Source organism: Nicotiana tomentosiformis, chromosome 4, assembly GCF_000390325.3.
Source record: "Nicotiana tomentosiformis chromosome 4, ASM39032v3, whole genome shotgun sequence".
NCBI classification, from domain to species: domain Eukaryota; kingdom Viridiplantae; phylum Streptophyta; class Magnoliopsida; order Solanales; family Solanaceae; genus Nicotiana; species Nicotiana tomentosiformis.
Window position 1 is genome coordinate 89,399,120 of NC_090815.1, and position 72,089 is coordinate 89,471,208.

The 72,089-nt window shown below is 35.4% G+C and overlaps 3 protein-coding genes, 1 long non-coding RNA gene and 1 other non-coding gene across 13 annotated transcripts in view; all 5 read left to right on the forward strand.

Moving 5' to 3' along the window:
• Window positions 1-6,244: 6,244 nt before the first annotated feature.
• LOC104119475 (uncharacterized protein At2g24330-like) lies at window positions 6,245-14,665 on the forward strand. 2 transcript variants are annotated; one of them, XM_009630992.4, is made up of 7 exons: window positions 6,409-6,617; window positions 7,429-7,543; window positions 7,894-8,169; window positions 10,527-10,671; window positions 13,151-13,260; window positions 13,505-13,922; window positions 14,020-14,665. In XM_009630992.4, the coding sequence occupies exons 2-7, from the start codon at window positions 7,481-7,483 to the stop codon at window positions 14,286-14,288; spliced, it is 1,281 nt and encodes a 426-aa protein (XP_009629287.1). In that variant the 5' UTR covers window positions 6,409-6,617; window positions 7,429-7,480; the 3' UTR covers window positions 14,289-14,665. The 2 variants fall into 2 exon arrangements, with proteins under 2 accessions (XP_009629288.1, XP_009629287.1); XM_009630993.4 differs by lacking the exon at window positions 7,429-7,543 and having other exon boundaries at window positions 6,245-6,617.
• A 3,301-nt stretch (window positions 14,666-17,966) lies between these two features.
• On the forward strand, window positions 17,967-30,844 carry LOC104119477 (vacuolar protein sorting-associated protein 45 homolog). 3 transcript variants are annotated; one of them, XR_011415504.1, is made up of 14 exons: window positions 17,967-18,214; window positions 21,562-21,763; window positions 21,919-21,998; window positions 22,223-22,450; window positions 22,625-22,750; window positions 22,915-22,995; window positions 23,084-23,225; window positions 23,348-23,526; window positions 25,451-25,606; window positions 26,212-26,319; window positions 27,679-27,800; window positions 29,845-29,976; window positions 30,238-30,348; window positions 30,437-30,844. XR_011415504.1 is itself a non-coding variant. In XM_070199982.1 (13 exons), the coding sequence occupies exons 1-13, from the start codon at window positions 18,125-18,127 to the stop codon at window positions 30,296-30,298; spliced, it is 1,707 nt and encodes a 568-aa protein (XP_070056083.1). In that variant the 5' UTR covers window positions 17,967-18,124; the 3' UTR covers window positions 30,299-30,844. The 3 variants fall into 3 exon arrangements, 1 of the variants encoding a protein (XP_070056083.1); XR_011415505.1 differs by having other exon boundaries at window positions 30,444-30,844; XM_070199982.1 differs by having other exon boundaries at window positions 30,238-30,844.
• Window positions 30,845-38,280: 7,436 nt separating this feature from the next.
• On the forward strand, window positions 38,281-57,179 carry LOC104119479 (protein LAZ1 homolog 1). 6 transcript variants are annotated; one of them, XM_009630998.4, is made up of 10 exons: window positions 38,304-38,636; window positions 39,390-39,481; window positions 40,823-41,344; window positions 41,561-41,617; window positions 42,042-42,150; window positions 42,520-42,704; window positions 42,788-42,876; window positions 43,061-43,316; window positions 56,177-56,422; window positions 56,522-57,179. In XM_009630998.4, the coding sequence occupies exons 3-10, from the start codon at window positions 41,129-41,131 to the stop codon at window positions 56,804-56,806; spliced, it is 1,443 nt and encodes a 480-aa protein (XP_009629293.1). In that variant the 5' UTR covers window positions 38,304-38,636; window positions 39,390-39,481; window positions 40,823-41,128; the 3' UTR covers window positions 56,807-57,179. The 6 variants fall into 6 exon arrangements, with proteins under 6 accessions (XP_009629295.1, XP_009629296.1, XP_009629293.1 ...); XM_009631000.4 differs by lacking the exons at window positions 39,390-39,481; window positions 56,522-57,179 and adding an exon at window positions 55,507-55,577 and having other exon boundaries at window positions 38,281-38,636; window positions 56,177-56,302; XM_009630997.4 differs by lacking the exon at window positions 39,390-39,481 and having other exon boundaries at window positions 38,304-38,641.
• Window positions 57,180-71,630: 14,451 nt separating this feature from the next.
• The window catches only part of LOC104116939 (uncharacterized), a 1,482-nt gene continuing 1,023 nt past the window's right edge, over window positions 71,631-72,089 (forward strand). The window contains exon 1 of the long non-coding RNA XR_690970.4: window positions 71,631-72,089. This exon is cut by the window's right edge and continues 631 nt beyond it. This is a non-coding gene — a long non-coding RNA (uncharacterized lncRNA).
• LOC117281652 (small nucleolar RNA Z221/R21b) lies at window positions 71,816-71,902 on the forward strand. The gene has a single exon (XR_004512275.1). It is a non-coding gene; the product is annotated as a small nucleolar RNA Z221/R21b (small nucleolar RNA).

Consider the following 72,089-nt stretch of genomic DNA (forward strand, 5'->3'; position numbering starts at 1 on the left):
TTTTTCTTTTGTATTTTTATTTAGAATGTATTTAAATTAAGCGTTAAAAATTTGAACTAAAATCGAACTTATTTGCTTTGTGAATGAAAGGCATATTCAAATTAACCAAAAATTAATCGTCCGGCCCATTATTCCTAATATGTCTTTGTAGCTACTAACATGTATATTGTATGCATAATATTGTGACACCTGCAACCTTCGAATCCGATTCCGCCTCTGGTTCACTTTATTAAAAAATATCTTTTGAACATAATACTACTATGTGTAAAACATTTAGAGCTTCTTTTCAAATATTTTGTGCATAATTTTCCCACATATTATAAAGAGACATTTTCCTCGCCATTATTTTTTATCCTTTCCCAGTGAAAAAACTAAATTAACACATTTAATATGAAAAGTAAGACGTGTAAAATACACTGTAACTAATTGAAAACATTAATTAAAATAAAACGGGCTCTTGGTTTCGAGGTCTAATTTTGGATTAGTCAATCAATTATCCTAGATTTCAATTGTGGGACCAACTAAGGTCAAATATGGAGTGCACGTTGTTCCAATTGATGCACTTGCATGTCCCTGTCCCTTTATAACAATTAAAAAGAACCCAAACGAAAGTTAGGTTAGACCAACCACCTAATACATGGACTGTTATAGGTTTCGGCCGTACGGGCCCTTGTTGGTACTTTTTAACTTGTATCCGTTTTATTTTTTCGTTTGTATTTGTACCTGTTTTTTTGTTAAAAGTATTTTTAAAAGACTATTTTGTCATTCTTTAATAAAAGACTATTTTCTCTCCAAGTATATGATATATTGTCTCTGTCTCTCTCCTTCTTCGCGATTTTTGATTATTCTATGAAATAAAACGGTTTTCGCCATTGCATTCTGTTTGGTTAGCAACGGTTTCTTCTCCAACAAAATTAAGTATAATCACATGTACTATTTTAATGGTTGCTTTTGTACATTGCATTAACTGTGTATGGGTTTTAATTTAGGATTAGTTTTATGATTTAGCAAATGTATACTGGTTCTGAGTTCTTCAACTGAAGTTACAAGCATCCATTTGCGTATATTTAGTTTGATATCAAACCATATTTTTAGTGTGAAGTGTTAGAAAATGAACAAAAAAAACTTTAGCATGTATAAGTATGAAGTTTAGCAAAAACTCATTAGAAAATTACATACTGCAAGACAAAAATTTATGCATGTTTAGTCTTAAGTTTTAGCAAATGAACTAAAAAACTTCAGCATGTTTAGAACTGAAGTTTCGGATAAAACTCAAGACAAAACTGTAGACCGCAGGATAAAATTTCAGCATATTTCGGTATGAAGTTTTAGTAGATGAACTAAATAACTTTAACATGTATTAGCAATAACTCATTAGATAACTACATACTGCAGGACAAAAACTTAAGCATGTTTAGTCTGAAGTTTTAGCAAATGAACTAAAAAACTTCAGCATGTTTAGACTGAAATTTCGGATAAAACTCATGACACAATTGTAGACCGCACGACAAAATTTTAGCATATTTTGGTATGAAATTTTAGCAAACAACCTAAATAATTTCAGCATGCATTAGCAAAAACTCATTAGAAAATTACATATTGCGAGACAAAAACTTAAGAATATTTAGTCTGAAATTTTAGCAAATAAACTAAAATACTTAAGCATTTTAGACTGAAGTTTCGGATAAAACTCATGATAAAATTGTAGACCGCATGACAAAACTTCAATATGTTTTGGTACGAAATTTTAACAAATGAACTAAATAACTTCATCATGCATTAGCACGAAATTTTAGCTTCAATGCGAAACTACTTCATGCTATATTAGCATGAAGTTTTAGCTTCAACGTAAACAATTCCATGCTACATTAGCATGAAGTTTTAGCTTTAACGTGAAACAACTTTATGCTACATTAGCATGAAGTTTTAGCTTATATTTGATTAAAACATCAGACTTCAACGTGAAACAACTTTTTTCTATATCCTTCACGTTTTAAATTTGAAGTTTTGAAAAGTTTTTGAAGATATGTAAGTAAAAACTTCATGTTATATCCGTCAAACAACTTCATGCGTGATGCAAGTTTTATATCTTTTGTCAGGGGTATAATTATCATATTATTACGAATTTTTTTGTCAGTTGGCTACCAAATCAATAATTTTTAAAAATAGGGTACTAGTTAAAAAGTGGCGCAAATATAGGGTACGACTGCAAATCTCCTGAAATTATTGGAAAAAATAAAAAATAGCTAGATTTACAATTGGTAATTGAAAAATAGTCACAATTTCAAAAGTAATCGAAATTTAGCCACTTTTTCATGTAAAGATGAAATTTGAACAACAATACCCTTTAAAATCGAGAAATATTCCTGCATAATATGTTGACGTTCGAATTTTTTATATATGAGCTTCCAGCATAATGTGCTGGAGTTCTAACATAATATGCACGAAGTTTATATGCAGAAGCTTCATAATTCAGCATATTATGCTGGATCTTTCCGTGTAATGAAGTTCTAACATAATATGCTAGAAGTTTATACGCACGAACTTTTCGTATTTCAGCAATACAGTAGCTTTTCAATGACTTTGAAAACGCTCGTTATTTTTTGATTATCAATCCGAAAACTGACTAGCCCGTATTATTTTCACAATTATTTGGGTAACGAACTAAAGAAATATACTTTTTAAAGAAGTTTGAAATAATAAACAACAACAACAAATCCAGTATAATCCCATTAGTGGGGTCTAAGAAAGGTATTGTGTACGCAAACCTTACCCTTACCTTGTAAACATAGAGAGGTTGTTTCAAAGACTCCCGGCTCAAGGTGAACGAAAAAGGGGACAAAAACCAACAAGTAATAACAACAACAAGGTAATAAGCTAACTGTAGTGAAAGAAATAACAGATAATAATATAACTATATGAATACGAGAGTACAAGACTTACATTATTACCTTCTGGTACGACCCAAAAATAAGCTCGACTACCTACTAACCTCTTACCCTAATTCTCGACCTCCACGCTCTCCTATCAAGGATCATGTCCTCAGTAAGCTAAATTGCACCATATCCTGCTTAATTATATTTCCCCAATACTTCTTAGGCTTACCTTTACCTATATTTGGACCCATCAAGGCCAACCTCTCACACCTCCTCGCGGGGCATCTGCACATCTCTTCTTCATATGTCCGAACCATCTCAACCTCACTTCACTCAACTTATCCTCCACCGGAGTCACTCACACCATGTCCTGGATAACTTCATTCTTGATCTTTTCTCTCTTGGGATACTCACACATACATCTTAATATCCTTATCTCTCACACGTTTATTTTATAGGCATCAAAGTTCTTGATTAGCCAACACTCTACCCTATACAATACAGTTGGCATATCCATCACTTTGTAAAATTTGCCTTTAAGTTTAAGTGACACCCTCTTATCATATAAAACACCGAATACAGGCCTCTATTTTATCCACCATGCTCAAATACGATGTGTGATATCCTCGTCAATCTCCCCATTACCCTAGATTATTGATCCAAGTTACTTAAAAAAAATTCTCTCGGGGATGACATATATATCAAGCCTTACATCCCCATCCGCTTCATGAGTCATATCACTGAACTTGCACTCAAAGTATTCTATTTTGGTCTTGATTAACTTCAAACCTTTAGACTCTTGAGTATGTCTCTAAACCTCCACCCTCGTGTTGACATCAATTTTTCGTCTCGTCAAAAAGCACAATGTCATCTGAAATAACATGCATCAAGGCACCCTACTGACTTTGGCGCGTCAGTATGTCTCCTCCTACCATACTAACTCGGGTCTTAGCTCCATCATACATATCCTTAATCACTCTAGTGTATGTTACAGTAACATTGCTGCCTCCAAACTTCTCCATTGAACCTCCTTTGGTACTTTATAGTAAGCTTTATCTGGTTCTCGAAAATCGACACACTTCTCCTCACCCTCGCTTCCACTATCATCTCCCAAACTTTCATAGTGTGGGTTACCAGCTCGATATCCCTATAGTTGTTGCAATTCTGAATATCACCCTTATTCTTGTACAGTGGAATCATCGTACTCCACCCCCAATCCTCGGACATCTTCGTCGTTCTAAAAATAATATTAAACAACCCAGAAAGCCATTCCAAACTTGCACTACCTACTTTCTTCTAAAATTCTACTGGGTTTTGTCTAGCATGACTACTCTTCCCCAACTCATCTTATGCATAGCCCCCTCAACCTCCTTAATCTTTATACACCTACAATACCCAAAGTCTCGGCCCTCGGAGTTCTCCAAATCACCTAGCACAATATTCATGTCCTCCTCTTCATTCAGAAGTTTGTGGAAGTAGCTCTACTATCTTCGTCTAATATGTGCCTCATCCACCAGTACTTTACCTTCCTTATCTTTGATGCGCTTTATTTGGTCCAGATCATGTGCCTTCCTCTCTCTCACCTTTCTTAGCCTATATAACTTCTTGTCCCCACATTTTTTCTCAAGTTCTTTATATAAACTTCCAAACGTTGTAGTCTTAGCTGCCATAACCACTAATTTTCCCTTTTTCTTAGCCTACTTATACTACTCCTTATTCGTCATCTTCTCTTCCTCGTCTATGCTCTCCACTAGCCTCAGATATGCCGCCTTTTTGGCTTCAATTTTTTTCTTGAACATCTCCATTCCACCACTTGTTCTCTTTGCAATCACCAGAGTACCCCTTCGAAACCCTTAAAACCTCTATAGTCGCTTTCCTAATGCGGTTTGCTGTTGTGGTCCATATGCTACTCGCGTGCCCACTACTCTTCCAGGATCCTATAACTATCAACTTTTTCTCCAACTCATGAGCTTTGTCTTTAGTCAAGCAAAACCCTCTTATTTTTCTTCATCTTAATCTCCAAGTACATATTCAAGAGTTTATGTTGGGTCGTAAGGTTCTCCCTTGGGAAAACCTTGCAATCTGTGCATACTCTCCTATCACATTTCTTGAGAAAAATATAATCATCTAACTTTTGTCCATCGTACTCTATAAGGTGTCCAAATACTCCACATTCTTCTGAAAACTAGAGTTAGCTATCACCAAATCGAAGGCACTAGCGAAATCTAGCAAAGAGGTTCCACCTTCGTTTCTATCTCTAAAATCGAAGCCGTGTCATCTTGATATGACCATTGAAATCTCTTCCTATGAATAACTTCTCGGTATGCGGAATACCTCGCACAATCCCGTCCAAATCCTTCCAAAAGTGCCTCTTGACCTCTTCGTCCAAGCCCGGTTGAGGCACATAAGTGCTAATAATGTTGAAAGTAAGCCTACCCACAACTAGCTTAATGGCCATCAGCCTATCGTTTACCTTCCTAATCTCTACCACCTGCTCTCTGAGTTCCCTATCGACCAAAATACCTACCCCATTCTTACTCTTACGCCTCTTGAGTGCCACAACTTAAACACGTCTACATCTCGTGCCTTAGTTCTCATCCATCTAGTTTCCTGGACATAAGATATGTCGATCTTCCTCTTATGGAGTATCTTGATTAACTTAATAGATTTCTCAGTTAAAGTCACTATATTCTAGGACCCAATCCTCAGTCCCAACCGGAAAACATGACCTCACTCCACCATCTATAGCTATAGCCGCTATCCTTAAGGGAAACTTTACACTATCACTAAAGTGAGTATTATTACTAAAGGCTAAACTAAGCTAAGACTAGTGCTATGAATAAACATAAGGCCTAAAATGATAGAATCAAAACTTAAACTACATGCACTAATCAAGCTGAGTACAAATAAATGATCGATAATTTGCACTCTAGTTGGTACTAGCTCCTATACCTATACTCTTGTCTCTTTAATATTTAATATTGGCAAAATTAGTAGCGCATACACAACTGGTATTACAAGTAATGTTAATCTATTATCATAATTCAAGTTCTATGCGATTTTAGTTTGAGGTCGTAGAAGTTCAAAAACTTTATTTCTCGTTCAAATTGATGTTTAGTTGACATTATTTTCAATTAGTGTAAGTATATTTTATGCATAAGCAAACAAAATGTTGTTTACATATATGTATTTACGGAATGTTTTTTTATAGAACCCTTAAAAATTACTTATTGCATTGAGTAAATAATACGAACCTAGGAGAGTAGTACTAATTTTTGTAAAAGACAAATGATATGAACGTGAGAGAGTATTAATTTGGTCTAGAAATCACAATAAAACGTAAATTTCCATGAAAATGAACCCTAAGCCCCTAACATCAATACCGCGTTGGGAACGTACATTGTCTCAAAAATCATAGAAAGGGGCCAGCGAAGCCATAATGGCCATCATTTCAATCGCAAACCACCACCCTTAAATTCAATTTGTCTTCTTTCCTTCTTTTTATTTATGCTTTCCTTCTTCTCGGGGAAAAAAACCTCCCCGATCAGCCGTTTCGTAAGTTGCAAAAAACGCCTCTTTTCATCATTCGCAACTTTTTGAATTCGGACATTTCTAGAAACCTCTCTCTCTCTCTCTCTCTCTCTCTCTCCCTCTCTCTCTCTCTCTCTTTCCGTACGGGAAGCAATTAAAGCAATCGATCTGCTTTCGGTGCATCCAGCAATCGATCGGCTCTTATTCAAGGTACGAACTACAAACGTTGCGCGTAATCGCGTGCGCTGCCGTGTCTTTTTGTTGTTATTTTAATTTGGCAATCGGTCGTTGAAGTGATAATTTGTGTTGATTTAGTCTTGGAAATGATGTTTCGATCGAACTAGAATTGTCTAATGTGTTTGATCTTTGAGTTTAATTATTATAATATATTTATTTTCCTATCCCTTGATTTTTGTTTAATTAATTAATTTTGATCCATTTGAAATATGGAAGTGCTAGTTGATCTCTGGAAGTTGTTACATAGTATTATTTAGAATTAGAGTGGACTAAAGTGCTAGTGTGCTTATTGCTTCTGAAGTTGTTCAGCATTTTATTTTTTAATTAAGCAAGATATTTGGTTTATGCATATTTCGGAGTCTGAACTGTACTCAGATGCATAAATTTGAGGTGTATTACTCCTCGTCCAATATTGTACAAAATAATAGAACTCATCCTGTCGCCGCAGAAAAAATTTCAATTGAAATAAAATATAAACAAGCATTTTTGCTATACAATTTTTCTAGTTTCTTATAATAAAAATAGAAAACTATGGAAGTAGAAAATCCGAACTGGTGATACCAGCTAGAAGATTAGTGCTTGCTAGATGACTCGTAGTATATCAGAAACATAACCACTAGAGTTTATTAGAGAACCCCCAGCGTTAGATATTCCATAAAGATAGAGTATTGAAATATTATGGACTCAAACAGAGCATTTACGATACTAGCTAGGGGATTGAGATGTAGTTGTAGTAGTAGTAGTTGTTGTTGTTCTTGTATTATTAAAAAGTTTGCATCGTCAGCTGCTAGAATGGATGGAAAGGAGGTATAAAGGAAGCGAAAAACAACAGTCTTATGGGACGATGCTTAAAAGCAGGGGCGGAGCTAGCCTTGAAGATACGGGTTCGGCCGAACCCAGTAAGGCAGTAACTTCAGTTCAAACTCTCTATTTATCTTAAGAAATTCATTTAAGATGTACAAAATACAAATTATCAATTTAGAACCCGGTAACTTAAAAGGATAGAATCCCGAACTTATAAGCCTCAAATCTTGGCTCCGACTCTGCTTAAAAGGCATTTTTTAATCTATAAAGAAAACCAGAAAGTGCATATTTATTGAAGATAAGGGACAATATAGATTTTACTGAACAGTATGGCTACTAAGTAGACATTGTATCATTAGCCTAAATGCTTCTACGAGGCTATTACTTTCTCTCTCACTGCTTTTCTTCTTCAATCATTTGAATATATCTTCTTTTTAACTTGTAGAAAATGGATGCGGAGCCTACAAAAGATCATGATGACGTTGCTGACACTGAACCGGTCACTTCTACGGATAATGAAGCAAAGACCAAAAAGAAGAAAAAGAAGGGATTTTTCTCAAGAATGTGGAATAGTTTATTTAGATCCGGCAAAGATGATTTTGAGAAGAGATTGCAGCACATTTCCAAGGAGGAGGCTGCTGTTATTGCCAGAATAAATAAGCGATCTCAAAATTGGAGAAGGATGAATAGGCATCTCATTATACTTTCTGTACTTTTTGAGGTAATGTTCAAACTTCTAGTGCATGTCCTGATGTAGAAAATTAGAGTGCAGATCTTTTATTCTTATATAGATTTACCTTTTTCTAGGCTTTTGAATTGGTTGGTTTTTTTTCTGTACGTTCATGGTCGTTCGGATTTTGACATACATTCAGTTTGTCCAAACACACTTCACAAATGGTGAGGTCATCGAGTGGAGAGCAGTGGCAATTTCTATTATATGGTTCCCTAACTGGCAAGTTATCTGTGTTTAAGAGGAAATTACTGCATCTTTCTTCTAGTTTTATTGCCACAACACGGTCATACTTCTATATTATATGCATGAAAGTTCTATTGAATGAGCTAGCCTCCTATCCGTGTATAGGAGGAAACTACTGCATCTTTCTTCTAGTTTTATTGCCACAACACGGTCATACTTCTACACTAAATGCATGAAATTTCTATTGAGTGGGCTAGCCCTTATCCTCAGGGGCGGATGCAGCTTGTTGGTACCGGGTTCACATGAACTCAGTTCTTTCGATGCGGAGGATAGTTTTTTAGGTAAAAGTTATTAAAATTACAATAAATACTAGATATGGACCCATAACTTTAAAAGTATAACAGGTTCAATGCTAAGAACCCCTAGAGCTTAAATCCTAGATCTGCCTCTGCTTCTCCTTACAAGGCTACATTATATCTACTCCTTCAGTCCTATTGAAGGAGTAAAAAAATGTTTCCTCCTAATGTCCTAGTATGTTATCAGTCTCATTTCTTTATTCTGATGGTCAATTTGAGCTGTATTTTGGAGTGAAATGGAACATTATTGTTTTGTCTTTTGATAGTTAGAAATTTAGTAGTTTACTTTTTGATCAGTGTTATCAAAAGGCAAAAAGCGCAAAAAAGCTCTAAGGTGTGTTGGGGCTTTAAGCGCAAAGCGCAAATAAAGTGTGGGCTTTGAGGAAGAAAGACGCAAATAGAGTAAAACTACAATTATGTATGTGTAGTCCAAGACTAATATCTTTAACCATGAATACCAAATATATGGACAAAAAAATTGAAGAGAATTTACAATAAAGTAAAATATCAATTGTTTAGTGTCGCCTCTTCAGGATCACGCTTATTACGCTTATTGGCAAAGAAAAGCATACCTTAGCGCCTTGATGACAACATTGAAGCGCCCGTTAAGCGAGACGAAGCGCTCTACGTGTTTTGAGCCTCGCTTTAGGGCTTAAGTGCGCCTTTGCTAACACTGTTTTTGATAGGTAGCTAGAAATTTAGGAATTACACCAGAATTTCTAGAAGTTATAGATGGCTTTTAACAAAATTTTAACAGAATGTTTTTCCTTTGACAAATAAATATTAAGAGAATGTAATGCATAACTTTGCTGTTTTATGCTGCAGTCTAATTTTATTACTGTGAGCTGGGTACTTAATGGCAGTTGTGATGGAATAAAAAACGATCTAAGTACAGAAATCTAGTTGATGGTTTTTCTTTAATCTAGTTAATTTTTCATTATTATGTTGAGCTTAGGTGAAGAACTATTTAGTTCTCTGACGGGTTATTTGATAATCCTATATGACACTATTATACAGTAAACACATCTGATAAAACATGAGGAAGATGCTGTTACAAATCTGGTTGAATGTCATTCAACTAATTAAAATGATTTGACGTGTAACTGAAAGTTGCAAATATGAGTGGATAAGGGTTTCTTCGAGCTAGAATTTTTATTTTTAGTAGTCAAAGCACACTGATTAGAGAGGGTTGCTCTAGTTGAAAGCGCCCTGCACCTCCAGCCTTGAGGATAATTCGAGTCACCAAAGGAGAAAAAAGCGGGGGAGGGTCATTGTTGACTTCTGGGGAAGGGTTCTGGGGGTAGTGTGGAACTGTATCTGGTTTACCAAATAAATAAAATGATTTTAAGCATACATCTTTTTAGTTGAATGGGATACTTTCCTTTTGAGTTCCATTGGATGAATTTGACATGATGTAAAGAAGTTACAACATAAATCTTTTTAGTTTATTAGGATACTTCTCATCTGAATTTCAGTTGATGAATATAGCATGATGGTAAACAAGTTAAAGCATCCATCTTTTTAGTTTGTTAGGATGCTTCCCTTTTGAATAATGACAAGTGTATTAGGAACTGGTAAATTTTAATTTACTAAATTAAAATACTCGCGAAATTTTTATTTTTAAAATGAGAAGTTTTACCAGTACTATTCTACAGATCATAAAATTCACACTTGTAATTACTTATGTAGGTGATTATGTAGCTAACCAATAATCAGTGTTCATCCTTTTATGTTATATGTGTTCCAGACTGCTTGAGTTGCTTATTTATCTTATGGGCGTGGTATTGTGGCAATTTCAATTTTCAGGTTATTGCAGTGGGCTATGCTATCATGACTACAAGATCCCTTGAGCTAAACTGGAAAATGAGGGCATTGCGAGTTTTACCAATGTTTCTGTTGCCTGGGTTATCCTTCATTACATATTCAGCACTTGGAAGCTTCACAAGGATGTGTAAGTAATTCATGGTTGTTAGCTTACCAAAATTGTCATACTACTCATTTCGTAGTCAAATTGTTATACCTCATGGCTAGGAGATATTGTTTTTCCCATCTTCTTACTTGCTTTGCTTGCTGGTGCTGATTGTGAAATTGGATTTTGATGTTTATGGGCAAAGCTGGGAAAAAACAGAGAGATGACCTGGTTATTTTGTGTATTTTGTGCTCTAAGTTGAAGCTACAGTTCAATGTTCATAACTTATTCTAGCTGCCTTGGGATCCTGCTTTTAGCATTTGTGGGTGCTTTAACTTGGGTAAGAGAATATTTATGTGGTATACATGCTAGAACCAGTATTGTTCAAGTAATATGTTAAGCTCGAAAAATTAATTCCCTGTTTCTTACATATCAGTGTCTAGTATCTTGCCCAAGTAACAAAATTCTGTAAAACGAAGTTTCACAAGAAGGCTATGTTATAAATAACTGTCTAGGTAGGCAAATCTATGCTCATTATAGGGTCAGTTGAAGTTCTGGCTTCTTTAGGTACATTATATTGATTTTCTAGATGGCTAGAAAGAGCTGTTTTTCTTCTTTTTCCCTTTGTCCAATAGATAATGTTGTTTATTGCTTAACTTTCTTGCTTTTATCAGAATTGTTTTTCTGAAATTTGTGTTCTAGACCATGCTTGGCCTGTATAGAGGTAGAGGTGATTGGTTGGTATTTAGGGAAGGGATACTTCAACTGAAGTATTTGAGTTGGGTTGAACTCCTGGCTTCATCAGGTATATTTTCATTGATTCGTAATTCGTTGGCTAGGTGGCTGGACAAGTATTGACAAATACACATGCACGCACATGAGAGCGCATTAATATAATATATCTATATTGTATGCTGTGATACATGGATCTTCCACTTACTGTCATCGGCTGGTTGCGATATGACCCCGGAGTGTGTGTAGGATCCGTGCCGGACCGGTCAGTCAAAGGAGGGGTTGTTAACTGAACACAAGGAAGAAGGAAGAAAAAGGAATGAGAGAAAGAAAAAGGGATAGAAGGAAGAGAAGGAAGAAAACAATAGAAAAGAAGGAAAAGGAAAGAACAAGTGAAGAAAACATATTGTTAAATCGCGAAGTGAGGAGCAGTTCTACTGCTGCTGCTGTTGTTGCCGTCAGTTTACAATTCGAAAGCAGTCTTTCGAACATAAAAACAAGGCGCAAGCTAGGGTTTCATTTTCAAAGCTGCTGTTAGGTTTGACTTAATGGGGCAGATTCTTTTTAGTTGTGTTAAATGGTCCAGGGTTAGCCCAAAACCAGAAAACACACTGACTGAATAACTTGTTTTAGAACAACTATATTTTCTTATGTGGGACACTTATACAATTTATTTTCTGCCACAAACAAGATTCATATTCTAGTTATAAACAAGCCCAAGAAGAATAAAGTAAGTTGGAGTAACCTTGGACCACATAGCTCAACTTAAAAAAGAAATAAGTTATATTGAACACCACTGGCCACTTAATAGATAGATTCTAACCACATTGTTAAACAGCAAAAAGATATTTTCAACAATTTTAAGTAAAATGACAATATTTAACATTAATTTGCAGTATCTCCGCTACCACGCCTGTATCCATATCCATATCTCTAAATCGTAAAATTTAAGAGAAAGACGAACCCGACCTGTAGATCCATACCTGTATTGAATACTCACACCTTTGTCCTTGTAACACCGGCTTATATGTATTATTAATACGTTGTGAACTATGTGAAATGCATTGAATTGATATTTCTTATATTTTCTGCGTATGCTTTTGTGTTATCGGATATTGCATTTTTGTGTGGTAAGTGCTAACCCTGTTTTCTGGCCTACAGAAAATATGTCTGATTGGACATTAATTCGGGGGGTATGGACTACTATTTTTGAAGTAGGCATAGTGGTGGAGGAAAGCATGAAAATGAAAACAAACCATGAAGACGCAGAATTGATTGGTAACTTGACCGTAATAGAAAGCTAGTGGCTGTAGAAGCAGATAAAACTATGATTTAAGTTACTTCTAACCAAACTTACTAGTGAAAAGCTTATGTATAATGTCATATGAAGCCCTGATTATTTGGACGAAGCTATAATAGCACATAAGAGCTCATACTTTAGCTTTCTCTGGTTTTTTGTTTTAGTCTCAAGGACATTTACCCAAATGGTTGAGAGTAAATCTGATCTGGCTTTGTGATTATTATGTCAGGATTTCAAACAGCATGGGAATGTCTATGACCCATATTTTTATATCACCTCAAATGATGTTATTGAAAACATCATCTAAAATTTAATATTTTACAGTTTGACGTTGATATTTCCTTTTGGTTTTGGATTCTTCCTATTTGTCTATTCAACCTTGTGGTTTTCACTGAATTTGACATGTCCTCCTTGGTCATGACTCCCTTAAAAGAATAGTGTTTCTTGTCTCTCATTTTTATAGCTTATCCTTTATGTGTGTCCTTGCAGGTGAACGCAAGGACCAGAAAACTTTGGAAAAGCTTCGAGCTGAAAGGCAAGCCAAGATTGATGAACTCAAAGAGAAGACAAATTACTATATAACGCAACAGCTCATTCAGGTGATAGCCATATGCAAGTTTTTGGGCTTATCCAAGTTCTTCACATATTTAATCATGAAGTTGCTGTGATCAAAGAGTTCTTTTGTATTTAAACAAAAAACCATGAAGTTGCACTGTGGAAGACAATTAAAATTTACTCCCTCTTTTGTCCTTGCCTCTATGATCGTTTTCCAAGAACCTTTTCTTGACAAATCCCAAGTGTGAATGACATGCACGATATCTCATTGTTGAATCTTTTGTGTAGAGATATGACCCCGACCCAGCAGCTAAGGCAGCTGCAGCCACTGTGCTTGCATCCAAGCTTGGTGCAGATACTGGCTTGAAATTTCATGTGGGGGATGATACTAACCTTAGTGCCCCTACTGGAAAGAGCAATGATGTAGAGGTTGTGCAATCTACTGGACTGAGAAATAGGAAGCAGGGCAGATCTAGTAGTCCAGAGAGTGCAGTACTAGATCATCATGAAGCAGAAATGCTTCAACATGCACAGCTTGAAGGTTCTGGTACGATGCAGCATCAGCAAACAGTTGTTGAGCATTACAACCCGACAGGTTCCAGCACACAAGATGGAGGATGGCTTGCAAAAATTGCAGCGTTGCTTGTGGGGGAGGATCCAACCCAGTCTTATGCACTCATATGCGGCAATTGCCATATGCACAATGGTAAGAATTGAAGAATTTAGTGATCATTAAGCCCAACTCCTGGAGAGGATTCATGTAAAGAATGGTAGATAAGTAATGGCATTACTATCATTTGCAGGGCTGGCCAGGAAAGAGGACTTCCCTTACATAACGTACTATTGCCCTCATTGCCATGCCCTGAATAAGTCTAAGCAAGTTGATGATCGTGGCTCTGGTACCAGTACCCCTAACCTCGGTTCCACAACTGCTGTGGCTGATATTGATTTGGTCAAACAAGGTATTGGATCCATTCCGGATAACATATCTGCATCAGCAAGTGGCAGTCCAGTAGCAGCTCCAGTGGCAACTGAAGATGAGAACATAGTTTCCAGCGCTTCTAACAGCTAAGAGATGGTGAGTTTTGAATTGAGTCTTGCAGGCGAGTGCTTTTTCTCCCTATGTGTGTAGCGGGTTTTTCTTTTCTTGGTAATGTGTTAACTGTTGTAAACATAGTAGAAAAACATATTTTGTGATTCATACGGCAGCTTCTCGTGGAAACCTTTCTACAGGCGCAATATACCTCAATTTCCTCCATTTTGTATTCTTTTTTTTTGTTTGGGAAATATTTAGGCCATCAGCAGAGCTTTATGAAATTTTGTGACTGCAGCGTTTGCAGTTCCTCTCACGTGTTTTCTCTTCTTGAATCATTTGTCTTGTACCTTTTCCTACATAAGTTGGGATGATACGTTATCCAAGTGATCTTTCTAATTCAAAAGCCTTTCCCACTTCCTTTTTCGCTTGCTTGATTATTTGTTTTTGCCTTTACATATTCTCTTTTCTTAATAATCATTGCCCTTCCATCGGTCTTATTGTTTCTCCTGAGTATGTTGTGCTGTCTAGAATATGTATGATAAATACACAAAACCAAGTAAAGTGTAACAATGCCAAGATAATCTGTTCTTTAAACATACGAGCGAAAACACAATATGTTTCATAACATCGAGAGAATTGTAGTAGACTAGAGTAGTGAATAAGCGACTGTTGTGATTAGATAATCCTTTGTTGCGACTTTCTTCACAATATCCAATGAGATGTCAAATGAAAAACCTTTGGAAGCATTAAAGCACCTCTTGGCTTACTTTAGTTAGATGAATTCCAATAAAGAATGCCGACTCAAATAGGCTTAATACACGTGTTAAATTTTTGTGTTTCATCGTCGCACCAACTTTTTGGTCAAAACGCCCAATGATATATAAAGACGTCAAATTAAAAATCTTTGGAAGCATGTAGGCATTCTCTTAGCTTACTTTAGCTGGAGCTAACATACTGCACGTCCTTAAGATCAGTGAATGCTTAGGCAATTGGATTTGGTTCTGGAAATGTGTGAAAAAATAAATTTAGAGAAAAATTGTGTCTTTGGGTTACCTTTTAAACCATTTTATTCTGATAGGTTCAGCGGGTGGAGATCCCCTCCAGTGAAATTTGGTCAAGTATTGTTCAATGCAATTGCCGATATATGCCATGTGTACACTCAAATAATTCAAGGTTGGGATTCATTTGGTTATTAAACAAATAAAAATGGTAAGAAAATATTTAACAAAAAAAATATAAGAAAATTTAACACTAACGGCAACCGTTTATATGGCCTGCCATGCCATCTTTCTCACTCTTAAAGCTACACGTAGACATCACCATGATTTCATAGTGAAACCAAAATATATATGTGTTGTTCTCAATTTATTTTTGAAGAATTAACCCAAAAAGCTGTTTATCTAATTTTTTTTAAAACAAAAAATAACCGACGAATGCATAATATATGTATAATTCATTTATAATATATGTATAACTGTGTATAATCAATGTATACTCTATATATACCAGCTAGAAAACGTAAACATTGAATCTCGGTCGGCTATAATTAATCCAAATAGCCGTCCACTTAATCTTTTTAACAAAAAATAGTCGGTGAATGTATAATTCATTTATAATATATGTATAACTGTGTATAATCAATGTATAATCTATATATACCGGCTAGAAAAACGTAAACATTGAATCTGTCGGCTATAATTAACTATAATATATGTCCACTTAATCTTTTAAACAAAAAAATAGTCGGCGAATGTATAATATATATATATATATATATATATATATATATATATATATATATATATATATATATATATATATGATAATTAATGTATAATGTATATATACCGACTAGAAAAATAAAAATTGAATATGATCGGCTTTTTGTATAACAAGCCCTTTATTTTTACTACTATTATAATTTCTTATTTTTTAAATAGGTCTTTTCATCTTTTCGAAAAGAAATTTGACAACACATTGAAAGACAAGTATCATTTGTTTCATGGTGACACAAAAGCTTTTGATTAATGAGATTCATTTGAGTTGTTTAAATTTCATAACTATTACATAATATTTTATATGTTAATAAATGTGTGCATTAAAAAAAAAAAGCAAACTTCATTTAATATCTACATGATGAAGAAGAGAATAAGAAATTCGTGCATGTGCAAAAGTCTTAAAACAAAAAGGTTCATATGCAAATAATAGAAATTAAGTAAATAAAAAATATTTGATAAAAGCAATTACATTAAGAAAATATAATTAATATTACCGTCAGCAGTTACTCGAATATAGTTCTTATAATTATCCTAGACACTATTTATTAGTCAAACATATGGAAAAATACACATGGTGGGCCCATGTGTAGCTTTAAGAGTGAGAAAAATGGCATGGCAGGCCATATAAACTGTTGCCGTTAGTGTTGAATTTTCTTATTATTTTTTGTTAAATATTGTCTTACCATTTTTAGTTGTTTAATAACCAAATGAATCTCAACCTTGAATTATGTGGGTGTACACATGGCATATATGGGCAGTATAGAAAAAAAATAATTTAAGCATTAACTTCATTATAATAAGATGTTTGATCTTTAGTATGAAAACCTGCAATACTAGTATAACCGTTTCTTGTATAAAACTCTACATAATTAATAAACACAATACACGCAATAATCCATGTATTACTAGTACATTGTTTAATTTCTTATATTAAATTCCACATAATTAACATACAAAACTTACACAAGAATCTATGTATTATTTTATATGAAATAATTATATAAAAATTAAACTAGTTCTTGTCTTTAGTATTAAAATATCTATACCATTCCTGTATCATTATTCTTCAGATAACACTCTATATCATAATTTCTACCTAACAAGTCTATAAAGCAAAGTCAAACGATCTCTTACTCCCTCTTTCAATACTATCTTTGAATATGACCTTTTCAAATATTTTTAATTGATCATGATTTATATAATTTGTAAACTTTCTAAATATATATATTATCCTTTATAACAAAGTTAAAAATCAACATCCAAATTCACACAAAAATGTGTTGTTGTACTCCATAATACTATTCAAACTCTTAATTAGTTGGACTTCTCAAGATTTCATAATACTTTACTAGTCAGTCACGAACATAAAGTTCTAATTCTAACTCCCCAACGTTGAGAAAATGACAAAATGGTTCTTTATGTTTGGGTGGGTTTAAAGTGATACTTTAAATATAATTGTGAGCAATTTATGTCCTTTAAGTTTGTTAATGTGTGCACATTTAATCATATTTATCAAACTATCGCCGTTAGATTTAGCGGGAATTGTGAAAGAAAATAAGATTTAACACGAACTAACATTAGGTGCAGCTTTTGCTATTTATGTTTTTTTTAAAATATTTTTAGAGTTTAGTATAACTTTTTAAACTTCACTTTTGGAATTTTAGTGAGTTGTTGTTATTGTTGTTATAGTACAATTGTTGTCATTTTAATTTATTTCTAGTGTTTTGTATAGTTTTTACTGTTGCACCTTTTGGCATTTGGCGGATCTTGGTTAATTGTTTTTTCATGGCTCTTGTTAAATCTAATAATTGAAGTTTGCCTAAAATTTGTAGTTAAAAAATAATTACTTTTGGCAAATTTACAGAATCAAAACAGCTCAAAAATATACTGAAGGGGTCACTTTAAACCTACCCCAAACATAAGGGATCATGTTTGCCATTTTGTCCCCAACGTTCTTTCTTCTTTTTTTCCCCAAACTCCAAGGCGTTCTTCAACTCCCTCCAAAGATTAGTTGAGATCTTTTTTTTCTCTTCCTGATTTTCGTCGCAAAAACAAGATCAAATCATCAGCAGAATTTTGGATTTCTAAGAAAAGATGGTATTAGTAGCAGCGGTGAGGGAGTATATCAATCGCATGTTGCAAGACATTTCTGGGATGAAAGTCCTCATTCTTGATTCTCACACGGTTTGTTATTTTCTTTCCATTTTAAAGATAAAATTTTGTTTTTTTCTTTGTTTGTGTGTTGTGTGTTATGTGTGTGTCTTTAATTTAATCTTTTTGGTGTTTATTTCGTTTTATTTAATTGAGATGGGTATGAAGGTTGTTATCTGATCCGATAAATGGGTAAGAATCCAATTTGAAATTTCTGGACTGAGAAAATAAGTTGACTGAGATAACTACTTTAAAAAGTTGCCTTTTTGAGTAATAAGTCTAGTGATCTGATGCCTTTCTTGGTTTGAATTAATGTGTAGTTACAGATTGATATTAAATGGGTAGCTTAATGAAATAATCTTGAGCTCAAAGAATGAAAAAAAGAATTACTGGGAGCTTCAATCAGTCTATCAACAGAGGCAGATACAAGATTTTAACTTTATGGGTTTAGGATCCCACTAAACCTACTGATCATTTGAATACTGGGTTCAAAATTTAACACTTGTACATATTTAGTAGGTTTCTTAACACATATAAATGGTCAGAGCTAAAGCTATTGGGTTCGGCTGAACCTACTTCTTAGATTATACAACTGCCCATGTCTATCAGCCAATCGACTAGTTCTAAGTACCAACTTAGTTGGGCTAGCTATATGAATTCTTTGGATCAAATCTGTATTTATTCAGGTTCATTTCATTTAATACTAAATATTTTGTCTTTTAAGCCAAATTAGGAGTTCTTTAACTAGAGATTCGCTGAATATCATACTTATCCTACAAAGTTATACAAGTCTAGCCAAAATGAAAGGACTCCTTTTTCTTAGTAAGTCCAGCTGATTTCAAGAGATTGTAGGTCTTTTGAGACAATTATCCTCAATATGATTTTAGGTCTATGGGATATCCTTTTAACACCTTCAATCATCTCAACAGTCTTTAACTGGAAATGTTGGACAGGGAAGCCAAGCTCTATGAGCTAACAAGATTGTTATCAATGTGGTCAATGAGCACCCAAGGGTGTGGTCTAGTGGTCAATGAAGTGGGTGAGAACCATGAGGTCTCAGGTTCAAATCCCAGCGGAGGCAAATACTAGGTGATTTCATCTCATCTATCCAAGACTTGGTGGATAGAGTTACCTGGTACCTGTTGCTGGTGGGAAGTATCCTGTGGAATTAGTCGAGGTGCGCGCAAGCTGGCCCGGACACCACGGTTATCAAAAAAAAAAAAATGTGGTCAATGAAACACAAAAGAAAAAAGGAAATGCTCATTGCTCAGGCCACGTTGCGAATTTTATCATTGAGGGTATGGGTAGATTTGGAGATGCAAACGTAATATTAGTAATTCATAACTCTTTAGTTTTTTTGCTTAGTACGTCCGAAAAGGAGATGATAAAATGAATAGTGTTATCATCGTTTGTTGTAGTGGTGGGGTCTGGAGATATCATTGAAGTGATTGTAGTAAAGCAAAGACGAGAAACCCTTTCTTGTAGGTGGGCTGATGTAGTTGGACAGGGTAATTAGACTTTCGACAATGTTTGCACACCTTATCGTGTTAGTTTGTGCCAGAGTAAGCTTCTGTTTTTGAATTTCATATTGGAGCAGCCGTTTTACTTTCAAAGAGATCTAAGCTGCTGTTTATGAAATCTGAAGATAGAGGATCATGTTCTCTTGATCTTGTTTCTTACTGGAGTAGATTTGAGCATGATTTGGAAGTTCAGAATGATGCATGCCTAAGGCATCAAAAGATACTCTATATAGCTAGAAAGACATATCAGGAACTTATTTAATTCAGTCACAGCTTGCATTTTTGAAAGGATGGAAGGAGAGGAATTATAGATGTTTTGATGGAAGAAGTTAGACCAAGGAGAGCTTCAAGTTCAAATGCTTATAGTTTTTGGTTTTTGGTGTAACTCGAAGCTCTCATTGATATACATATCTTAATGGATTTTGTTATTTCTCTACATAAGTTGGGGTGTGAGTAGACGTCTGTACTTTAGTATAGATCCAGCAACCATTTGGGGCTAACTTTGTATCTAAAATATGATTACTTATCAAAAAGAAAAATGAATGTGGATCAGATGGCCCATTTGTCTAGTTGTCGAAGTCTTGCCCGATTCATGTGTTTTGAGTGTGTTTTTTATGAACATTGTTTTGAGTGACATGGGACGGAATTCCATAACTGAAATCTTACTGGAGAACTAGTACAGTTTCAAAGTTTTATGATACAGTAGCAGTGAGTGCTCTCTTCAGAACAGTTAAATTAAGAGGCAGCAGGGAACTGACAGTTGCCTAATAGATGAAAACTCGATCAATTCTTTTCTTCTCAGTTCTGTTAGCTTTGTCTTATATGTATTCCCTCTTATGCCTAGCACTAGAGCTGTCAAACGGCCCGGCCCGGTAGTAAGACCGGGCCGGGCTGGGTTGGGATGGGGACCGGACTGTGCCGGGTAGTTTTTAGTACGGGTTAACCGGACTGGTACAACCCGTTATGGTCAAGTCACATGGGAACCAGTTAACCGGACCGGCCCGGGCCGGTTCAATGGCTATTTTTTAAATTTAATTTAATTTTATAAAGTTGACGATTGTTATACAAAATACAAAAAAAATAAATTAAATAAGCCCGGCCCGGTCCATTAGACCCGGAACCTTTCCGGTTAAATTTTGCTCTGGGGAAGCTCGGAACCGGTCCGGTAACGAAACCGGCCGGTTCCCTTTTCCTCAAGCCCTGACCGGCCCGGCCCGGCCCTTTGACACCTATACCTAGTACTGATGACTTCTTTTCTGGGGAAAGCTGCCTGTTCCAGGAGATATTATGCAACCAACTTTTAATTGCCCTTGGTCCATAGGAAGAAGAAGAATAGAATATGCTTTGCATGTGCAGCAGGGTGGAAGTTAGTTCTCTAGATAAGGGTGTATTAGGTGTGGAATCAGGGTTCTGGAAGACGGTCTGCTTTGGATTTTAAGTTGTTTCCATTTCTCTTTTTTGGTATCAAGTAATGACTTAAGTTGTTTCTGCTTCTAGTTAGATTTTAGCAGTTGGATACATCAGTTTGTGTGGGGTGATATTTTGGAATATAGTCGTCTACGGCATCTATGCACTTTCCGCTTCTACCTATTTGTGCCTTTTCTTTTTGTAGTTAAGTTGGTAAATTATGATCACAAATGATGTAATTCTGTCTTACTATCAAGTAAAAGGTGGCCCAGAATAATAATTAATCTTGTTGGATTCTTGAGATGTTAGGCGTAAGTTTTAAATGATTATATCTGCAAAATTTCTTTTTGTGTTAATGCTATTCTGTGTGGGATTGCACTGGGTTTGTTGTTGGTGTTGTTGTTGCTATTCTGTCATAAATTGTGGTGTTTACTTTTTGTTCTTAATGAGCAGGTTAGTTTTGTTAGTGTTGTGTACTCTCAATCAGAGCTCCTGAAGAAGGAGGTGTTCCTGGTGGAACTGGTAGATTCTATTTCAATGTCCAAGGAATCCATGTCACATCTTAAAGCAGTTTATTTTCTAAGACCAATATCAGAGAATATTCAGCACATGCGGCGTCAACTGGCTAAGCCAAGATTTGGAGAGTATCACCTTTGTAAGTGTATCCTCTATAATTGGACGGCACGGGGAAATCTGCTAATAAATTCAGGCTGTATATTAATATATTTCAGAAGAACATATCAGTGTAAAATGCTGTTGTCCAAAGTTTCTCAAGGATAAAACATTTAATATATCCTTCTTGCTGCACAGTTTTCTCCAATATTTTGAAAGATACTCAACTTCATATGTTAGCCGATTCAGATGAACATGAAGTTGTCCAGCAGTTGCAGGTATGTTTAGAATTAGCATTTTCTACTGTTTTAAGAAATTCTACTGTTAGAATCATGTGCATTTGAAAAAGGATATTGCATAATGTGGAAAAACATTAAGAAATTGTTGCTGATAACATCTTTCTATTGGAGCTCTAAAAATTTGTTGTGGCCTGTAACTTGTTTAAATTGTTTATTGAAACTAGACATTTGCTATGTTACATGATTATTGACGTAATTTGCAGGAATTTTATGCAGATTTTGTTGCGTTGGACCCTTACCATTTCACGTTAAATATGGCCTCAAACCACATGTATATGCTCCCGGCAGTTGTAGATCCATCAGCATTGCAGCAATTTTGTGAACGAGTTGTTGATGGAATTTCTGCAGTTTTCCTGGCGTTAAAGCGAAGGCCTATTATTCGATATTCACGGACATCCGATATTGCGAAAAGAATAGCACATGAAGCTTCTGTAAGCACACCAACTGTTTCTTTCTTTTTCCTCATGTTGTTCTTTGTAGCCTATCAAGTTCCATTATTAGGATTATTACCTCTCTTGCTTGAGGTTGAATGTGTAGTTGATTTCGGATATTTCAGATTGGAAAAGTAAAAAATTGAACACAATTTTCTTCTGTTGATATTGCAGAAGCTGATGTACCAGCAAGAGAGTGGTCTTTTTGATTTCAGGAGAACAGAAGTTTCTCCATTGTTGCTAATAATTGATAGGAGAGATGACCCCGTGACTCCACTGCTTAATCAGTGGACCTATCAGGTATGGCTAGTCTGTAAGTTCTCTGCCCTTGTTATTTCTAACAGTTTGTGCCTCTTCTGTACTTCTGTCATTTCCATAAAATTGTGCGTCCCCCTCTTCTTCAAGTAACGTTAGTGTGTCACTTTAAAAGTAATGCTGCTCATTTGTGCTATGTGCTTTTACAGGCAATGGTTCATGAGTTGATAGGTATTCAAGATAACAAGGTCAACCTGAAAAACGTTGGCAAATTGCCAAAAGATCAACAGGTTAAAAGTTATTTCCTCTTGTATCTAAATACTGCCTTGTTATCTTTTCCAAAATAATTCATTACCTGTTGATTCTTTATGGTTTCAGGAGGTTGTACTGTCATCTGAGCAAGATGCATTTTTCAAAGCTAATATGTATGACAACTTCGGAGATATTGGAATGAATATTAAGAAAATGGTGGACGACTTCCAACAAGTGGCAAAGAGTAACCAAAATATCCAGACGATAGGTTTGTATTTGCGAGCTTGTAGCTTAACTTTGGGTTGTACAGCAAGTGTTTCTGTTGCAACTCCGACATGGTATTTTTCTTCTAAAAAGAAGCTTCTGTTCATAAGGCTTGCATTTTTGCAGAGGACATGGCTAAATTTGTCGACAACTACCCGGAATACAGAAAAATGCAAGGCAATGTTTCTAAGCATGTGACACTGGTTACGGAAATGAGCAAGATAGTTGAAGAGCGAAAACTCATGTTGGTTTCACAGACAGAACAAGAATTGGCTTGCAATGGTGGACAAGGGGCAGCATTCGAGGTAGCCTAGTCCTTCAGTATTGAAGCATAACTTTCTTATCAGTTATGGAAAGTAAATGTGGAAAACTAAGTAGAATATAAGGAAATTTTTCTTCTAGTCTTCTTCTCTGTTTTCTACTTTTGGTGGTTATTTGGACTAAGTTTTACATGCTAAATTCCTTTTTTTTGATAAACTAGTTTACATTCTGAAATTCCTTTGATTGCGTTGAAGATGTAACTAAAACCAAGGTCACTCCGTGTTCAAGCAACAACGATTTTCTTTGAGTTCTCCTTTGGAACTTCGTTTGAAATTATTGTTTTAATGAACAGATACTGCTATTGTAAACTAAATCTAAATGAGTTGTTCGTGAGAGGGGAGGAGGGAGGAGGGAAAGAGATACTTATTGTTGCATGTTATCACTTTTGAAACCATTATTACACATGATACGCGCAATCGTGTATAGACAAGTCCTGGATAACAAGAGCTTAGGGTGTATCAAGTAAACTTGCCGCCTAGAAAGATAACCAGCGGTTTGATTCAGTCGTGAGCATATGTGCTCTGAACCGAGGCATGTACACTTCTGAGTTGGTGTGTTTGTTGTGGTAAAGGGTATATTACTGTCATCAATCCTCCTGATCCACTTGGGTCCCAATTTTTACTTGTACAAAAAAAAAAAAAAAAAAAAGCGGAGAAAAAATGGAGTATCCCTGTCACGTCCCACCCTCTTGGTGAATGGATACGCTAAACTATGAAGCATGGACATGAAATTTAAGGCCACGTATGTGTGTTGGTCATGTCTCAGCTAGCAATGTGCATGAAAATTATATGTTTCTATGTCTCTTATTATTTTTTGTTCACCTATTTGAAAACTTTTAATGATCTAAGAGCTTTTTAAAAGTTCCTCTTGGGTTTATTTACCGTGTTTTTGTTGTTTTATAGGCTATGTGTATTACTTATAAAAAGTGATAATTAATATTACATAAATTATAGCATACTGTCTAATATGTGTTGTGTCATCTTTTTGAGTTTAAAATTTTTGGGGTTAATCCCTCCCCCAATCCCCTTTGCTTCATGGGACAACTCTGTTTTTTTAAACTTTCCCCCCTTGGTGACTTGAAATCCAATTTCAACAATTTTGTGTCTCGGATTCGACTCTTGCGTCCCTATCCATGCTGTTAGGTGTTACACATTGATAGTGTCATAAATATAGAGTTGTATTTGCATCTATTTTGTGATTTCCATATATAAAGTGTCTATTCAAGATACAACACATGTGGGATGTATTTGAAATCTACTTTTGAAATTACTAATATGTCAATGAGTTCTTTGGCCATGAACAAAAATGTCGCACAACCTTGTATATTGTTGATTCTGGAAATGATACAAGTTTCTGTACTTCCTGAAAGAAAAGAAGAGGTAACAAATTTGGTTCAATCGCATACTAGATTGTTTAATAAATATTTTCTACCTTTCTTTACTAAAATAAGTCATGTACATCACTGGTATGTTTGGTGGTAATGTTTTCTGATAAGTTTGCTGCATTGATAACTTTACTCTTTTTCCAGTGAGTTCGTGGCTTAAATCTTGACTGAGATTTAGTGCAAAGTAGTCTGTTGACATTATTAAATATATGCTATTGGTTCCCTGGTTGGAGAGACTTTGTAGAAGCAGGTTCCAAATCATTGAAACATGCTAATTCCATTCAGATATCTGGGAAGCAAACAATACAGTGGGATGACGGCTCTGAAACTGAGCTGATTCTCATGTCAGATGCTCATAATTTAAATTGTATTGACATGTCTGATATTGAGCCACAAATGTTAATTATATCTATATACTGTTTTGACTTGTCTTGTACTTAGCACTAGTGACTATAAGATTTGAAAATCAGTGACGACGATCATTTTGGGTATAATTTCTTTTCTAAATTCTGCTACGTCTACAGGCTGTGACAAATCTATTGAATAATGATAATATCTCTGATATTGACCGCCTGCGCCTCGTAATGCTGTATGCCTTGCGCTATGAGAAGGAGAGTCCTGTTCAACTCATGCAGCTATTCAACAAATTGGCATCTCGGTCGCCCAAGTATAAGCCTGGAGTAAGGAGGATTACTATGATTGTTGCCTTTTTCAGCTTCTTTTTTGTGTTAGTCTTGCTATCTTGCTCTGTTTGCTTTTATTACCTGTATCTTACAAATTGTACTGCCTTTGCCCATTGTTTCTCTCCCTGTGAAAGAGTGAAAACAAGATCATTAGGACCTCACTCGGTGCCTTCTGTAAAGGCCAATTTTTCTTTTAGCTAGCAGTTAATGTGCTTTATTCTCTTTGTTGATTGATCTGATCTGTCTGTGGATGCTCAAAATTATTGCTCCTGATGGTCTTCAAAAATTTTACTTTTGTATTTATTATGTGAAGATTATACAACATTCTTTAAAAGAGAAAAGTAGGTTATTATGTTTAAAAGAGGAAAAACAACAGCATTCTTTACAAACATGGTTATTATGTTTGATATAAGTAGGTAAAAAGTCAGTAGTCTTGTTCAGTTCATGCTTGTTGTTGATTATAGTTTATATGTAGGTATTGGCATCAAATTGTGTTTTCTTCTATTGTTGGATTGATTGTTCATGTGCGCTTGATATTACATTGACAATTTCATTTGACAAATGAAATCATTTTTATTTTGGACTTTGGTTATGGTTTGAAGCTAGTGCAATTCCTTCTAAAGCAAGCAGGAGTTGATAAGAGAACTGGGGACCTGTATGGGAACAGAGATCTCCTGAACATTGCACGTAACATGGCTCGTGGTCTTAAGGTGCGTCTAGGAAGTATAATTCTTTACTTTTTCTCTGTACTATTAACGGAATCCAGAACTTTATATAATCTAGAATCGTAGAAACATCTCAAGCATTCGTATTTGGAAAATGAAAACGTCACTTGAGAGACAATTTTTTTATTCCTTAAGCAATGGATGTATTTTTTTGTTTAATACTTGTATGATGCTTGCAGAGAACTTAAAAGGTCAGTGATAGACCTATTTTTCAATCTTGTAAGTTCATTTTTTTAATTTCACACCAAGTAGGTTTTGTATGTACATCCATTTGTATTACAAGCACACATTAAGCATTCAAGCAATATGCAGAACCTTCTATACAATTAGGAATTTCCTGGTTATACAAAGATGTAATATAGACAAAAGGCTGCTGTTCTCCGTAATATGCTTCTGTTTGTTTCTAATACTTCTTTGTCCGCCAACTTATTAACATTTCTGCCACTGGTTTTGGGACAACTCTTTATATTTTGAAAACAGTATAACTCCAAGGCAAAACGACAATGTACAGCAGGTGATCAGTGTCCTCGCCATGTTGTTTGCTGAAACAACAACTACTAACGATAATACATCTTCTATTTCTTAAATTGTTTGCTGATGAAACAGCATCACACATTGCACTAAAAGAATCCACCGTGCTTGGAATGCTAGAACTCTCACAATGGTTTGAGCTGAAGCATCTCACAGATGATTTTTCCCAAGTTAAAATATCCTCCTTCCTGCTATGCAGCCTCTGGAAGAACACCACCTCCTCTTTAACTTCCCAATCCTGTAGTCTTTTAAGAGAAGAGATACATATTACATCCCAACTAGCCTGTGACTTTCTCTTTTTAGTAACTCTGCCATTGGTGATTTCCCTTTCTCTTGAACAGAGAATTAAGTTTTGGAAATCATCTTAAATGTGGTATTGCCATACCATACATCAAGGCAGAAACATAGTTACAGATTCGATTACCATTGCCCACCAAAATGCCAATCAACTTTGGAAAACCATGTATATGTTGGTCACGTCCATATTCCTCATAAACGATCTTTGTCCACCTCTTCAATTGACTTGCGCAATTGGTTTCCTCTGATTATAGCGATAGTATCAGCCTAGTCACTCTTGATTAATTAAAACTATGTAACCAAATTAGAATCTAAAACTTCATATTGCTCTAAATAAATACTAAAAAGTTCAGCTACTTCTTAACTAGAAAATTTTAAGAAGTTGAACACAAAATGCTTTTCTGATACTTTCCTTTCCCAGAGTTATTATGCCCCCCTCCCAAAATGATTATTACTATCTTTATCCAACACCTTGTAGATGAGATTTTAATGGCTTACAGTTGATTTTTGTCACAGGGGGTTGAGAATGTGTATACCCAGCATCAACCTCTTCTATTCCAAACCATGGAGAATATCACCAGGGGGAGGTTGAGAGATGTGGACTATCCTTATGTAGGAAATCACTTTCAACAAGCCAGGTCAGTCACTGAGCTGCAATGATATTTCAAATTTTGTTTCAGCCTTTTCTCTAGTTTTAGTGCCCCAAGAGAAAGAGTAAGAGTACTCTAGCCAAAGACTTGTTTTATTTGCAAGACCTTGACAGTTTGACATAAGAAGTGCAACTACTTTCTATAAATAATTCTGGCATGCTCAAACTCTTTCTCGTAGTAAGTGTTTAGTTCCGATACTAAAGTCACAGTCTATGTTGTGATTGAAATTTGTAACCTAGCTATTGTAGCAATCGACAGCTTGATGCAGCAACTGAGGTGCTACTATCTTGATTTTATACGTTTTAAATAGGAATCAATAGATTTTCATTGGTGGTTATGCTAATGCTTTGAAGAATGTTATTTTGGTAAACCAACAATCAGTACCACTTTCCTTTTGACCACTAATTCAGACTTTAAACTAGACTCATGGGATAACTTCAAATTCAGGCAGTTCTCTCTCTTCTGCCCATTCATCCAATTTAATCAAGTTATCTAGGATTTCGGTCTTCCTTTTTCCAATGAGCCAAAGCAATATATATTCCATTCCTTTGGGTTCCTTTTAACTACTGTTGGTGTTTTGGCTAACAAATAATCTAGTTGGCCATCTACTTTATATGATCTGTACTACTTCTGCACCAACTCCAAAAGTCCTTATCTTTCAGCCACCTATTTTGGAACTTGAAGTATGAGCTCTTTTTTCCCACTGTTCACATTGTATACAAGTGCATTATGATTTCAGAAGACCCTAGGGTAAGGCCCATAGTTTTAGAAGCTAGACTTGTCGTCCCATTAAATGGAGGAGGAACTTGTCTATTGTTGACTTCACCCCGAATCTTGCCCCTCTTGTCCGCATAAATTTTCCATCACACAGAGAGTCAATTAACTCCATGTCTTCTACATATTCTGAGAATTGCCGCATGGCTACATTAAGTTTGAATTCAAGGCGTCTCTCCACCTCATGGCTGATTAAATTGAAATCTCACCAATGGTCCTTCATAACAACTTTTGAAGGTAGTGAATTCACGCGACAGCTCAAACCTTCCTTCACTTCTAACGGGCCCATATACTCAGCGAGAATGTGATACAACTGCACTGTTATGGAGTGTACTCCATACACTGCGTCTTTGCATGATCATAGCCTTCTGTACCACCACCACCAACAACAAACCCAGTAGCTTCCCACAAGTGGGGTCTGGGGAGGGTAAGATGTACGCAGCCTTACCCCTACCCCTGGAAGGGCAGAGAGGCTGTTTCCGATAGACCCTCGGCTAGAGAACGACGGAAAAAGAAAAGATAATTGCAACAAGTAGGAATAACTGCAAGATGAAATAAAACATAGTTCACGCATTTATTTGCACTTATTTGTCGTACCAATCCCTGTTCATTGCTCGATTTTGATTTCCTGTAAACAGAAAACATTTGTTTCCCCTTTGTGGACCAGCATTCTCAGAATTCTTTGTTTACTCCTATTCAACCCCCTGAAATGCCAGCTAATTAATTTTACCTTGATTTATCCTTGGTGTTCTTTATGCCATTGCCTCTTCCTCTATTTTCCCTGTCACGGATGACATGAAACTCTCTTTTTCAATTTCCTTATCCCTTTTTCCTGGGCTTTCTGCCACTTCTTTCCTTGCTTAACATTCTTCTTCATTTAATCTGACATCTGCACCCCTCCCTTCAAGATTCTATTTGATGCAGATGCATGCTGTGTTCCTCCTCCCCTAGGCAAGAGAGTTTCTGGGATGTGTCCCACAGGATCAACTCTGCCAGCGCAGGTCATTCAACTTTGGGACGGTTTCAACCTTTAAAATGTTTACCAAAACCAACTCCAGCTCCTGCTTCGTCCTTTAATATTTATTTTTTGGGGTGTTTTTCTCTTCGTAGTTTTTCAAAACTTTGGTTTCGAAATCAGTTCAACTACACTTGCTAGCCACATTTTAGGGTTGAAGATGAGTTGGAACCTTGACAAAAATATTATGGTGCTTAAACAATTCATGCAGCTAAAACAACCTTTATTGTTTGTCATATACAGGCCACAGGAGGTGGTGATTTTCATTGTTGGTGGGACAACATATGAAGAATCACGTTCAGTTGCTCTGCAGAATTCTACAAATTCCGGGATTCGTTTTATACTCGGTGGTTCTGCCCTTCTAAATTCTAAGAGGTATACTGTCCCCGGCAAATAAAAGACAATGTGCTTCTTGTACAGCCTCTTTTTGTACGAGAAAAACTATATATTATTCGTTTGGCTCAACTCTAACACATTTGGGTCCTGAAGCTTCTTGTTTCTATCAACTTCAGGACATGTTTTTTTTTTTTGGTTATTCCTGTTCTTCTCCCAGCTACATTAAGTTCTGCACAAAGGTTTCTTTAGTCTTATTTATTCAGTTAGCTGATTTCTGTATAATGTGTGGTGGAAATGTAGATTCTTGAAGGACCTTGAAGAAGCCCAGAGAATCGCTCGTACAAGCACCAATATGGTTTGAATTTTGGACTCTACAGTACCTTGTGAAAATCTGAAAATCTACAATGACAGGTAAAGTCCAAGTTACGCTTACGGTCACTATAATAAGCATACAACTTTTCAGCAGTGTGTTGATGATGACACTAGCTTTCGTGTTTAGTCTAAAGGGGGTGTTTGGTTCCGGCAGAAGTACATAAAAGAGCTGCGCGTGCTGATGAAAGTACCATAAATACATTTTGTAATCATCTTCTTTCACAGCCTCCATTTCCTGAGACGGTTTTGAGACCTGCTCATCTGTCTTGCCACTTTTTATCTTCTCTAGATTTGTTGTGTACATGTAATATTCTCATATTCCTGAGATCCTTTTTAGTGTTGTATTCTTGTAGGATTTCTGGGATTCTATGAGAATAATATTCTAGACTTAGAATTATTTGAGCAGCTTTCCTAACTTTTATTTGAAATCACACAAAGCTTTCCTGACGGTAGCTTAGTTGTTGTTGTTGTTGAATGTTTCTTTGTCCTTTGACAGCCTTCTTTATCTTTTGATATATTCTTAAAATTTGCCATACCATTCTCATTGCATGCCATCTTTTCTTAATTAGTCTACCTTGATTTTCTTTTAAAAAAATTCTTAATTAGTAAACTGAACTGGGAACACTGTCAGGTTAGATAACATATTCTTGCATCAATCCAAAATAGTGGTAGATACATAAAATTAGTCTGGTAAATTTTGAATTTTTTAAAATTATAAATTTAATTGTTTGCTAATTTTACGAGTGAATTATTGAATTAGAATTCCCTTTTTTGTAGGAACTATAAGAGCTTCATTTTTTCAGAAAATTAGAATTTGTGGACATAAACCTTTGCCTTTCTTTTGGAAATCCAATGATATCACTATGCTTGGAGATATTGTTCAAAATGTCAAAAGTTATGTGACAAATACATTTTCTGAAACTACTAATTTAGGACTATAAGTTACTCTATAGTTAATTTGTCTCGGCTCTTTATATGTAAATTTGCGAGTAAATAATTCTATATAATGATTTAGCTGCGAATACAATTCTTACATTATAAAACCAAACACTTCGTGTCTTATGTGTAATGTAAATGTACATTTAAATATAATACATATCTCAACATTACATTGCCAAGCACAAAAATTAGAAATATGTAAATATCATAGAAACTCGAAAGCAGAAGCATCCAAAAGCTAACTACTTAGGAAGCCAAAGATGAAAAAAGAAAATATCGGAACTTAGTGTTCCCTAACAGGCTAATAAAACTTATAAGATTGTTTACCCGAAAAATGGATATAGTTGAATTTATACGCAGTTCCGAAGATATGTAGTACAACTTAATACAGAATGCTAGGATAAATAAAAGGATGAATATAGGTTGGAGAAAAACGTAATCCAGACGAATCAATTATGAACAGTGAATTTAGGATTTAACAAAATAGAATCAATCTAAGAAACTAGAAAGATCACTCTTGCTTCTAGAGGAAATAATACAGTTTTAGATAGTCTAAATCTCCAAAAAGATGCCCTACAAGAATGATAAACAAGCCCTTTTATAGTGAAGGGGTTTGGCTCCAAGTATAATAAAATAAACATTCAGTGGAAGACCCATGATACATCAGTTTTTCCATAATTTCTGCCAAGATTCCCCTAGTGGTATTACAACGGCTTTTGTTTGCGAGCTCGATCTTGCTTAGAATCCTCGATTTTGGTTCGAGCTTAATTTCGACTCGAACTCGTGATCTTGGTTCGAGCCCTCGGATGGATTCCAGGTCGATGTAAGGTTGTTTTTGGATTATCAGCACGATAGATCTACCCGCGCCATGGTTCGATTCTTGTTCGAGTTTGATTATGATATCGATCTCAACACGGACCGGCCTCCTCGGGCTCTAGGTTAGTTCGTGCCCCTCTTCGGGATCTTACTTCGATACACCACCCTTCGAACCGTACCGGACATACCAAGGCTGAAATTCATTTCGACCGTATACAAAGATATATGTCCCACGTGACATTATATTGGATTTAATAAATAAAAAAGTAGAAATACATTGACTAAAATTTGTAGGAGTTCCCATTTTGATGGAATATGGGTGATAATGTTTTAAAACAATTTTTATGCGGATAAATGTTGAAGCAGTCTCTTTACTGCATAGCAAATGGCATAGCTTTTGCATGCAATGAAGTGACCTTCAATACCTATAGTGAATCGGAGAAGCATTTCAATAACTATAATATACTCAAACGGAACACGAGAATGCAACAGTAGAAACAATTGGCAATTGAAATTGTTGCATCACATAAGTAGTGTTCCCCTAACCAGAAGGATGGCTTGATGGTACTGCTTCCTTTTATTTTTTCGTAATCATATCCAAGAAAAAGAGCCCACTTTCTCTGCTAGTGCTACATCAGGATTTGTGATGAAAAACTGGAAAAGATACTCGATTAACCAAAGTTCAAGATTAAATGTAACAACAAATATATAAAATTTCAATGAGTAGGACTGACGATATATACAACATATATGTAACTGATGCGCTTATATAGTGAACGTAGATACATGTGATCTAGAAAAAACTACCAATTATTATGTCACTCAACAAACAACGAAAATCATAGTCCTGTATTCAAGTTCTAAAAGTACATGACATACTATTCTAAAACTTTCTGAAGCGCATAAATGCAGGTAAAAAATGAAATGCCATTGATATAGTTAATTTGAGACAAAGCATAAGGCTACACGGCTTATTTTTACATTATTTTACTGGTTTGTAACCAATGCCAGAATGCACCACAAATATATCCTTGCGGTTAAGGTAACAACATGGGGGTTCAAGCTCAACTCACCTCTCTACACATTTATCCTCCTATATTATTTTAGGTACCAAATTTAGTCATTCTTTATAACGATCATGCTGCATAGACTTGCAAGAAATAGAACTCCTCAACTGAAAGTTGTTTTTAGAGACCAAAATAATAAATATCACTACATAACTATGATTTTGAGGTCTATTACATAATCCTATTCTTACTATTTGATATAGCAATTACATTTAGAAGAGCATAATTAAGTTAGCTAAAAGTTTGAATCGCTTGAACTTTTAAAGATTAAGAAGATGAATGGACAACCATTAGTACTCCACACAACTTGTGAGCGAGAAGTCGGGACGCGTAGGTATAAGGCAATGATAAGTTATAATAAAAAATAAATAAATCACCTATGGGAAAATATTTGCGCAAAAAATTACCACCTGCTGTGACATCTCGATTCTACATAGAATCTGCAAAAAGAAGCAAATGTAACTTTCTTCTTTTAAAGTATCATTCAACATTTAAATTCTCAAAGGATAAGCATAATGCTTTGTCTCCTATATGAAAAATCACCCACTTCCAACCTCTAAAGTCCCACCCAAGCAAAAAGAAAAAGAGAAGTCATAGAAAAATATTTACCCCACTTTTCTACATATATAAGTGTCTGTATGTGTGTGTGTGAGAGAGATAGAGAAATAGATAGAGAGAGAAGCTTCACTATTTGACCATGAAAACAAAAACTACTCTATCACTACTTGCTAACTTAAGGATCTTTTACAAATGCACATTTATTCCAAGAAGTTCATATAGTAAATGCACACATGTACAATTATGCACAAACTTCATTTAACGAATGCACTGCATTATAAAGCAACTCACTTTAATGCTTACCTTCCGCTGCCAAGAAGAAATGCACCATAGACCTGACGTGAGCCTATATCTAGAAATTTCAAATTGCATCAAGAAAATAAAAGTTTTGAATGAACTCTACTTAACAAGTTGTATTAATCCTTCAACATATCGTTCGATTACGAGTTAAAGAGCATACAATTGTATACAGAATTATACAGAAGACTTCAGAAAATCATGACAACTATGTATCAAGCATTGCAGCCATTTTCTACTGTATTTGTGCAGAGGTAATTTTCATGGGCAATCACAGTACTCTCTTAATTAATAAATTCTTAGGGAGATAAGGTTTATGACACTTCATATCAATAAATTCTTCTTTTTATATTAAAAAAAGATTGACATTACGACACCCAAGTTGCTTAATCTTTGAATGGATAGAGATGCTTCGTACAAACACCAAGGTATAGAATCACTCTATATTATAAATTAAAAATAAATGAATTATATAATCCAAAAGAACTTATAACTAAAGTTTTGCTTCAAAAAATTTGTAATTGTCGCCATACTACAACTTACTACCTCAGTGTTAATAGACAGAGGATATCCAAGTCATGAATTATAAAACAAAATATTCATGAAAAGTTAAATATATGCGTAATGAAGTACTACACTTTCAATTACTCTTCTGTGCTTTTAATTTTTGCTTTTTGCCCGTGCAGTTTCCCTATTGTTTTAACCTCATTTTCTTGTCATACACTTATATTATTTCAACTTGATCATTTAAGGCCAAGTGAGACTTTATTTCTTTCCTTTCTACGTGAAAACAAAATATGGAAACAAAAACAGATGTGGAAACAAAAACTTTAATAAAATAAAACCAAAGGAAAAAGAAGGGAGCAGTGTCCCAAGAGTTTGGACTGAAGCTAAAACAACTTTCGATCTTTCCTGCACATCCAATTTGTAGAGGCCTTTTAGATCTCTTCATTTTAATCTTTCTAGTGGCATATTCATGAAACACCAGGAATAGTTAAATAATCTAAAAAATCTTTTTTTTTTCTTTGAGCGAAAATACACAAAATTTGCTTCGATAGAATTTTTATATGACATGCATCCTTTCTATAAGGAGATATCAGACTTGAAATGCAAATTAATCCAACATATGCAAAGAGCTTTGAAACTTCCCCAAAAACATTTGATCCTACACACACCAAAGTGCACACCATCGAGAAAGGGTCATATCTAACGAATGCGAAAATACCAAAAAAAAAAAAAAAAAAAAAAAGATAATCACTCCCAGGAAAATTTGAGGATAACAGATAGCCTCACACTCAACTCCAAAGAAAAACATGAATTTCCACAAGGCTGAAAGCTATTCCCACCCAAAATATTGCATGCCTCGACTTTTAACATAAAGGAAAGACCAAGTATATATGGACACAATGAAATAGTGGATATAACCCTCACGTTTTCCTCATCCATGTTTTCAGCCACCTCCATCGTATGAATTTAACCATTCATGCTCCAAGAGGTTCTTGAAAGAAATCTTTGAGTACTATGGTTCATGTACAATTTTAGTTCAATTGCCAATTGCAATCTTTCAAAGTTTCTTTCTGGGAAATTGTAATTCATCTTTTACAGCTTTTGAAATTTATTCACTAATCACAATAAGATTTAGACAACTTGACCAGCTCACTTTTAATCACAATAAGATTTATTCACTAACTATGCTGAAAACTCTACTAAAAATATTGCAAACCAAATTCATCAAAATCTAAAGGTCAATGGTCATCACCTCAATGTAAATGCCTGAAAGCTTAGAAAATTAATCTTTCCAATTTAACATGCCACTGCAAATCGACATGTCACTAGGTACGAGAACATTTCATCAAGAATAGAACGAGGGAAGGAAAGGAATCGTGATACCATGGCAGATTGCTCAAGTAAATTCGAGGAGAAACAGCTCATGTGCACTTGTACCCTAGAAATTGAAGCCAGTGTCATGTCTGTTTTGTAGATTATGATGCTGTTTTTTTGACATAATGAATAAGTTTTTGATTGTCAGAGAAATATATTTTTCCCTTCTTATTCAGTCAATGTAATTCTTTAAAATACAAAATATAAGTAACTATAAAGATCTCAATTTTGTCATACACATTCATCCATATTCGTTTCTCCCATATTCCGATATGTCTAATATTGTTAGTATTAAAGAAGTCAAGATACCACCAGTACAATAGAGATCTACTAAATACTACTCATCTATGAAAAAGCTACTACTACCACTTATCTATGAGGACTGAATGACCTGCATACTACAAAAGTTAAGAGGCCAATGTACCCAGGTAAAAAATGTTCAATAGCTGATGCAATAAGGAAATAAAGAATGTTCACTAGCTAATGCAATAAGGATCAATACCTACTATGAATGACAAAATGCAGCTAAACTATAGACATGCATGTAGAAATCCAACAACTAAAATGTCTAAAAAGATAAAATAAAAAATATATGCCACCAAAAGAATAGGAAACTAACGTATACCCGGCTTATACATGACTGTGTTTTTCTCCTTTTTCAGCAGCCATCGGCTGTCATCTCCGTCACAAATTATACAATTGTTGAGAATGTCTGAAAGAACAGACGAAAAATGAAACGAAGGTGTTAATTAAAGATTATTCGGAACAAACAGAAAAGATGATTGAAGCTCTAAAAATTAAAACATCACCAGAAAAACAGAGAATTCCCAAAAGGAAAACGAAAAGCCGATAACAAGCAAACAAATAAAAATTACAAGGAAAAACATAGAAATACTAAGCAGAGAAAACTACAATTGAAAACAAAAGCTGAGAGGAAAGGCAGATTGGCAATAGCGAAAAGTACAATATCTCACTAGAAAGAAGCCGGAAGCGGAAGAGGAGAACGGAGAGAATGAGAAGAGGGTATTTGAGAAGGGTATTTGAGATTTACCTTGGAGTTGTTCTGATTTAGTAAATATGCAATATTATAACTCCTTATATTCTCGGTCTTCGTATTCCTATATATATATATATATATATATATATATATATATATATATATATATATATATATATAACTTTAATCATTTATTTGTTAAAAAATTTTGAGGGTTAATATTTCTAATTAAGAAATTTAACACATGATTTGAGCAATAATTATTGGGCGAGCCTAGACCCCGAGCATTGGGCATTAGACGTGTTTAGGACACACAGTCAAGCACTTGATATGTAAGCCTCACAGAACCAAGCCCACACGAATCTCAGTACATTTTGATAGTGCCCAGCCCTGAGCGAATCCCAAAAAACCCTTTTAAAATAGTAACTGAAGTCAATACATAAATCGCTTCATGAAATATTTATTTCGAATCAATATAATTTCATTACAAAAGAACAAGGCATCACATATCCAATATTCTTAAATTCCAATTCAATCTTTTCACTAAACTAAAAAAGTAAAGAGAATTTGGCATGTAGATACAATTCCATACAACTAATGGCAAGAAATAGCCCCAAGTTATCTAATATTTTAATTTTAAAAAGGCCAATTTAGAGCCCCATCCCCTAAACCCTGTTCTCCCATCTATTCTCTCTCTCTCTCTCTCCTTGTATCGTCCTCTTCATTTCCCACCCCCTCTCTATCTCTTCTTCTATCTCTCTCAAAAAAAAATCTGGTCTCCAAAATAAAATTTTGTGCTTTATGATGCTTCTCTAGCTTTTACTAAATTCCTTTTTGGAAGGCATTATTGATGCTAGTAAATAAAATAAAATAAAATTATTGACTAAATTTCTTCTTTAATCCCAATATAATTTTAAAAAAAATATACATAATATATATTTATTAAAGTAATATTTAAGAATGTTATGCACGTATAGATAAAAAAATGTGAGTGAAACACACCTATATAGTATATACATTACATCTACGAAAAGTACAAGATTGTTTGATTCGCATAGCTCCTCTCCTACTCTCCTATCTATCATCTATGGAGTCAGCCCCATAATCCTATCGTATTAAAAGAAAATTAAGGCCTAAAGTATCTGTACTGTTTGTTTATTCAATTGGTTGTTCCAAATTTAAAGTGTCGTATTCCTCCTTCATAATTAAGCAATCAAACAACTAGTCAAGTGATAGTTCTTTCAATCCCACAGTCTAAGCATGACGTGTAACCTTAAAACTACCTAATTGCCACGTAGTCATGCTTACGTGGAATGCTACAATCACTTTCCCCATAAAAACGAAAGTATTTCCGCTGTGAAGCTAAAACTACAAACCTTGATCAACATCAACCGTCGGATAAATTAAAAAACAAGCGGACCCGTAAATCAACGGTCAGGTACTTGCCGTGATACCATGATTTGCAGATGAATTGTCACTTTAATCTCATCGGTTTCATAGTCTATTCTCGAATTTCGTTTTTCTCCAACTGCCGAAGCAAAAGCTAAAAATGAAGCATTCCTAACACATGACCAAAATCTATTTACAATTTGCAATACGTAACCTCCTTTTTCACAAACACCTGCCATTCAATCCTGAATATCGTAGGAAAAGTTGTTACATAAATTTGTTCCTTTTACAGCATTGTTCTGGAAACTTTCAAGCACCATATGATCGGTTAAAGCATCAAGTTGTAGCCTCCCTTTTACACCAGTCTTTGTTCACTTTTTAGGGTTCGGTAACTTTCCCCTCTCCTTTTTTTTTCTCTTTTTTTGTATTGTGCATAAATTATTTCTCTTTACAGTTTGTAGACGAACTTTTAAAAAAAAAAATTAACTTATTTGCTTTTATTCGGTTATCTTTTGGATAATTATTGCGAGAAAGCTCAAAGCAGGTGATGGATTTAGTAATTTATTTGTATGATATTCTGTTTTTAATCTATGCTGCTTGGTAGAAAATTAATTGGTGTTTTGAGGTGCTTTCTTTTTCCCTGTAAATTTTAGTTTATGTTATATAAATCAAAAGAGGTGGAATTAACATGTATGCTGATTTGTGAATTAATATGTTGCTCCTTAGTCCTTAGTAGAAAATATATACATTGTTGCGTTGAGGTGGTACTTTTAAAAAAAAAAAAATTATTTGAGACAAATCAAAAGAGGTGGTAGGTTTAAGAGTTTATATCTGCAAACGTTTGCTTTTTAATCCATTGCTGCTTTGCAGAAAACAAATTTGTTCCTTTGTTTTTAGGGGGTGGGGGTTATATGGCTCTTTTGGTGATTTGGGATATTTTGGACTATGTTGACACATAGTTAAGTGTATACTGAGCCCTTGAACTGCTTTAAAGGGAACTAAACACATAGCTATTTGTCTGTTATGACTCGATATGTTCTCCAATCCATGCTAAAACTTTGTTGGCTGGGTGGAATAACTTGCTTGGCTACAATAAAGCAAAATATGAAAATTTTGTTTTCCCTGTAAATTTTCAGTGCCAGACCTGTTTCAGAGCATAAGAGGGTTTTATCAATTTCATTTTCTGACCATTCATAATGGGTCGGATTCTGTGTCGGAAAGCATTTAGGTACTCTAGTTTCTGCTTGATACTGGGCATTATACTTTTATGAAGTCTATAATATGGGAAGTGCTGTAGTATACATCTAGCTGGATTTGAATTTTACATATCATGGATGACTCAAATTTAATTTTCATAATTTAGATGACAGGAAGTTTGATCAAGTAGTATCATTGTACTATCAAGGAAAACCTCTACAGGAAAGGAAAGAAGAACAACTATGTCAATGCAACTTAAGGAGCTCAAAATTAAAGAGAGAAAATTGACATGCTGCTCTCCGAAGCATAGTGACATCTAGTTTACCTTGAGTTTATACCATAGACATCTTTCATTTCTTTCTCTTTTGCTCTTCGGGGAACTTAGGAGAGATGTCTATGCGTGGACAGATAATCTATTTTTTGTCAAGATAGGTGAACCATTGGAGTATTGATAGTTCTTAAGTGCTCGTTTCACTTTGCTTATTGCTGTGTGAATATCAGGTTTAACACAGCGGGCGAATTTATAGGGGACATTGTGGGGCACGTGAACCCATTGTCTTTCCGCAAAATTAGATATTTTATGTACATATTTTTTAAAATTGGTATAATATTAACTCTTGGCACACATCCTCCAAGAATGCCGAATGGCACACTTGGTTGAAGGTTGAATTATTTACCAAGAGGAATAGGGATCAACACAGCACCCATGTACTAGAAATCCTAGATCTGCCTCTGGTTTAACAATGCCAGTTGGTACATTTAGGAAAATGATCTCTGCAGACATCTCTAGTATCTGCTTAAATACTAACCTCAAACAAGGGATCTAGGGTTAGTCCATTTTCTTTGTCATGTCTTTATGAGATAAAAGGATTTTCTGAAATCCAAGAGTCTGGTAATGATCCTTCCAAAGCAGAAATAAAGAAAGAGCACAAGTAGTGTCATTTTTAGAACATGCCATGCTCAAAATATTTGCTTTTTACTTTTTTATTGATGTGCCAATATGTGGTTAATACTGGTAATTTGTTACAGTAGGAAAACTCGGTATGCATCTCCATTATCTGCTTAAATACTGAATTTAAACAGTGGATCATGGGTTATTCCTTTCTATTTATCATGTCTCTACGAGGTAAGAGGATTTTTAGGAATCTAAAAGTCTGTTACAATATCTAGCAAGACGAAAAATTGAAAAAAGGAGGAACAATTTCCCCTCTCTCTCTAGAGTACACGTCATGCTTAAAATATTCACATACAATGGAGGATGTTCTTCTTTTTTCTATTTCTTTTCTTTTCTTTCCCCCGTATCATTTTATAATGAATATCGTAGTAGTCAGGCATAAGAGTTTTCTTCTTACATTCCAAATGTTTGTGGCAGGGTTCCTGAAGGCAGGACATTGAGAATTTGATCGTCCCCATTCGGCATCAGTGTTTTTATGGGTATGAAGTATTATGCAGGATCCTTCTGATGCCAGCTTTCTAATTCATGGTTCTGGTGGAGATAACTTATTGAGAGACTCAGGCAACCTGCTTTATTAAAGTATTGGAAAGTTCTTCCAGAAAAGAAGCTAAAGTGATTAATTCTCTCTGAGGTGACATGGAAGCATCTGGTTGAGTTTCGAATCATCCTGATTGTAGGCCATATTTCCTGGAGATCCTGAGAAGCAGTGTGTTAAAAAGTGGAATGGGATGGAGGGGAATTTTGGTTCCATTACTATTTTCCATCACTTTGGTCGAATCGTCAAGAAATTCTGAAAAAATGTGGTCGCTGAACCTAGTTTCAGGATCATCTCCACTTTATAGCTGGGCTTTGTACAGTGCTGGTTTTTCCGTACTGGTGGCTATAGTCCTGTCTATGTATCTAATCGTCGAGCATCTAGCTGCATACCATCAGCCTGAGGTTTTTGCTTATACCTGTTCAATCTTCTCGGAGTTTTTTTACTCGCGAACATCATTGATCCTATGGTGTGCTGATCTGTTCATTTCAGTAATAAGTTTGTGGTGCTTGATCGCGTACATGCTTGTGTTGTTATTTTGTACAGATACTTGGTCTTTGTAGCATTGCCTAGTTTCATTGTCTCAGAAAACTGATCTGACCAAATTATTTTTATCACAGGAGCAGAAGTTCTTGATTGGATTAATCTTAATGGTTCCTGTTTATGCACTGGAATCGGTAAGATAACCTTTAGCTTGTCTGCTAGCTTTTTTCTCCAGTTTCTTTGGAAATGGTCTTTGAAGTTCGTTATACACAATTTGAGACGTTGACCAATGGTTGTTGTTGTTATTATTATTATTATTATTATTAAATCTCTTAATTGACAAGGACAGTACTGTAAAGTAGTGCTAAGATAAGAAAATCCAAGTCACTTCAGGTTTTCTCATTTCTGCAATCTGCAATTAGATATCTTAAAAAAATGGTATTTTAAGTTAAGCTTGAATTGAGTGCATCCTTCAACATCCTATACATCATACGTCTAATTTTAAGGTATGACCATCACCCTAAATTTACAAATTATTTTGTTGTCGTCCTTTATGTTTATGATTTGGTAAGGCGAGTGGTTCAATGCTTGACCACAGTTCTTGCTTTTACCTGACAGTTCTTATCTCTACTGGACTCGAATGCCGCATTCAACTGTGAGATCATACGTGATTGTTACGAGGCTTTTGCATTATATTGCTTCGAGAGGTATCTGATAGCCTGCTTAGGTATGTCTTCAGACATAGGTTGTTGTCCTCTTCTCCTATTAAGTTGTCCCATGGGAAATGCCCACATTGAAAATTTAAGTGCCTTAATTACAAGCTTCTTGCAAGATCTACTCAGCCATAATTTGATGACAGGCAGTCAATGATAAGGTTCCCTTTGGAGTTTGATAGTGTCACTATATTTGTGTTTATTATTCACATAACCTTTTCCAAATGTTGCTCCATTCATGTTGCTATTGCAACTTGTTTTGCAGTGGGGTTATATGATTGTCTCCCCTCTCAGTGTTTCTCTTACTGGGATAAAATTCTACTAGCTTTGTTTATAAAGTTTCTTTCTTTAAACATAATTCTCATATGCACTACATGAACTAGGTGGAGAGAAAAACACAATCGAATTTATGGAAAGTCAAAGTGTTGTAAGTTCCAGCTTGCCTCTGTTGGATGATGCCTATGCATATGGAGTTGTTGAACACCCTTTTCCATTGAATTGCATAATCAGGGAGTGGCATCTTGGTCCTGACTTTTATCAAGCAGTAAAAATTGGGATAGTGCAATATGTATGTTCCCCTCTAGTAATTTGCCTCTGGATTTGAGAGTTTCGTCAAGCTTCTATGTACTGAATTGAGAATTCTTTTTCCAGATGATACTTAAGATGATATGTGCTTTACTGGCTATGGTTTTTCAATTTTTTGGCATCTATGGTGAAGGCAAATTTGAGTGGAGATATGCGTAAGTCTACCAGGTTTTCCTGTCATACTCCAAAGATATCAGTATTTATTCCACCTGTTTCGTGACTCTTCTACTGTAGATTTCTATCCTAGCCTCTGGATTGATTCTGATTCAATTTATCCACTATATTAGAAATGTCATGAGAGCATAAGCATGTCGTTAATCTGAGTGTTAATTCTTGCAGCTATCCGTATTTGGCAGTTGTTCTTAATTTTAGCCAGACCTGGGCTCTATATTGCCTTGTGCAGTTTTATTCAGTCACCAAGAATAAATTAGCACCGATTAAGCCGTTGGCGAAGTTTCTTGTATTCAAGTCGATTGTATTCTTGACGTGGTGGCAAGGTATAGCTGTTGCCTTTCTTTTGTCATTTGGAGCATTCAAGGGTTCTTTGGCACAATTATTGAAGACACGGATCCAGGACTATATCATCTGTCTTGAGGTCAGTTTTGTTGGACTATATCATCTGTCTTGAGGTCAGTTTTGTTTATGTAATTATCTTTGTAAACTGATCATTGCCTGATTTCTACTTCATGGGCCAACAGAGGTTCATGAAAAAAAAATGATTAATTTTGCTGTAGAATATGTGCTCTTTTTCAGTTTGCATCAGTGAGCTGCTGGAGCAGTCTGGCTGTGAACTTTTCTGTATTAAAGTGAAGGACATAGTGCTCTTAGGGTGTATAGATTAATTCTTTTGATAAATTGGTATGGCTCTTTATGCCTGTACTCGCTCATATTGAGATGTCCTAGAATTAATTAAAGTGTGGGGAAGGGGAGTGACAAAATTAAATTGAGGACGCCGAAAGCCATATCACTAAACATATTGGGCTTGTACATTTTAATCGCATCATGGAACAGTTTGCTTTGAGCTACTCATAGGTGGTACTTAACTGCTGAAGTTGACATTTGAAGTATAGCTTGTGTGTGATGTAGTACCAAAAGGGAGTAGAAACAGAGAGGAAGAAGAATAGCTACAAAGAGAGAGAATAACTATCACTCTTGTCTTTTAAACAAAGTTATCTCCAACTAAAAAGATAAAACAAGTTTAGACTTTTATTTGACAGAGAGATAATGTCATGTCTAATAGATTAACCCTGTATCTAACTAAAAGAGAAGATCATTTCTATTTTTTTTATTTTTTTTTGATGAAGTAAGAGAATTGTATTAAAGGCATCAAGAAGATGCAAGAAGTACAAAATAGAGATACATAAAGACATAGTCAGCTCTATAGACAAAAACTAGGCTAAAGCTAAAGAGCTGACGAAGTCCAAAAGATTAATAGGACAATTGCCGGGAGCTAAATTCTGCGAACTATATAACCATATAAGACATCTAGCCTTAAGTGCGTATGCTGGAATTGATATCCCATCAAAACATCTGCGATTCCTTTCTGTCCAAACACACCACAAAATACAAGAAGGGATCATCTGCCATACTTTACTAATGGATTTATCAACTTTCCATGAAGACCAGTTTTCATAGGTATCCTTAATGTTCTGAGGCATGACCCAGCTTAAATCAAAGATGGCAAAGAACATACACAAGATATCTGCTGCAACTGGGCAGTGAAGAAAGAGATGCCTGTTGGATTCTGTTGGATTCTGGCTGCTGCAAACACATATAACATCTGTTGGCCAATTGAAAACTTCTTCTGCTGAGATTGTCCTATGTTAGGCATGCTTCATTTGGGGCTATCCAACTGAAAATGGAGATTTTTGTAGGTAGCTTGGTCTTCCAGATGTATTTCCAAAAGTGAGTGTAGCCTCCTTTAACGGTGTAAAGGACATCCTTGGAACTCCCCCACCTTATACTGTCAAAAGTATTTTCTTTGACTGAGAGGCCATCCAATTTTGTCAGCAGATTTAGAAGTTGTGGAACCTCCCAGTCCTGCATATCCCTCCTGAAAAGAATGTGCCAACTATTGTCTTGCCAATTATGAGAAATAGTGAAATCTTGATTCTGAGCTATCCGATAAAGGCTAGGAAAGTCAAACATCAGGATGGATCCTTCAAACCATTTATCTTTCCAGAACTTTATGTGATTGCCATTGCCCAATTTAAAGTAGGAGTTCCCGGAAAATTCACTCCAGAGCTTGCTAATGTTTTTCCATGGACCGACCCCATATGGACTTTTGGACTGCTTAGTACACCAATGATTCTCGGATCCATGCTTGGCCTTGACCACCTCTTTCCATAGTGAGTTCTCCTCTTGATTGTATCTCCATAGTCATTTCATCAGCATGCATTTGTTGTGGATGGAAAGATCTCTGATGCCTAGGCCACCCAAATACTTTGGCATGGTGACCTTTGACCACTTGGCTAGATGAAATTTATGAATTTTGCTGCCTCCTTTCCATTTCTAATTTTTTTTTAAACTCAAGATAAATGTAAATAACAATTAAGATGATGATATAGCAATCTCTTGTGGAGTCCTAGGTTACGCCTTGAAGAAATGCAAATCAATTAACTCTTATGACTAGGATCGTGGAAATAAACTTGTTTATGTTGGGAAGGAATTCCTGGAAAATTGATCAGAAAATTCGTCTTGATATACATGGGTGGAAAGAAGAAAAATTTCGACAGTTGTATCAGTATTAGCGACAACATTTCTATATGATTACCAGCATCATGCAGAGGTCTCTGAAGGAGCGGGAGGAATTTGTCATGTTGATGAAACAAAAGCAACATGTATGATTATTATACTGCCCAATCTTGGTAGATTTATTTGTATTTTGGGTACGAGAAAGAGCCAGACAATTTTCCTGGAGTTTTACTTTTTGAGGTTGGTCAGAATTATCTGGAAAGATACAAAAATTCAAGAATCAAGCAGTGTTTTGAAAAGCGAGCGCTTCGTCGCTTTAAGCGAGAAGCCGTCGCTTTTTCCTAACTGAGGCGACTCGACCAGCAGAAGCGATCGCTTCAGCCAAGAAAGCGCGAAGCGACCCAGAAGCGAGAAGCGCTTCTGTTCAGAGGGGTCATTTTAAAAAAAAAATTTGGGTCTTTGTTTTTATTATATAAAACAGACCCAAAGTGAAAAGACCATTCTTTCTCCTTCCCAACGCTTGCAGCAGCAGCCAGCTAGGGTTTCAACCCCCAGGTAATTTTTCTTCTTTTATTCTTCTCTTCTTTCTTCTTCTTCTCTCCTCTTTTTCAGTTTTTCTCCTCTAGCGCACAGCTAGGGCAGGCGCTGGTTTTTTTTCCCCCTTTTATTCTTCTTATTTATTAATTTTAATATGTATTTTAGTTTATAAAATTAATTATTATATATATATATATGTTATATTTTCAGTTTATTTGATTTTTTTAATGTGAATTTCAATTTAAAAAATTAATTATTATATATATGTTATATTTTCAGTTTATTTGATTAAATTTATATGTATTTCAGTTTATAATATGTATTTCAGTTTATAAAATTAATTATTATATATATATATGTTATATTTTCAGTTTATTTGATTTTTTTAATGTGTATTTCAGTTTATAAAATTAATTATTATATATATGTTATATTTTCAGTTTATTTGATTAATTTTATATTTATTTTCAGTTTATTTGATTATGATTTTCTTATATCTTAATAGGGATTTAAAAATGTCCCAAAGTTCGAAAGAGAAAGACCCGGCTTGGCGATGGCGATAAAGTTAATGAGAAGAATAGTACAATTGTTGTATGCAAGTTTTGTAACAAGATTACATTATGTTTTTTAAGAATTGCGCTTCACTTCAATGAAGCGTGCGCTTCGCTTTTGAAGCGAGGCGAGCCCCTGTCGCTTTTTTGCGCTTCTCGCTCTCAAAAACACTGGAATCAAGGTAGTAACTAATCAGTTGGCTGAGAAGGCTACAAGTTAAAAACATACATAGGTTGCAGCAGAATGATTTGCTGCAAAATAACATTGAAGTCAAAGATGCCATATATGTCAGATGATAATGGTGGTTGAGCTTGAAGCTTTATTCAAACCTAGGAAGGGGAGTAATGCAAATATGTTTGCTGGCTTTGGTAAACATTGAAGAAGAGAGGCTGACTAGCACAAAAGTAGAAGATGGGTGCATAGAATGTGGAGGGTTGCTGCTGGAAAAGAGATGAATCACAAGCAATTCCTTTGTGGGTCATAGATTAAGGAATTATTATGGGTGATGTGTATTGGAACAATCATAAAGTGTCTCTGCGCAGGTGGTTGCTGACTTCTACTAGCAGCCAGTGAATTGAACAGCCAAAACATGTACCAGAAAGGTGAACACCAGAACATGGTGATAATGCTTGGGATTTCTGGAGACTGATGCCATCTAAAAGACTTGGAGCGCACCTTTAGTGGGCATGTATTTGTGTCCGGTGGTCCCCCAAGCCTATCCTATCAGATGTTGTCATTGAAGTTGAGAGAGTAAGAATTCCTATTCAATCGTAATGGAGATACTTATTTAAGAAAAGTTGTTGTAATTCTACTTGAGATAGTGGGCAAGGTGGAAATTCTGGTTCATGCAGAAGAGATATGATATTGAATTAATTCCTCCAACTTAAGGAGTCAATTCTAGCAGAGGCAGATGTTACGTTTCTCAAAGATCAGTGTGCCCGTTATCCATGTCGCTAGGACATGTTTTCGTAAAATGAAATATGTTCAAAATTTGAATTGCAGAACAAGTTTAAGCATTGATCACACCGCATGAGTAGTGGAAGGAGATTTTTGGTAGCAAGAATAAGAGCATTAAACACATTGAAGGCTCATGTAAAGATCTCCAAAACATGGAGATATTATTTAGGCCCAAAAATTAATTGCGACCAGCGAAGCTCTTGGTTGAGAGAAGTCAATCAAGGGCTTAGGACTTCTAAAGGCCCAACGATTCAAGTGTGGGTACATACATCAACATAAATATGATCCTGGATGACCGACACAGATTGATTTAGGGGCTTCTCAAGAGCTCCTTAGAGTCTAGACTACTAATCAGAAATTTTGAAGTCCTAATTCCTCTTGAGAAGACTAGCCAAACATAGGCAGCTAAATAGTAGTCACTGAGCAGCAACAACTTAGAGTAAAAGGAGGCTAATAAAAGCGCAATATCAGTAGTGGAACATGGTAATACCTTAAATTGCGTACATGGTGTACCTACTTTCATTTCCTCGAGGTGAAACCTGATGTCCAAGCCCCTAAATAATTTTTTCGCTTGAATAGTGCTTACATATTGATTTTGATAAGGAAAAATGTCCTTTTCTTCAAAACATGCTGGACATGCTTGATACCTTAGGTTTCTAGTGTTCTGTAACCAACATTATCTTTGTACTATCACAGTATTAGCTTGATACTGTTTTTTCTAATAAAATCTTACCTCATTAAAAAAAAAAAAAAAGAATGTCTGTGGATTGGGTAGACATTGGGGAGCCCAGTTTGAGAGCTTCTATGAAGCACTTGTTGACTTGCCTTATTTGAGAAGATCGAACAAGGTGTTTGGGGAGGAAAAATGATGTGTTGCAGAATTCCTTCAACTTTTAGGCGAAAGTGTCTGGGAGCTGAAAAGCTAGAGTTAAATGTGTCCTACAGTAATAGGGCATAAATAAGCAATGATGGTCAAGGCCATGCAGTGATGAAGATAAGGATACTAAGTTGGAATGCAATGGATTGAGCAGCAGGGCGAAAATAAGCTTATCAGGTCACTCATACTTAATCGGAATTCAGATGCATATTGTTCCCTATCGACAAAAATCGAAGAGTGGGAGGTGAGAAATTTGAGACAGCTCTGACCTAATAGGTAGGTGATGCTTTAGGAGCCAATGGAAAAATGAGGGCATTGTGATCTTTTGAGACAAGAGTCCCTACATTAAAGGATTATAGGCCGATTTGTTTAGAGCGCTTTAATTATATGGGAATGCTTTTGAGTTACCTGCAATTCGTAAAAGGTTGACAAAAGGTAGAGCAAAGATAGTCCTACCTCGCTTGATATGAAAATTAGATATTGAGGAAGACTATGATCATGTTGGTTATTTTTAATGATTATGTTGAAGAAAATGGGACTTTAAGACACAAATGGTCAGGTGGATACAGTTATGTGTCTAGGGTGGTGTTCTTTGTAATTGTTGATGGTCGCTGGATTTCTCTGCACAGAGGGGCTTAAGGCAGGAAAACTTTTCGCTGTTTCTCTTTTTGCTAGTATTGGGAGGGCCTTCTTAAGATGATGTATAAGGTTAAGACTAAAACTAGCATAAGAGGTTTTGTGTTGGGTTACAAATATAGTGGTATTCTATAGTTGATACATTAATAATATGTGGTGCTGAAGAATCCCGGTTGAGATATCAAAGGCTCATTTCGCTAAAAATATTCTAAGCCGTATTAAGTTTACATATCAACATGATGAAAAGTCATGTTCCCTGTTTAAGAGGTATAGGATTACAAGATTGGTGGACAACCTGTTAAGTCGAATTTTTCATCACAACCTACCCTGGAATGCCACTAGAAGTAGGTTATAAAAGTTTGAGAGTAGACTTTCTATCTGGAAGGGAGGGTACTTTTGTATTTGTCTCTTCGTGACAGGGTTGTCCTGATAAATGCAATTTTTGATTTCCTTCCTACATACATGATGACATTACTTCCAATGCTTTCCAAGATAGTTACAATATTGGACATGATCAGAATAGATTTTGTATGGAAGGGGAGTAAAATGAGAACAGATAACCACCTGCTGCAGTGGACATTGCCTAACAAGGTAGAGGGTGGTCTGTGTGAAAAATTTAGGTTTCTGCTCGGATAAGCTAAATTTCTTTCAGTTTTTTTACATCTTTTTCGTTAATTGTTGCGGGCGTATGCTTATCATTCGTAGTCATACATAATGTGCCTGATGTTCTGGACTTGGTCTACCGTCCTTATCCTATTTGTAGTGACTGGGCGACAACTTTGAATAGTATTTCCTGCCTGTTATATGAGTTCATTCGTTAAAGGCAATGGTTATGCACTCCCAAAATATGCATAGAAGTAAAACAATTCATTGGACCAAAAGTTACTTATTGTGCTTCAGAAATGTCACGACCCCAAATCCACTAGTCGTGATGGCACCTAACTCAACTCGTTAGGTAAGCCAACTAGTAACTATCCAATTCCAATGATATTAACAAGGCAAACAAACGATAGTAATTTACTGAATTTTTATACATTTCCCAAGGATTGTTAGTACAAATCATGAGCTTCTAAGAATAGAGTTTACAAAGTTGAAATGAAATAAATACGCAGTATGTTTGAAAGGTACGTAAATAGAGTTTTATAGATCTAAGGCTACCACGAACAAGAGGCAGCTACAACCGGGATGCAGGTACATCTTCAATCCAGCTCCCATCGAACACAGCAATATCAACAACCAACAATATGTACACAAGGTGCAGAAGTGTAGTATGAGTACAACCGACCCCATGTACTCAGTAAGTAACAGACCTAACCTTAGGTTGAAAGCAGTGACGAGCTAACACAAGGTCGGGTTCAATACCAATATCCCACAACAGTTCATAACAGCATAAATACAAGTAATAAAAGAGGTATCTCAGAAGTAAAAATGCTCAACTCGTTCACAGTTCCAGATAATAGTTGGGGTGGGCGTTCGGTCGGTTCGGTTTTAAGAAATTCGGTTCGGTTATTTAGTTTTCGGTTTTATAAAAGTAGTAACCGAAACCGAACTGAAATAAGTTCGGTTCAGTTCGGTTTTCTAATTTCGGTTCGGTTTATTTCGGTTCGGTTTTCGGTTTGAACATTATCATATTGGGCTCTCTCTATGTAATAATTGGACTGACGAATTTGTTGGTTTTGTTTCAAAATTTCGGTAAATTAGACCGAAACCAACCGAAAATTTGTTGGTTTGCTAATAATTCGGTTTTTCGGTTAAACGAACCAAATAAATTAATAACCGAAAACCGAACCGAAAAACTGAAATTTTAAAATTTTAAAATTTTAAACCGAAACCGACCAAAAAAATCGAATAATAGAAACCGAAATAAAAATATTTTCGGTTTTGTCTGTTTTTTCGGTTCGGACCGAAATATGCCCACCCCTACATAATAGTCATGCTTTTCAAGTATCTCAGTGAAAAACCCAAATCTTTTACCGAAAATGCCAAAAATACGAGTAAGGTTGAAAACTGTAATTTTTTCAAATATGATTTCCACAATAAATAAGATATTTCATTTTCTTTCCAGATAACAAGTGTAAAATACCTCTCTATGCCCACATATCAATGTGTGTAAAAAGTCATGAATGACGTGATACCGTACAACATGAGAAAAAATGCATCTCTATGCCTGTATGTCATGTGTGCATACCAATGCCATGTATCTCAGAGATGAATCATGTACTCACACTCTCAGAGTACTCAATCTCACTGTCTCACACTTTTCACTCATCATGCTTAACCACTCGGTACTATATATGCCCCATACGGCCCAGGGAAGATTCATCTCGAAATATATACATCACTGACCATCAGTCACTCAGTACCGAGGAAGGCCAATCCGGCTCCATGGAGAAGATCCATCTCCAGGTATATAAATGCTTCGGACAAGATCTATGTCCAGGGAAGATCCATCCCTCAATACAATCAACCATGCTCACTGGGGGTGTACAAACTCCGGAGGGGCTCCTACAGCCCAAGCGCTATAATCCGCACGGACAACTCACGTGATATAATATCAATATCTGGATCCGCACGGTCAACTCTCGTGCTATAGTATCAATATCCTCACAAACAGGCCCCCGGCCTCATTCAGTCATCAATCTCTCCAGTCTCACTCACGGGCTCACAATGTCATGAAACTAGCCCGACAACAATGATATGATGTATCAATAAATAACAACTGAGACTGAGATATGATATGAATGCATGAATATGACTGAGTACGACATATCAATGAAATCATTGAAATGACAGCAAGGAACGACCACTATGGGTCCCAACAGTATCGGCATAAAGCCTAAACATGATATCTAGCATGATTGACAGCTCACTTACTTTATCGCATGGTGAAAACACGGATATTAACAAAATGGTACTACTATACAGTGCCATGGAAACAACTGAGTCCCAATTCACTTGGTGCACGCCCACACGCCCGTCACCTAGCATGTGTGTCACCTCAATAGCAATCACATAACACGCATTTCGGGGTTTCATACCCTCAGCACTAAGTTTAGAAGAGTTACTTACGTCGAACAAACCAATTCCAATACCGAGCAAGCCAAGCGATGCTCCAAAAATGCCATCCCGCGTGTTCCGACCTCCGAACGGCTCGAAACTAACCAAAAACAACTCAAATACATCAAACAATGCTAAAGGAACCAATCCCGATCGTAAAAGATCAATTCTTGAATCAAAAGCCCGAAATCGGCCAAAAAATCAAACCCGGGCCCGCACCTCGGAACCCGACGAAACTCACAAAATCTGACAACCCATTCAATTACGAGTCCAACCATACTAATTTCATTCAATTCCGACTCCAAATCGATGTTTAAAACTCAATTATTCACTTTAGAAATGTTTTTGATAAAAAACCCCCAATTCTCCAATCAAAATATGGATTCATTAAAAAATAAACTTCTGTGATCATATTAAAATACAAAATTTATAGTTGGATACTGACCCCCATGAAAAGACGAGAAAAACGCCGCGAAAATCATCGCAATCGGAGCTCTAGAACTCAAGATATGCTCAAAATACCAAAAGAACGCAGTCTGATTTTTTTTATACACAGGGATTTTCGCTTTTGCAACAAAAACACCGCACCTGCGCTTTTCCAGCTGTCATTTCTGCTTTTGCGGTCCATTTTTCGCACCTGCGGAGTCGCAGATGCGGACCCAACTTCGCATCTGCGAAACACCAGCACCAACTCTCTTCTCCGACACTAAAATGAGCATAACTCCCTCATACGATGTCCAAATTCGACGATTCTTTTTTTTCTATGGCTCCGTAATTACGATACGGATCTAATGCTTCAATCAAAACAGAAATTAGAGCTCATTTGCTTAATGTGGTACCATTTATGCTTGAAGAAACGACGTCGAAACATCAAAAACGAGCGCAACACAACTCAAACCTATCCGAAACTCACCCAAGCCCCTTGGGACCCGTCCAAACATACCAACAAGTCCCATAGCATAACACGGACTTAATCGAGGCCTCAAAACACACATAACAACATCGAAATGACGAATCTCACCTCAAATCATACTTAAATGAACTTTGAACTTTCAATTCCATAACTCGTGCCGAAACATATCAAATCATCCCGGAATGAACCCAAATTTTGCACACAAGTCCCAAATGACATGACGAAGCTATTCCAATTCCCGTAACCACAATCTGAATCCGATATCCTCAAAATCAACTATTGGTCAAACTTATGAACTTTTCAAACCTTCAAATTTTCAATTTTTGCCAACTTGTGTCAAAACCTTCTAGAAACATCCAAATGCAAATCCGGGCATACGCCCGAGTCCAAAATCACCATCCGGACCTAACGGAACCATCAAAACTCCGTTCCGGGGTCTAATTCACAAAAAGTCAAATTTGGTCAACTCTTTCAACTTAAAGCTTCAACAATGAAATTCATTCTCCCAAACCGATTCCGAATAACCTGAAAACCAAAACCGACGATTCACATAAGTCATAATACATCATACGGAGCTACTCATGCCCGTAAACTACCGAGCGAAGTGCAAATGCTCAACACGACCGGTCGGTTCGTTACAAGAACAAACCTTAACTATTCATTGTACAAGTCACCATCTATCCCAATTGAACTTTGAGTTTCCTTACTGTCCATTCCGCAGAGTCCCTTTGCCAACATTTCTCCTCCTTCTCTGTCTTATATGCTCTTCAATGAAATTGAATTTTCTCCATGAAAGATACTTGTTATCAAAATGCAGATGACATTCAGAGTTGGTCTTCTGATTTTGACTTAATAGTGATCTGATCTTGCACCAAAACTACTCTTGAACCTTGCAGTTAGTGGTTCATGAGAGAAGCATAACTTCGCTTTAATGGAATATCAGATCTGAGTTTATATATGGTATCTATATCTCCAGTCGAGTCGATAGATGGGCTGATTAGATCTAACTTCTTATATGCCAAGGTTTTATAAAAGGAGGGTGGCAAATGAAGTTGGGGATTATATATAGGGGCATGGGGTTGCAACGGAGGACAGTGTGGACAGTGTACAGGGAGTGAGACTTGACATGTTCTAAAACGTAGGCGTTAAGCTCAAAAAGAGTGTCGCCTTAATCAGTCCTAAGCAAACTAGATTTTTAGGCTAAGATTCTATTGATCAGATGCATCAACACTACTTAAAGACTTGACATGTCTTTATGTAATTATATTTGCCAACTGCCAAATTAGGTTAATAAATGCCATGCACTGCCTTGGTGGATGAAGCCCACCGTTGTAGTAGGTGCATGCCCAAGGACTTTACAGTGGGTGCCCACAAAATAGTGTAAAATTTTTGATTTTCAAAATTCAAACTTTCCAGCATATATGTGATTTTAATCCATATAATATCAAGTTAGATTATATATTGTTGCTCATTTATATTTAGTTAGGTTCGTTTTTCTTTTTTTTTCTATATTTGTATTTGTGTTATTTTAATTTGTGATGAATTCATAAAACATACAAAGGAAGCATGAACCACAACTACATTGATTGATTGAGGATTATGCGTTACTTATATTAGATATCCAGGCATTGTTGATCGGCGTAACGTGGTCTACTTGTTTGAGAGCCTTAAAGTGTGTATAAGAAACCTTCCTTCTTTCTTGGTATCATATTTTTTCTAGGTTTAAGTACTCTGTTCATTCTAGGTTTAATCACTAAAAATATCATGCCTAGCGCTCCTGCATGATATTTTCAATGATTAAACCTTAGGAAAAATGGGATACCAAGAAAGGAGGATTTTTCCTACACACTTTGAGGCTCCCAAACAAGTAGACCATCTTACGACAGTCAACAATGCCTGAATATCTTATATAAGTAACGCATAATCCTCAATGAACCTATGTAGCAGCGGTTCATGTTACCCTTGTATATTTTATGAATCAATCGCAAATAAAAAAACACAAATACAAATTAATGAAAAATATGCCTATAAAACTAAATATAAATGAGCTATAATATAAATTTTAACTTGGTAGAATAAGGATTAAGTCACATGTACGCTAGAAAGTGTAAATTTTGGAAATTATATTTTTACAGTATTTTGTGGGCAACCCATCGTAAAGTTATTGGGGGTATCACCTACTACAACAGTAGGCTTCATATACCAAGGCAATGCATGACATTTGTAAACCTAGCAGTTGACAAGTATAATTGTATAAAGATATGCCAAGTCTTTAAAGCATATGATCAATAGAACCCTAGCCTAAAATTAGCTTGCTCGGGAGTGACACTTTTTTTGAGCTTAACACCTGCATTTTAGAACAAAGAAATCTGGGAACCGGGATTCCCTTTAAAGGGCTAGTTAACAATTTTTAATCTTGTGAAGTGTAAGATTATAACACTGGGAGTACAGAAAGTTGAAAATTACCTACCTATAGTAATGATTAGTGCATTTATGCCTTTGCTCTTGTCAGTTGCCATCCCTTGATCTGCTGGCTGAAGTGTTGGTTGTGCAAATTAACAGACAGATGAAGTGAAGGTTGAGATTGATGTGAGTAAAGACCCGGTGATGCCATGATATGGGATAAATCAAAGGTGACTTCTGCATAGTGCCTTTCCGGTGTCGCTACCTTCAAAAACAGCTGAATATATTATGCTCTCAAAATGGAATTGTATATCCCTGATCTGTGTATGATTATGTTTTCCACATTGGAATACTGCAGCTTGGGTTTCTGACATGTGAGTCCATTAGTTTTTCAAATTCCATTGGCAGTATTGAAGCGCTCGAAAAGTATCAAGCCTAGGAATGATACTTGAAATGTTTAACAGCTTAAAGCCACAAATTCTGCTATAAGCTGCCACAAATATCTTCTTAGAACAGAGTAGAGAAAAATGTGTAGTCACTTATGGCAGGAACGTACTCTTCATGTGCCCTGATCATTATTTATGTTTACTGGGTGGAGGTTTTACCATATTTTCTTTCTCATCAGAGCCGTTATCTTGGGAGTAATGTTCTATATGGTCTGGCAATCTGTACCAATTTATTTTGCTTTTGCCTGTTATTTCATAGCGAAACCCTTTTGCGAACAATAGAAGTAGCTGGATAAGATCTTTTTGTGATGTTTCAAATTATTTGGTGACCTGATGTTAGACAATTATTTAATACATTATCTAATCTTTTCTTGTAAAAACAGATGGGTATTGCTGCTGTGGTGCATCTTTATGTTTTCCCAGCAGTGCCTTACAAGCGTGGAGAAAGATGTGTCAGGAATGTTGCTGTACTGTCAGATTATGCAGCTCTGGACACCCCACCAGACCCAGAGGAAGTTCAGGACTGTGAAAGGTCTACCCGTATACGCATTTCGCGGCCTGAAGAGAGAGAGAAGCGTTTAAAATTCCACCAGAGTGTTCGTGATGTAGTTGTTGGAAGTGGTGAAATAGTAAGATTTTATTCCTTGATGTCTTCGTTTGTTGTTTTAGGTATTCTTGATTCTCTCTGGCTGTGCAACTGATGTGTTTTCTGATGTCACGTCTTTTAGATAATTGATGATATGAGGTTCACAGTATCTCATGTTGCGGAACCAGTTGAAAGAGGAATTGCTAAAATAAATAGGACTTTTCATCAGATATCAGAAAATGTAAAACGGTATGAAGAGAGGAGGAGGAACTCGAAGGATGACAGTTATCTTGTTCCGCTGAACTCATGGAGAAATGAGTTCTCTGAAGTACATGATGATCTCGTTGAAGGGAGTATGAGCGACAGTGGGATGCATGGCAAAAGACCACATCATCAATCTAAAGGGATGTCATCCCTACGGAGATAGTAGACTATTTGATCTAACCTAGAAGCAGAGTGTGGATTTCAACTTCTAACCATATTGTTCATTAACCATACTGTGGACATATTTCCACATTGAGATGATATGGTAGGTAACCTATATTTAGGAGTGCGCGTGAATATTGAGAAGGCACTTGTCTAGGGTTGAAGTACTGTAAAGACTTGAATAGCTGATGATTTTCATGTGTAAAGCTTGGAGGAAAATTTGGGCAATGACATGGTTGAAGCAAAACTGATAAGATAGTTTGTTGCATGATGAGGAAAAACAAAATCTTAAGCTACTAAGTTTTGACAGATTTCCAAAAGATGTACGACTGTTAACTTCACTTGTTAATGAATTTTTGCACTATTCTTCTAAATGTTACTTATTTGAGGAGTTGTTTCATGTTGGTGGACTTCTCAACATGGTTCTGTCATCTGTGTTTTGTCAACTTACAAGCGTTTCTGCATGCAGGCATGTTTTTACTTCTTGATTACACCTTTAGGTTCATTTTGTCTTTTAGAATTGACTCAATTTTCCCTATACAAAACGTGTTCATTTAATCTGAATTCTGAAGTCCATATTTTCATAATTAAGATACCCAGAAAAAACTTGCACATCATCTCAGCTCTCTGTTGTGAATTGGAAATAGTAGAGTAGGATTTATGGAGATGGATATCAAGATACTCTTTGATGAATTCGTAGCATGAGTGCTGATTCTTGCAGAATTTATGCACACTTTTGGAGTCAAATTTGTTGATACAAGTAATTTTCTTGAACTTGTCAAAGGTTTTATCCTGCAATTAGTGCTTGGATTTGGTAAAAGGTGAAGGAGGAGGATCTACTTGAACTTGATAATGCATTTGTAATCTGAATATTAATGCATCTGCTTAATCTATTGTTTCCACTTATTGTCACATTTTAAGATGTCCGTGTAAACCACTAGTGAGATGAGACACTCTTTTAAGTACTTTAAATTGTTCAGCGAGATTAGGTTCCACTCTTTATTGTACATAAACTACTGTTGAGTAGCAATAAATAAATTCACCGGTTACGTGAGATCTAATTATTCGGTTTGCCACTACAAAATTAATGGAATTCACAGCCCTACGATGTGTAATTTATTATGTTCTATTTGAAAGCAAGTTTTACCATGTTTGTGTTCATAGGTGAGGGGACAATTTATTTAACGACCTCTAAAAATTATTTTTAGAGAATAATGATTTTTGTGTTTAATTATTGTGGCAAGAGTTGACGTTTGATCTATTAGCTTGTCTATACGCGTAAATTTGTTTCTTTATAATTTAAAATTGTCTTTTAAATATGCTTAATTGCGCCCAAATTTCGCTGAAATAGGCTTTCTGCCTGCTCACCTTCTGATAGTTTTACATATACACATTTTTATAAAATTTTCTTTTTAAAAATTTGAGCAACTTATCTTTAAAAGTCCTATATTAATTATGCCAAATTACATGTAGTATATGGATAATCTTAAAACGGGAGGGGCTAAAATGTACTTTGGTTCGAAATTAAGTTATACACGGATTGATAATGCATGAATTAGTAGGGATTAGCAATATCTGAATTAGTTATGCATAGATTATTTCTTGTTCGACATTTGATTCATTGCACTAAAATTGGTTGTAGAAGAGATCATTTAAAGTTTTTTTTTTTTTTTGGAACTAAATTAACGAGTTCACAATTATACCTTCATATGCTTGAAAAAAGATAAGGATAGTTTTGTTCTTTTGATGCTTTATATATATATATATATATATATATATATATATATATATATATATATATATATATATATATATATATATATATATATATATATATATACGCGAAACACTTATTCCATGTTGATCGTGGTATAAAGTTACCAAATCGATGTATCACTTTATACAAAGATTAATAGAAAAGATAAACCAAACATTATACCTCCTAATTCATGTGACGCTTTTTGCTTTTCGAATTCAAACTTCTTAATTTTGACCATGCATTTGGACATAAAAAAATTTAATTTTTTAAAATAAAATTTACATTAGAAATAACGTAAAAAATACTATAAGTCATAATAATAATTATAAATTCAAAATCAATTTCTCATAAATTATAACGGAGGAGTATGACTGTTAATTTTTGCTATACATCAAATCGTGGGTCTTATTTCCTTTCAATTTGGGTTTCAGAAGTAGGCGCCTTCTCATTGTCACTTTTTCAACTTTATATATTCGCCACACACAACACAAACAGATCTCAGCTACATATAGAAGCAGTGATGAGATATATATTCTTCTGAGTTTGATAAAGGGATGAGGATTATTTATGCTTATTTATTTTTCCAACTAGAAAATAAAAAATATCTTACCTACACCTCACATAACCAGAATATGACTTCCACTAACTTCTCCCTTTCTTTCTATGTCATCCGATTTGTGAAATTCAGATATAACTGATGATTTATTGTTATATGATAGATTAGTCTTACTCTAACTTCTGAAATTCCAAAATTATTTTTCCAAATGAAGTTTGAAAACAGGTAAAATTATTGTTATAACTGATGATTTATTGTTATATGATAGATTAATTAAATGATTTTTCATAAACCAAATGGTTATAATGCAGTTTAGTTTATGAAAATTTAGTGTAGAAAAATTGATTAAATGGTTGTTCATAAATTAAATGATTATAATCAGTTTAGTTTAGGATAATTCTTATTAGAAAAAATTTAGTCTATGAGCAACCATTTAATTAGTTTTCCTAATAAGAATATATGAATTATATTCCATTACTTAGCTAATAATAATCCTAATGGATTATAATTTTAAAAATTAAATGGTTATAATCATTTTATGTTTAATAATAAGAACAACCATATTCTTATTTACAAATTTTAAATGGATAATACAATTACAATAGCCAAGGAATAAAAAGAGAAATAAAAAATACATTTCAGGAAAAATATAAAAAATATAATTAGAATTTTGATTAATAAAATTCATATAGTGTAAATATAACTAAAATTTTATTAATTAAATTTCTCTTATGAAAATTTTAACTATAAAATAAAACTCATAATTCTAATTTGAAAATAAAAAGAGAAAAAACTTAATTTTGTTTTGCATATAATATAAAATAACAGCTATTAAAAATATCAGTAGATTTTTTTAACGAAATAATAAAAGGCTTTTTTTTATACTTTAAAGGAATTCAAAAATCATAATTTTCTAATAAATATTAAATGATTTTAATTACATTGAAAAGTAATTATAAATATTAAAGTATTTATATCTAAATACTTAAACCAAATAATGAAAAGAAATGAAAAAGAAATAGAAAAATAAAATATTGTTGGTGGAAGGAATCGAACCTCGGCCAAAATCAACGTTATATCTAACCTTTAACCATTGCACCACCACCCACCACTCTGCTTCTCTTTTTGTGATGACCCAAAATGTCGTCTTTAATTTAAACATTTATTTTTATATTCTAAGACCTCGAAAAAGCAATATTTATCATTCCTTGACTTGCGTGCACAGTCCATATAATTGTTCCAAAAAATTTTTTATGTGAAAGATGGATTAAAATGTGAAATAGAGCTTTAAAATTCAACTGAGTTGACTTTGATCAATATTTTAAGAAAACGGACTCGGATCAGCATTTTGACAGTTCTGTTAGGTCCGTATCGTAATTTGGGACTTGGGCGTATGCCCGAAATTAAATTCGGAGGTCCCTAGCTCAAATTATCGCCATTTAACAGAAACAAAAAATCTAAAGGCTAAAGATTTCCAAAGTTTGACCGCAGAGTTGACTTTATTGATATCAGACTCGGATTGAGGTTCCAAAAATTATAATAGCTCAATTATGTCATTTATGGCTTGTGTGCCAAATTTGAAATCATTCCGGATTCATTTAACATGTTTCGGCACGAGTTTTGTAAATTGGGAAGTTTGAAATTCATAAGTCCGAATCGAGGTGTAAATTATAATTTTAATGTTATTTGACGTGATTTGAGACCCCGAGTAAGTCCGCGTTATGTTACGAGACTGGTTGGTATAATTGGACGAGATCCCGAGTGGCTCGGGTGAATTTCGGACGTTTTCGGGTCATTTTTATAAAAATTTACATGTCTGGTTCTGGTGCGTCGCACCTGCGCAATTTTGGCCGCAGGTGCGAGGCCACTTCTGCGGAATTTTGGTCGCTTCTGCGACGTGGGCACTGGTCACCTCCTGACTGCTTCTGCGGTGCATTTTGCGCAGGAGCGATGCCGCTTCTGCGGCTGAGAGACCGCAAATACTGAGGTCTCGCTTCTGCGGCTTCCTTCGCACTTCTCCGCAGTCGCTTCTGCGACGTGAAGGTCCGCAGGTGCGGTCCTCTGTTGGGCAGCCCTGTTCTGTAAATGCGAGCTTTGTCTCGCAAATGCGAGTCCGCAGATGCGAAAATATAGTCCGCATGTGCGAAAATACTGGACAGAACCCATAAAATCGGAAGTTAGTCATTTTTACTCATTTTTGAGTTTTGAGTCTCGGATTTAGGCGATTCCAAAGGGATTTTTCACGATTTCAACTTGGGTAAGTATTCTATATCCGAAAGTGATTACATTTCATAAATCCATGTCAATATTCATCGTTTATTTTGGATTTAGATGGAAGAAATTGGAATTTTTATAAAATCTTCCAAAAATATAAAATGAAAATTTGAAAGCCAATCCGATGTCGGAATTCGATAATTTTTATATGGCCGAACTCGTATTAGAACGGGTGTTCGATTTTCGTGAGTTTTTTCGGGATTCGAGATGTGGGTCCCAATGTCAATTTTTAAAATAAATTTCGGATTTTAATCCGAAAAATTAGTAAATTCATATGGAATCAATTCTTATGATTTGTATTGAGTATATTGAATTTTTTATGACTAGATTTGAGGATTTCGGATACGAATTCACGAGGCAAAGGTTTATTGGAATCTTGAGTTGATTGCAAAGCGAGGTAAGTATCGTGGTTACCTTGACTTGAGGGAGTATGACTTATTTGTCTATTTGCTACGTGATTTAATGTGAGGGTACAACGTATATGTGAGGTGACGAGTACTTATGCGTTGTGGTTGAGTCAAAGCATACGGGTGGAATTTGTTTATTGTGAATAATTACCTATTTAATTAAGATATTCCTGCTTAAGTTTATTATGGATTATTTGATCATTATTAATGAAATTATTTTTATTTAATTATTGTTGAATATTGTTAAAGGTGAAGTCGGTATTCTGGTATTGAATTGATTGATAAGTATATATCCCCGCATTTAAATACTCTTCCGAATTTATATTATTATTTTCATGGTAAGGAAGAGTGTAAAAGCACGAAGGGTGATGCCGTGCCATTTTCAAAGAGAGTTAAAGCACGAAGGGTGATGCTGTGCCAATTATTATTATTTATTTATCAATTTATGGGAAGAATGAGAGTAAAAACACGAAGGGTGGTGCCATGCCATTTTTATATTATCGGTTGTTCATTTTATTATTGATGAATTAATTGGCTATTACGTGACACTTCTCCTGCTGAAATTATTATATTTATTCCCCTTCGCATATTCCCTCCCAAATTTATAAATTGTTATTTATTGTGTTATTGTTATTCGTATTTATATATATATTTGTACATGTTGTTTATGTACGTGTCTTGTCATAGCCTCGTCACTAATTCGTCGAGGTTAGGCTCGACACTTATAGAGTACATGGAGTCGATTGTACTCATACTACACTCTACACTTCTTGTGTAAATTCTGGAGTTGGTCCCACCAGCGTACCATAGACTTGCTCGGATTCAGCTACCCAGATGAGACTTGAGGTATAACTGCACAACGTCCGTAGTTATGAAGTCCCCTTCTATCTTATCTTAGCTGTGTATTATATTTTCAACAACTTAATTTTTATTCAGACCTTTATTTGTATTATTCTAGTAGTTTGTGCGCTTATGACACTAGATTCGAGGATGTATTTTGATGATTCGGTAGTTAGGGTCTTCCACACTTTATTCCAATAATTGACTTCCGTTTAATTTAACTTGTTTAAAAATGGTAAAGATTATTCCAACGTTGGCTTGCCTAGCAAGTGAAATGTTAGGCGTCATCACGGTCCCGAAGGTGGGAATTTCGGGTCGTGACACTTTTAGTACATTAAATCCGCTTTATCTGCTTTTCCTGCGCCATTTGCATTTCAAGAACAAAGAAAGAGGGACGTTAACGCCACCCGTTAAAAAAAGGGACATACATAACGCATTAAATTAATATGTTATACCTATTTTTGTCTTCCTTTTTTTTCTCGCTATAGTTTAGTCGCTTGAGTCTAATTAGACAATATTTGGGTTGAGGACTCGTGAATAGTAATGTTCTTTATATTAAAGGTATTTTTCCATCTTCTTAGAATTACGTAGACATGCAATATTCAAGTTTGACTTTTCAAGTTATTTCCTAAAGTAGTATCATTGGAAGGATTAAAATATTGTTATGACCAATGTGAATACAAGTCAACACATTATTCTTTCTTTCTCTTGGCTTTTAAAGCAAATATAAAACCAATAAATCGAAGTTACAATAAGATATCCGAAGACTCAGATATATTGGGATAGGTTTCTTCATTAGGTTATATAAATAGGATGAATAGTTATCATTTTCAGGAACTTACTCTTTTTAATTCAAATTTTATTTTATAATTCAAATACACTTTAGAAATATTTTTGTATTTTTTTAAAAATATTTTGTACTTATTGTATGGGGTTCACGCGTAACGCGCGTGTCCAAAAACTTATATATATATATTAGTGTATGTGCGTTGCGCGTGTATCTCATATCAATGAATACAAACTTTAAAGAATTACATAGATATTATGCACAAACATGTTTGAATTATCAACAAAAATTATAAAATCCAAATTACTGGAAAAAATTATGAACGTTAATCACATTTATCTAACTCAATAAAAGAAGATCTCTTCTTTAAAAATGCCTTATTATTTGGTCTTTCGTTAGGGTTTGATTTAGATTCTCACGCCATCCTTTTTAGGTAAATTCGATCATTATCATGATAAGAGGTGATACATGCTAATATATCTTGTTACTTCCTTTAACTCAATAGTAATTGATAATATCAGTTAGCCACATATTTTTAATTTGACATTTGTTCGCGATTACGGGCAATATCTATCCACTAGATAGATTATCGACACTATAAGAAACTACGAAATTCTATGACAACACTTTTAAAAATATTTTATTAATATTTTCTTAAAAAAGAATAGTTTAAATAGCTAATATTTTCAACATTACCAACCTTAAATCTTAAAATTTTAGCAATATTAAAATAATCGTGAGCTTCTGAGAATTTGCTTTTAAGTTTTGTCTCTTGGTATTTTGAAGTGAAATATTTCTAATGTCACCTGGATTATCGTTGTTCTGGGTGAAATAACAAATTATAAAATTATAAATTCTTGTGAAAATTAACTTACTCAACTTATATAATTAATCTTATTGTGATTACATTCCTAAATATTAGGATCTCCTATATAGTTTAAATTAAAAATATTTAATAGTCAAAAAGTTAGTTAATTTCTAAATATTAGAAATTACAAATTAAACGATGATTTTGTCCAATGTAAAATTTATTTTTAAACAATAAAAAAGTTAATCAATTCGTTAAAGTTACCTCAAATCATCTGCAAATCTCGCATTCATCCTCGTGATAGCTAGGTTAACTGTTACAATCGATCCAAACTCAAACCGCACAAATATACCCCACTGGTAAAAGAGAACTCTCTACAAAACATCATAAGGATCACACAACCTCAGGACACCTTGCAGGAGATAACTCACCTGCTCTGCCTCAAATTGATATCTCTTTATACCCTTCCACAGTAACGACTACTACGCAATCACTTAATCTTCTTGATTCTGAACTCATCAACAGGACATGAGAATCTACTTCGCTCCACAACTAAACAACATGAGAGATCCCTCAACACACCCATAACTGGAGACCATATGCCATATCAAGACAGAAATCAAATACCTAATAGTCCTTGCTACCTCTCAAGTAAACTCTTCTTGTCACATTCGAACAATCCAAACACATCTCGCAGTCACATCATACTCACCGCATAGCCATTTCACCGCTCATCGAACCATAAATTCCTTTCGTAGGGATATTACCGGACATATGAGTCCAAATGTACAAGTTACCACTGAAGCTACCGAGCTCAAACTGCGGTCTAACCATGGCCTCAAGTCCTCAAGACTGGACCATCACCAAAATACAGAATACACATCTCGAACCTCGTTCATAGAATCACAAGTCGGCGATGCACAGCTGATACCGAGCGCTCATGTGCGCATACGAATGCGTGGAAGGAATTCAAAGAGTTACGCTTCAAGCTGAATCAATGCTGCACGATAAGGAAAGAAAGATGGGAAGTATATCCTAAATGTCCTGTAGCCTCTCGAAGATAGGTATGGACGTTATCCTACCGATCCACAAGACTCTATTAGACACTTGCTCATGACTTGTAGAACCTATGAACCTAGAGCTCTGATACTAACTTGTCACGACCCTAAATCCATTAGTCGTGATGGCACCTAACCCAACCCGCTAGGTAAGCCAATTATCAACTATCCAATTCCAATGAAATTAATAAGGCAATTAATTAAAAGAAGATATATAAAACTAATACATTTTTCCAAGAACTGGTAGTACAAATCATGAGCTTCTAAGAATAGAGTTTACAAAGTGAAAATGAAATATATACATAGTCTGTTTGAAAAGTACATAAACAGAGTTTTATAGATCTAAGGCTACCACGAACAAGAGGCAGCTACAACACACAGGTACATCTTCAGATCCAGCTCCCAACAAACACAACAACATCAGCAGCCAATATCTGCACGCAAGGTACAGAAGTGTAGGATGAGTACATCGACCTCATGTACTCAATAAGTAACAAACCTAACCTTAGGTTGAAAGTAGTGACGAGCTAATAAAAAGGGTCGGGTACAATACCAATATTCCACCACGGTTCATAACAGCATAGTACAATAACAAAAGAGTATCTCAGAAATAAAAAGCTCAGTTCGTTCACAGTTCAAAAAAAATAGGCATTTCTTTTCAAGTATCTTAGTGAAAACCCAAATCTTTTACCGAAAAAAAAAGGCAAAGTATGAGTAAGTTTGAAAACTGTGGTTTTTCCCAAATCTCCTTTCAACAAATAGTAAGATGTTTCATTTTCAGATAGCATGAGGAAAGTACTTCTATATGCCTACATGTCAAGATACACGTAAAATCATAAATGTCCCCAAAACCGGGTAGCAGAAGGAAATGCATCTCTATGCATGTAACTCAAGTACGCATGTCAAATGCAATGCATCTCAATGATGAGTTCATGTACTCACACTCTCAGAGTACTCAATCTCACTGTCTCGCATTCTCTCTCACTATGCTCAATGCTCAACACACTCAATCATTCAGCGATGTACAATACCTGTTGCGGCGTGCAGCCCAATCCATATATGACCATAAGACCCATTGCGACGTGCAACCCGATCCACATATATATAGTCGACTGCACTTACTGGGGGTGTGCAGACTCCGGAGGGGCTCCTTCAGCCCAAGCGCTATATTGTTGCGGCGTGCAGCCCGATCCAATATTGTTGTGGCATGAAACCCGATCCAATATTGTTGCGGCGTGCAACCCGATCCAATATTATTGCGGTGTGCAATCCGATCCAATAATATATATATATATATATATATATATATATATATATATATATATATATATATATATATATATAGCCCGAAGGCTCGTTGCGGCGTATAACCCAATCCATATAAAATATAATCAATATAATATGCTGCGGCGTGCAACCCAATCCAAAAATGCCACTCTTACTCAGGCCCTCGGCCTCACTCAGTCATCAAACTCTCCAGTCTCTTTCACAGGCTCACAATGTCATGAAACTAGCCCGACAACAATGATATGATGTATCAATAAATAATATCTGAGACTGGGATATGGTATGAATGCATGAATATGACTGGGTATGAAATATCAATGAAATCAGTGAGATGACAATAAGAGACGACTACTATAGGTCCAAACAGTATCGGCATAATGCCTAAACATGATATCTAGTATGATTGACAGCTTAACTACTTTATCACATGGTGAAAATATAGATATCAACAAAGTAGGACCATTATACAGTGCCATGGGAACAACAGAGTCTCAATTCACATAGTGCACGCCCACACGCCCGTCACCTAGCATGTGCGTCACCTCAATACAAATCATATAACGCGTATTTTGGGGTTTCATACCCTCAGCACTAAGATTAGAAGAGTTACTTACCTCGAATAAGCCAATTCCAACACCGAGCAAGCCAATCGATGCTCTGAAATGCCACCCCGCGCATTTCGACCTCCGAACGGCTCAAAAACTAACCAAAAATAACTCAAATACATCAAACAATGCTAAAGGAACCAATCCTGATCGAAAAGATCAAATCTTGAATCAAAAGTCCAAAATCGGCCAAAAGTCCAACCCGGGCCCGCACCTCGAAACCGATAAAATTTATAAAATTCAATAATCCATTTAATTACGAGTCCAGTCATACTAGTTTCACTCAAATCCGACCCCAATTCGATATTCAAAACTCAAAAATTCATATTATGAAACTTTAGGCCAAATCCCCCAATTTTCTCTATAAAATTCACAATTCAATTACCAAAAACGAAAGTAGATTCATGAAATATACCCAAAACTGAGTAGAGAACACTTACTCCAATTCATATGGTAAAAATTGTCTCAAGAATCACCTCAAATTGAGCTCCATAGCTCCCAAAATTAAGAAAGAACCAAAGCCCTCGATAATATAGCTTCTGCCCCAGCGATTCCACATTTGCGGACAATTCATCACATCTGCGACCACCGCTTCTGCAGTAAAAACATCGCTTCTGCGAAAATAGCCTTGCCCAGTAAACCCTGCACCCGTGGAACAATTTTCGCTTCTGCGCACTCGCAGGAGCGACTCCTCCTCCGACAGATCGGGGTTCAAGATTCTCACTACCTTGCATAATGTTAAGTGCAACATTATATGCAAAAATATTATCCACCACTATTTTAGATCGATTTAAATTAATCCCATCACCAGTAGAACTTATTAAAAGTTTCTCACTCACTTGAGTCTCGGGTTCATTGATTTCTTCAGGAATCTCAGAACTAATCAGATATTGGGTATCTTCAGGAGATCCCTTCATAATTTCATTTTGATCATTTGTCGATTTTCTTTTTCTAAGATTTTGATCCTTAGAACCCAAATGTCTACCACGCTTGAGGCGTGCTTTAGGTTCACTAGCTCTCATGCTAGTAGATGGTCCTGCTGAGACATCAGTTCGGATAGGCATATTCTCTGCAGGGATATGCGACTTAGTTATCCTTTTCAAATCAGTAAATGCGTCTGGCATTTGATTTGCTATATTTTATAAATGAATAATCTTCCGGACCTCCTGATTACATATATGGGTACGTGGATCAAAGTGAGATAATGATGAAACTTTCCACACAATTTCTCTTTTGATTTCCTTTTTCTCTCCCCCTAATTATGTGAATTTTGTTTTATCAAATCGACAATATGCAAATAGAGCAGTAAATAAATCTCCCGTCAATGGTTCAAGATAGCGAATAATAGAGGGTGATTCAAACCCAATATATATTCATAACCTTCTTTAGGGGCCCATCTTACTGCGTTATGGTGGTGCTACTGGCACATATACATCACATCCAAAAATTCGTAGATGGGCAATATTTGATTCATGACCAAAAACTAATTGTGACGGAGAATATTTATTATAATGTGTTGGTCTGAGACGGATAAGTGATGCTGCGTGCAAGATATCATGGCCTCAAACAGAAGTGGGCAATTTTATTTTCATAAGTAGTGGTCTTGCTATCAATTGCAGCCATTTAATAAATGACTCTGCAAGGCCATTTTGAGTATGAACATAAGCTACATAATGTTCAACTTTTATTTCAACTGATACACAGTAATTATCAAAAGTTTGAAATGAGAATTCTCCAGCATTATCAAGGCGAATAGTCTTTATAGGATAATCTGGGAATTGTGCCCTTAATCGAATTATTTGGGCTAATAACTTTGCAAATGCCAGGTTGCGAGATGATAGTAGGCACACATGAGACCATCTTAAGATGCATCTATTAGGACCATAAAATATCTAAACAGCCCACTTGGTGGGTGAATAGGTCCACATATATCCCCATGTATACGTTCTAAAAAGGCAGGGGACTCAATGCCAACCTTCATTGGTGATGGTCTAGTGATCATTTTGCCTTGATAACAAGCATCACAAGAAAATTCATCATTTGTAAGAATCTTCAGGTTCTTTAATGGATGCCCACTCGAATTTTCAGTAATTCGTCTCATCATTATTGATCCAGGATGACCCAAACGGCCATGCCAAAGCATAAAAGTATTTGAATCAGTAAACGTCTGGTTTACGATAAAGTGTGCTTCAACTGTACTAATCTTTGAATAGTATAAGCCAGGCGATAAAGTTGGTAACTTTTCTACAATGCATTTCTGGCCAGAAATATTCTTTGTAATACAAAGATATTCCACGTTCATATCATCTATTGTCATAACATGATACCCATTTCGGCGGATATCTATAAAACTCAACAAGTTTCTTCGGGACTTGGAAGAGAACAATGCACTGTCGATAATAAGTTTTGTTCCCTTAGACAGAAATACAGTAGCTCTTCCGGAGTCTTCAATCAAATTTATATTACCAGAAATTGTTGAAACATTTGCTTTTTCCTTGTGCAAATAAGAAAAGTATTTCTGATCTTTGAATATGGCATGAGTTATTCCACTATCAATTACACAAATATCTTCGTGATTGGTCTTTGATCCAAACATAATTTGAGGATTATCGATATTCTTCAAAATGACATAAACAAAATAAATATGATAGTAAACATCATTTTCAAAGCATAACTTTTATTTATGTACAACAATTACATAACCATACTATCTACTACAAACAACAAAAATTAAAATATTTACATTTTTACAGATTCACTACCGATCACATGACTTATTTCTCCTTCCGGGAGTGCAAAATAATCAGCTACACCCAAATGCATGAAGTCTAAATTATCTTCACAAATAAAATTTGCTTCAGTATTTTTCTCTGTCTTCTTCAGGGAGGCTTGATACAGCTCAACCAGGTGCTTTGGCATACGACATGTACGTGACCAGCGCCTTTTTCCTCCACATCTATAGCATGCATTTTTTGGCTTTGCTGCTTGCACCGCTTCATGCCTTTGTTCCTTCCTTTTTCACTGTTGGTGGTGAGGAGGGTTCTTTGGTGCATTGTTATTACCACGATTAGAGTTTTCTTCCCGGCCACGGCCATGACCACGACTGGGGCCACGTCCTCTTCCACGCTTAGCTTGGTGGAAGTTCGTCTCATTCACTTTAGGGAATGGACAAGAACCAGTAGGTCGGCTTTTATGGTTTTTCATTAATAGCCCATTATGTTGCTCGGCTACAAGAAGATGTGAGATAAGTTCAGAATACTTTTTGAATCCCATCTCTCGATATTGCTGCTGCAGGAGCATATTCGAGGTATGAAAAGTGGTGAAAGTTTTCTCCAACACATCATGATCAGTAATATTGTCACCATATAGTTTCAATTGAGAAATAATTCTGAACATAGCAGAATTATACTTACTGATAGATTTAAAATCTTGTAGCCTTAGATGAGTCCAATCATAACGTGCCTGTGGAAGAACGACCATTTTCAGGTGGTCATATCTATCTTTCAAATTATTCCACAGTATGACTGGATCTTTAACAGTAAGATATTCCATTTTCAGGCCCTCATCAAGGTGATGGCGTAGGAATATCATTGCTTTGGCACAGTCTTGGTTTGATGCCTGATTTTTATCTTTGATGGTGTCTGCTAGACCCATCGCATCAAGATGAATTTCGACATCAAGCACCCAAGACATGTAGCTTTTGCCCGATATATCCAGGGCTACAAACTCAAGTTTAGAAAGATTTGACATTATTTAGAAAAAGAATGTTCATACCTCTAATACTTTCAAAGTATTTTCTCGAGATGACAGAGTCTCGTGCTGATAACGTGTTATAAAATAAAGACAGTAAAGTAAAGACAAGTATAGAGAAAAACCGATATATTATTCAAACTTCAAAGTTATGTACATAATGAATTGAATTCACCTATATTTATAGAAGAAAGGAAGCTGCTACTGCAAGTTGCTGTGTAAACTGCTTGTAAGCTGCTACTCTAAGATGTTGTGCCAGATATAGATAATCTTCTACCATGAGTAATATTTATCCATAACAGAGTACCGAAAGGATAAACTTCTTCAGGAGGCTTATTTCCAATGTAGTACTAAATAGATAAACATATTTACGGCGGAGTCTCATATGGATAAGTTTCTTCAGGAAGCTTATTTACAACAGAGTACTAAATGAACATCCATAATATAATATATTTATAACAATTTTATCAAAGTTTTCCTAAGGGGGTTACGATATAAATGATGGCTCAAAAAATATTGAAAAAATGATACTGTATAGCCGCTCTCAAAATAATAGGCACAAATATATATATATATATTTGTATGTTATATATAAAAAAGTTAAAAATTTTATATACTTTTACGATTATTTGATATAAATAATTTCGATCACGGACTAAACATGATGTTTGCGAAATATATTCATCTGGCGTAATTTCCTGAAAAATTATATTCCCAATTTGCTAGGCCCATGACCAAAAGCCCATTATCTACCGATTAGGGTTTTCAACCAGCCACCTTCTAGTTGTCTGCCTTTTAGCTTTATATATTCGCCCATATCCACCCACACAAACATATTTCTCCCTCTCACACACAAACACAGTTTTCATGATTTGATAGGAGCAGTGATGATATATAGAGAAAGTCATGCACCACTCTGATTATAGTGATGTTAAATTTCTCATACCCATATACTCTTCTGAGCTCCTTTCTTTGCCTTTTTTTTTTTTTTTTTTGATTTTTTGATTTTTTCTAAATTGTTTTTCTATTCTTTTTTACTCAATTACACACATTTAGGAGCCATGTGATGCGATCTTTGAAAAGATCAAACCATGATGCGGACCGTACAATAGCCTTAAGCTTCTGGGGATCAACTTTGGTTCCTGATGGCTCC

Bases quoted from the DNA above. Each gene is read 5' to 3' on its own strand.
- LOC104119479 (XM_009630997.4), top strand. From the start codon at position 41,129: ATGGGATGGAGGGGAATTTTGGTTCCATTACTATTTTCCATCACTTTG. The intron at 41,618-42,041 runs GTAAGATAACCT...TTTACCTGACAG, and splicing joins CTGTTTATGCACTGGAATCG to TTCTTATCTCTACTGGACTC. The intron at 43,317-56,176 runs GTCAGTTTTGTT...TTGTAAAAACAG, and splicing joins ACTATATCATCTGTCTTGAG to ATGGGTATTGCTGCTGTGGT.
- LOC104119475 (XM_009630992.4), top strand. From the start codon at position 7,481: ATGGGACGATGCTTAAAAGCAGGGGCGGAGCTAGCCTTGAAGATACGG. The intron at 8,170-10,526 runs GTAATGTTCAAA...TTCAATTTTCAG, and splicing joins TACTTTCTGTACTTTTTGAG to GTTATTGCAGTGGGCTATGC. The intron at 13,923-14,019 runs GTAAGAATTGAA...TATCATTTGCAG, and splicing joins CAATTGCCATATGCACAATG to GGCTGGCCAGGAAAGAGGAC.
- LOC104119477 (XM_070199982.1), top strand. From the start codon at position 18,125: ATGGTATTAGTAGCAGCGGTGAGGGAGTATATCAATCGCATGTTGCAA. The intron at 22,451-22,624 runs GTAAGCACACCA...TTGATATTGCAG, and splicing joins GAATAGCACATGAAGCTTCT to AAGCTGATGTACCAGCAAGA. The intron at 25,607-26,211 runs GTAAGGAGGATT...TATGGTTTGAAG, and splicing joins CGCCCAAGTATAAGCCTGGA to CTAGTGCAATTCCTTCTAAA.